The following is a 72089-nucleotide window of genomic DNA, read 5'->3' on the forward strand; positions in this document are numbered from 1 at the left end:
CGTCACAAGATCGGAATGTCGGGAGATGCACGTCACGAGAACAAGAGACTATTCTGGACCGTAAAGAAAGTATGGCTGCACACTGTTCAAAATAAATGAAAACTAAGGCTGGTCAGCTCCGTGAACAGGCAGCGGACATTTAAAAACAAATGATATGCAATACACAACAATGGAATTTAAACAATACTTGAAGAAATTACTAATCTACTAAATGCAATCTACTGAATTCAAAGCAAATTTTACTGCAACTACTAAAGATCGCCACAAATTGATTAATGTCGGCTGAAATTAAGGAAGCTTGGCTACGGCTAACGAAATTTTAACTTACGTTACTGATGACTGCCTTGGGCGTTGCAACAAGATTTTCGCACAAATTCTGTTCCAAAAAAAAAATCTCTCTTCCGTAATTTTCTCTGAATATCTCGTTTCTTTCGCTCAATGGAAATTTTATTGGATGGCGTTTGATGTCATGTAACAAATAAATAGCACAAGATTAGCTACAATTATTTATGAATATTGCCACAATGCGTATCTTATATAAATTATTATTCCTTTGAGTATATATATATTTTTGTTTTATTCAGGTCCCTGTTCGGGCGCCAATTATAACGATATGTTTACGTAATGTGTATACATAAACACACAGTTATAAATTTTACGTAAACATACAGTTATAAATGTCCTCGTTCGTAGTCGCTAATTATAACAATATGTTGCTTTTGTGCTGTAACATATAGCTATAATCAGCGGTGGAAACATATTTGCGAACGCCGACTGTGTGCGGCTGTTTCTTGTTGGATCGTCTGATCAGTCGGAAGTTGCATTGCAGAGGAGAGTAAATGCCCATTCAAAATATAATTATTTTGGATAGCTCAACGTGAATTTCCTAAGGGACCGTAGTTTATCATGCATTTACCAGTAGAATATGGCGCGGAGAAAATATTTCGCCGCATGCAACTTCCGTCCGAACTCGACGAAAGAATTCGTGACTGTGAACTCTCTATTTGGCAGAAACATATAGAAAATTAAATAATTTCATGAAGAAGTGAGACATAGATTCTATATTAAATAAATAGTCCATACGCTAAATGGAACTCATTTAAGTCTGAATTTATGGCAATTAATAGACGAACTTACACTGCAATGAAGGATTTAACATGGATGCCGTTTTGACTGGCACTTCTCTTAATGAAAACAATTCCTTCGACGTTTTCACATACACGTCGCACAATAAATCTACTGCTAGGCACTTTTAGTATTACACATTCACTTTTCACAAAAACAATATTATTTTTAACGATAATAATACGGCGGCAAGACATGCGCGTCCGACACAAGAGACAAGAGAAGAATGAGTAACTGTTCATCGAGAATATCTCGTACCTCAAAAAAAAATGTGTAAAAGTGTTCTTCTTCTGTCTGTTTTTCGCGCCGCGGTTTTCAAAGTCAATAACTCACTGCATCTCTGACGGCGCTTCGACAATAAACAAGTTACGTCACAGGTCGTTCACCTTTTACATTCTCGCAACATTATTTGCTAACTGTAGCTGTTGCCGAGCGACTGCTCGATTAGTGAATGATTTAAAATGATAAGACAATCATATAATGTTACATCCTCCGACCCATAATCCATAGGTAACGGTCATCCACTGCAGTAGTAGCCCTTGGGCGGTCTGAGCGAAGCATATCATAAACAGTTCCTGTCTCTCTGTATCTTCTCGATGTCCGAACAACATCGCTTTGGTTCACCCCGAGACGCCTAGACAGTTCCCTTGTTGAGAGCCCTTCCTGGCACAAAGGAACAATGCGGACGCAATCGAACCGTGGTATTGACCGTCTAGGCATGGTTGAACTACAGACAACACCAGCCATGTACCTCCTTGCTGGTGGAATGACTGGAACTGATCGGTTGTCGGACCCCTCCGTGTAATAGGCGCTGCTCATGCGTGGTGGTTTACATCTTTGGGTGGGTTTAGTGACATCACCGAACAGTCAAACTGACTGTGTCTGTGACATAATACCCACAGTCAACGTCTATCTTGACGAGTTCTGGGAACCGGGGTGATGCAAAACTTTTTTGATGTGTGTATTTTCTCTATCACAACTGTCTGGCACGGATCCCAGTCTGACTAGCAATATTCAAATATTGGTCGATCGAGAGTTTCGTAAGCTGCTTCCTTTGTTCATGGACTACATGTCTTGAGCATTCTTTCATGAATCTCAGACTGGTATCGCAATTAATTTTATCGTTCCATTCAAAATGACCCCGTTTGCACCTCCCAAAAACTGCTTTGCAGTAGTTTTAACACTCAATAAAGGGGATTTCTGTCTATGTGTTCACAATATGTTACATTTGCTTATGCTGAGTGTCAACTGCCACTGCCTGGTCCAAGTGTCGACCCTCAGCAGATCTTCCTGCATTTCGCTACAGTTTTCTAGCGTTGCGTAATGCGATCGGCGGGCATACTAGAGACACTGCCCAATACACCTGTGCAAAACTTCATCGGATTTTCACTGTGATTTCCATTTCGCGACAGATCGTTCCTTACTTTCCGAATAGTGAAGAGTAATCATCCAAAACACTCCACTGAGTGTTACTTTTGGGTCTCGAGACTTCTTTCCATTGAAAATGTGAAAATGATATGCTGTACTCTGTTTGATGCTAACTCTTCGGTCAGTCGTACAGTTGGTCTGATATTCCGCACGTTCAGTAGGCGGCAGTGCAGAACTGTTCTGAACGCCTTTCGAAAATCTGCCTGGGCGCCGGTGTCTACTGCTTCGTGTGCCTCGTGCACGAACAGAACGAAATGGGTTTCGTACAATCTTCGTTCTCGGAACCCATGTCGATTCCTACAGACGGGATTTTAGGGCCTCCAGAAATGTCATAATACTCGGGCACGAAATATGTTCCAGTCATCTCGTAAAACTCAAGCTGTGACCATGAAACTTGGTGGTGCTCTTAGCCTTTCTCTACAAATTCATCGTCCAATGCGAGACAGTTCTTCCGAACCATGAACGACTTGGCGGAGAGCTTGGTTGTAGAAGTCTGCTTTCTGCCTGTTCAGAAGACGTTCTATCTCGGAAAGCATCTTGTCATCATTCTGGAAACGCCCGCCACGCAATGATTTTTCATCTGTGAGAACAGGCATAAGTCGTTGGGCGCCAGGTCTGGAGAATGCCTCAGATGCGACAAAATTTGATGAACGTCAGACATATACTAAATTTTATAGCCCAAAGAAGCAGAATGTGTGACTGTGCCCTGTGCAGATTGGAACTTATCGTCGAGTGAAAACACCGCAGCCAGCTTCCCATGACGCTATGTCCACCCTTCGCCTTAACGACAGAGTGTACTCTGCTGGTAACACTTTTAACGAGTTACCTAAATGTCTGTGGAGGAATGGCAGCCCGTTCTTTCTCAAGAGTCCAAACAAGTGAAGCTAGTGGCTGATGCTGTACCTTGCGATCTGGAGCGAATCGACTTTCTAACTCATCCCGAGGGTTTTACATTGGGTTCAGGTCCGGAATCTCGGCAGGCCAGTCCATTTCAAAAGTGTTATTGTCCACAGTCCCGTGCCTCGCGGACGCTGCCTTATGACAGGGTCCATTGTCATGCTGATACAATCATCGTCTCCGAACTGTTCCTATAATGTACTCAGTGAAATGTGTTCATATCCTTCAGAATTTAGCGTTTTCTTAAGCGCAATAAAGGGACCACACCCTGTCCACGTTGTACATCCCCGCACTGTAACACCAGTACCTCTGTACTACACTTTTGTCACTAAACATGATAGCAGGTAACGTTCTCCAGGAATTCGCCAAACCGAAATCCCTTCCATCGAATTTCAAAGAGGTATAGCGTGATTCACCACCGAAAATTACTCGTTTCCAGCCGTCCCCTATCCAGCGCCGACTCTCTTTACAGCACCGTTGCTTTTCACAATATATATAAATGACCTTGTGGATAACATCGGAAGTTCACTGAGGCTTCTTGCGGATGATGCTGTAGTATATCGAGAGGTTGTAACAATGGAAAATTGTACTGAAATGCAGGAGGATCTGCAACGAATTGACGCATGATGCAGGGAATGGCAATTGAATCTCAATGTAGACAAGTGTAATGTGCTGCGAATACACAGAAAGATAGATCCCTTATCATTTAGCTACAATATAGCAGGTCAGCAACTGGAAGCAGTTAATTCCATAAATTATCTGGGAGTAGGCATTAGGAGTGATTTAAAATGGAATGACCATATAAAACTAATCGTCGGTAAAGCAGATGCCTCACTGACATTCATTGGAAGAATCCTAAGGAAATGCAGTCCGAAAACAAAGGAAGTAGATTACAGTACACATGTTCGCCCACTGCTTGAATACTGCTCAGCAGTGTGGGATCCGTACCAGACAGGGTTGATAGAAGAGAGAGAGAAGACCCAACGGAGAGCAGCGCGCTTCGTTACAGGATGATCTAGTAATTGCGAAAGCGTTACGGAGATGATAGATAAACTCCAGTGGAAGACTCTGCAAGAGAGACGCTCAGTAGATCGGTACGGGCTTTTGTTGAAGTTTCGAGAACATACCTTCACCGAGGAGTCAAACAGTATATTGCTCCCTCCTACGTATATCTCGCGAAGAGACCATGAGGATAAAATCAGAGAGATTAGAGCCCACACAGAGGCATACCGACAATCTTTCTTTCCACGAACAATACGAGACTGGAATAGAAGGGAGAACAGATAGAGGTACTCAAAGTACCCTCCGCCACACACCGTCAGGTGGCTTGCGGAGTATGGATGTAGATGTAGACCTCGTGCACCACTTAACATCGATCACAGAAATGTCTGGCTTATGAGGAGCTGCTCGATCACTGTACCCCATTCTTGTTAACCCCCTAAGCAGAGTCATTGTGCTATCTGAAATGCCGATAGCACTTTGAAACTCATCTATGATTCCTTCCGCTAATTTTATGCTATTTTTTACAACCATCTCCACAATACTCGACGGTCTCTGTCCGTTAGTACAGGAGACCTGCATGGTCTTGATTTAGCTATGACTGTTCCCTTGCAGTTCCACTTCGCGATTATATCATCAGGAACCGACTTGGGCAGCTTTAGAAGGGCTGAAATATCCCTAGTGGATCTGTTATTCAAGTGCCGTCCAGCACTAAGCTCTCTTGACCAATCCAGCCTGCTATTTCAGCTTATCTACTGACACCATAATACTCCCCTCTTACTTTTATGCTGGCGCGCCCAACTCTTGTGACGTGTAGTAGTACGTTCCGCATTTCATATACACTATGTGATCAAAAGTATCAGGACACCCCCCAAAGACATACGTTGTCAGGTGCATTGCGCTGCCACGTACTCCATATCAGCGACCTCAGTAGTCACGAGACATCGTGAGAGAGCAGATGTGGCGCTCCGCGCAGCTCACGGAATTCGAATGTGGTCAGGTGACTGGGTGTCACTTGTGCCATATGTCTGTACCCGAGATTTCCACACTCCTAAACATCCACTGTTTCCGATGTGATGGTGAAGTGGAAACTTGAAGGGACACGTACAGCACAAAAGCGTACAAGTCGACCTCGTCTGTTGACTGACAGAAACCGCAGACAGTTGAAGACGGTCGTAATGTGTAATAGGCAGGCACCTGTCCAGGCCATCACACAGCAATTACAAACTGCAGCAGGATCCACTGCAAGTACTATGACATTTAGGCGGGAAGTGAGAAAACTTGAATTTCATGGTCGAACGGCTGTTCATAAGCCACACATCACGCCGGTAAATGCCAAACGACGCCGCGCTTGGTGTAAGGAGCGTAAACGTTGGACGATTGAACAATGGAAAAGCGTTGTGTGGAGTGACGAATCACGGTACACAATGTGGCGATCCGGATGTGGGTATGGCGAATGCCCGGTGAACGCCATCTGCCAGGGTGTGTAGTGTCAACAGTAAAATTCGGAGGAGTGGTGTTATGGTGTGATCGTGTTTTTCATGGAGGGGGCTTGCACCCCTTGTTTTGCGTGGCACTGTCTTGAGTACAGGCCTACATTGATGTATTAAGCACCTTCTTACCTCCCACTGTTGAAGCGTAATTCGGGGATGGTGAATGCTTCTTTGAACACACTCGACACCTGTTCATAATGCACAGCCTGTGGCGGAGTGGTTACACGACAATAACATCCCTGTAATGGACTGGCCTGCACAGAGTGCTGACCTGAATGCTACATAACACCTTTGGGATCTTTCGGAACGGCGACTTCGTGCCAGGCCTCACCGACCGACATCGATACCTCTCTTCAATGCAGCACTCCGTGAAGAATGGGCTGCCATTCCCCAAGAAACCTTCCAGCGCCTGTTTGAACGTATGCCTGCGAGGGTGGAAGCTGTCATCAAGGCTAAGGGTGGGCAGACACCATATTGGATTCCAGCAATGCCGATGGAGGACGCCATGAATTTGTAAGTCATTTTCAGCTAGGTCTCCGGATACTTTTGATCACTTTGCGCAGGTCTTCAGATTATTTTGGTCAGATAGTGTGTATTGTTTCTTCCAGATTCGTTTTCTACAGGGCTATTACAAATGATTGAAGCGATTTCATAAATTCACTGTAGTTCCATTCATTGACATATGGTCACGACACACTACAGATACGTAGAAAAACTCATAAAGTTTTGTTCGGCTGAAGCCGCACTTCAGGTTTCTGCCGCCAGAGCGCTCGAGAGCGCAGTGAGACATAATGGCGACAGGAGCCGAGAAAGCGTATGTTGTGCTTGAAATGCACTCACATCAGTCAGTCATAACAGTGCAACGACACTTCAGGACGAAGTTCAATAAAGATCCACCAACTGGTAACTCCATTCGGCGATGGTATGCGCAGTTTAAAGCTTCTGGATGCCTCTGTAAGGGGAAATCAACGGGTCGGCGTGCAGTGAGCGAAGAAACGGTTGAACGCGTGCGGGCAAGTTTCACGCGTAGCCCGCGGAAATCGACGAATAAAGCAAGCAGGGAGCTAAACGTACCACAGCCGACGGTCAACAGGATGGTGCTCCACCGCACTTCCATCATGATGTTCAGCATTTCTTAAACAGGAGATTGGAAAACCGATGGATCGGTCGTGGTGGAGATCATGATCAGCAATTCATGTCATGGCCTCCACGCTCTCCCGACTTAACCCCATGCGATTTCTTTCTATGGGGTTATGTGGAAGATTCAGTGTTTAAACCTACTCTACCAAGAAACGTGTCAGAACTGCGAGCTCGCATCAACGATGCTTTCGAACTCATTGATGGGGACATGCTGCGCCGAGTGTGGGAGGAACTTGATTATCGGCTTGATGTCTGCCGAATCACTAAAGGGGCACATATCGAACATTTGTGAATGCCTAAAAAAACGTTTTGAGTTTTTGTATGTGTGTGCAAAGCATTGTGAAAATATCTCAAATAATAAAGTTATTGTAGAGCTGTGAAATCGCTTCAATCATTTGTAACAACCCTGTACATGCTTGTAGTCTCACAGACACAATGCCATAAATAATGATGTTAAAAGTATACAGCTTTTCTAGCATACTGCTTTCATTGGAGAAGCCGCTGCAGATAACAGGTGCAAAGAGGTACAGAAGATGGTTAAACTTTTATTGGGATATGGTGTGGAGAGTGTATAGGTATAAGGTTAGGAGGTGTACTGGTATATGCGTGGCACAATAGGGGAGGTTGGTACTAAGAAATAAAGCGACTGGGTGCTTGGTGTAAAGACTGCAAGAAATTAATAAAAGGAAATAGGGTTCAATGTCTTGTCAATGAGGGGGCATGTAGAACGTGCTTGGACTGAGGAAGGCTGGCGGAAATCGGTTGCGTCCACTTGAAAGGAACAATTCTAGCATTTGCCTTAAGAGAACCAGAGAATACGTAAATCTGGATGGGCGGGTAGGAATTTCAACTGCCAACCTCCTGGATACAAGTCGTGTCATACCAAAGTGCCAACCTGCTTGGCCTTTGCATCATGTGTTAGAAATCCGAAGGTGTTTAATATAAGAGATAAGAGAGGAAGCAGAAAATAATAACCTGATACTGGATTATATTGGAGGAAGGTAGGCAGAACTGGAAACAAGCCACAGAGCATGCTTTTTAGAGGATTTGGAGACAGTGATAGAATTTGGAGACGCAGAAATGCAGGTGATATTGGCATATGAGAAGACAGGTCAGATAAAGGCTTTGTAGGTGTGGAGGGATGCAGTTCCCATGTTTGGACCGTTAGTAGTTTGCCTCTTCGAACAATTTGCCGTACTTTTGCGTCACCGCGTACCCGTCGTTTGGCAGTGGAAAAGACGAGGAATGGAGATGAAAAAGAAATGAAGAAGCCAACACTTATGTGCTGTGTCACAGCAGCGTCTTTATTGAGCTTGCTTGAGAGAACGTTGGAGAAGGACAAAGTAACAGAAGAGTACAAAAAAGTCGAGAACGGTGGCCATTTCGTCATAGGTGGGGGCGACCGCGGCGGTCAGCGATGCGGCGGTCAGTAGTAGTAGGGGTAGGCTGCCGGCTGCACGTGGGGCTGGGCGGCGCCGAGCGGCGCCGAGTAGGAGTAGGAGTAGGAGGGCCACGGCGCGCCGGAGCCCCAGGAGCGCACGGCCGGCCGCAGCACGCCCGTGACGTCACGGCGCCGCCTGGAGGGCGCCGGCTCGGCGGCGGGGGCGGGCGCGGGGGCGTCGCCGGCGTCGGGGCTCTCGGCGGCGGCCTTGGCGGCGGCCAGCCACAGCGCCATGAAGCTCTCGCGGGCCTGCTTCACCTGCAGACCCAACCAGACACCACCGTCACCCTCCGCTCCGTACAGCTCAGGACGGGCGGCTTCAAGTTAAGTGAAACCTCCCCAGTAAAATGTGCAACATCTACCACCCTGAAGACATCGAGGTCTCGTCATTGCACGGACCCCACTAGACACTGTTTACAATGGGGAGCTCTTCTGGTCCCTGACTTCCAACACATGTACAACTGGACTGAACGGTAACAATGTCGCAATAAAATCCCGTTCAGTGCTTCAGAGTGAGTCAGGTATGCCGCAGGGGAGTGTCATAGGACCGTTGCTATTCACAATATACGTAAATGACCTTTTGGATGACATCGGAAGTTCACTGACGCTTTTTGCAGATGATGCAGTGGTGTATCGAGGGGTTGTAACAATGGAAAATTGTACTGAAATGCAGGAGGATCTGCAGCGAATTGACGCATGGTGCAGGGAATGGCAATTGAATCTCAATGTAGACAAGTGTAATGTGCTGCGAATACATAGAAAGACAGATCCCTTATCATTCAGCTACAGTATAGCAGGTCAGCAACTGGAAGCAGTTAATTCCATTAATTATCTGGGAGTACGCATTAGGAGTGATTTAAAATGGAATGATCATATAAAGTTGATCGTCGGTAAAGCAGATGCCAGACTGAGATTCATTGGAAGAATCCTAAGGAAACGGAATCCGAAAACAAAGGAACTAGGTTACAGTACGCTTGTTCGCCCACTGCTTGAATACTGCTCAGCAGTGTGGGATTCGTGCCAGATAGGGTTGATAGAAGAGATAGAGAAAATCAAACGGTGAGCAGCGCGCTTCGTTACTGGATCATTTAGTAATCACGAAACCGTTACGCAGATGATAGTAATCTCCAGTGGAAGACTCTGCAGGAGAGACGCTCAGTAGCTCGGTACGGGCTTTTGTTAAAGTTTCGAGAATATACCTTCACCCAAGAGTCAAGCAGTATATTGCTCCCTCCTACGTATATCTCGCGAAGAGACCATGAGGATAAAATCACAGAGATTAGAGCCCACACAGAAGCATACCGACAATCTTTCTTTCCACGAACAATACGAGACTGGAATAGAAGGGAGAACCAATAGAGGTACTCAGGGTATCCTTCGCCACATACCGTCAGGTGGCTTGCAGATTATGGATGTAGATGTAGATGTAGATTTGGATCATCTGGTCTCGGGGCGAGGAATTCTACATCTACATCTACTACAATTACATACATACTCTGCAATCCACCATACGGTGCGTGGCGGAGGGTGCCTCGTACCACAACTAGCATCTTCTCTCCCTGTTCTACTCCCAAACAGGACGAGAGAAAAATGAGGCATATAGCCTCTGTACGAGCCCTAATCTCTCTTATCTTATCTTTGTGATCTTTCCGCGAAATGTAAGTTGGCGGCAGTAAAATTGTACTGCAGTCAGCCTCAAATGCTGGTTTTCTAAATTTCCTCAGTAGCGATTCACGAAAAGAACGCCTCCTTTCCTCTATAGACTCCCACACGAGTTCCTGAAGCATTTCCGTAACACTCGCGTGATGATCAAACCTACCAGTAACAAATCTAGCAGCCCGCCTCTGAATTGCTTCTATGTCCTCCCTCAATCCTACCTGATAGGGATCCCAAACGCTCGAGCAGTACTCAAGAATAGGTCGTATTAGTGTGTTATAAGCGGTCTCCTTTACGGATGAACCACATTTTCCCAAAATCGACCAATGAACCGAAGACGACTATCCGCCTTCCCCACAACTGCCATTACATGCTTGTCCCACTTCATATCGCTCTGCAATGTTACGCCCAAATATTTAATCGACGTGACTGTGTCAAACGCTACACTACTAATGGAGTATTCAGACATTACGGGATTCTTTTTTTCTATTCATCAAAGGAAATACTCCCAATTTGTCGCCTGGTAAGACCAACTAGAGCAAAGTCATCCTCCTCTGTACAACCCAGGTAGAAAGCTTCAAAAATGAACACTGAGCATAAGTAGTCATGAGTAGTTTACTTAAGCAATATCTTATATAACATTATGTGATTGACTTATCATTTTAAATCATTCACTAATCGAGCAGTCGTTCGGCAACAGCTACAGTTAGCAAATAATGTTGCGAGAATGTAAAAGGTGAACGACCTGTGACGTAACTTGTTTATTGTCGAAGCGCCGTCAGAGATCCAGTGAGTTACTGACTTTGAAAACCGCGGCGCCAAAAACAGACGGAAGAAAACCACCTTTACACATTGAAACTTCCTGGCAGATTAAAACTGTGTGTCGGGCCGAGACTCGAACTCGGGACCTTTGCCTTTCGTGGGCAAGTGCTCTACCGGTTGAGCTACCCAAGCACGACTCATGCCCCGTCCTCACAGCTTTACTTCTACCATTACCTCGTCTCCTACCTTCCAAACTTTACAAAAGCTCTCCTGCGAACTTTGCAGAACTAGCACTCCTGAAAGAAAGGATACTGCGGAGACATGGCTTAGCCACAGCCTGAGGGATGTTTCCAGAATAAGATTTTCACTCTGCAGCGGAGTGTGCACTGATATGAAACTTCCTGGCACTTGCCCGCGAAAGACAAAGGCCTGGCACACAGTTTTAATCTGCCAGGAAGTTTCATATCAGCGCACACTCCGCTGCAGAGTGAAAATCTCATTCTAGAAACCTTTACACATTCTATTCATTGAGATATTCTCGATGAACAGTTACTCAGTTACTCTTTTTTTTTCTTCTCTTGTCTCTTGTAACTTGTGTCGGACACGCATGTCTTATTATTGTTAAAAATAATATTATTTTATTGTAAAGTAAAAGCGCAATACTAAAAGTGCAATACTGCATAGCAGTAGATTTATTGTGCGACGTGTATGTGAAAACGTCAAAGGAATTATTTTTATTACGAGAAGAGAAGTGCCAGTCAAAACGGCATCCATGTTAAATCCTTCATTGCAGTGTAAGTTCATCTATTAATTGCCATAAATTTAGAGTTAAATGGAACTAGTGAATGGACTATTTATTTAGTATAGAATTTATGTCTCACTCCTTCATGAAGTTATTTAATTTTCTTTATGTTTCTTCCAAATAGAGAGTTCACAGTCACGAATTCTTTCGTCGAGTTCGGACGGAAGTTGCATGCGGCGAAATATTTTCTCCGCGCTATATTCTACTGGTAAATGCATGATAAACTACGGTCCCTTAGGAAATTCATGTTGAACTATCCAAAAATAATTATATTTTGAATAGGCATTTACTCTCCTCTGCAATGCAACTTCCGACTGATCAGACGATCCAACAAGAAACAGCCGCACACGGTCGGCGTCCGCAAATATATTTCCACCGCTGATTATAGCTATATGTTACAGCACAAAAGTAAACATATTGTGATAATTAGCGACTACGAACGGGGACATTTATAACTGTATGTTTATGTATACGCATTACGTAAACATATCGTTATAATGTCCACAGTAAAATATTCATTACCTGCCTCCCCAAAGACAATGAGAATGCATTCCTGCATTTATTCCAAAGGAGACTAGTTGCGTTGGGCAGGTCACTGATCTACAGCATCTCGACACTTGTACAACTGGACCGAGCAGTAGCAGCAGCAGTGTCGCGACAAATCCTGTGCACAACACTCCTGATTCAGTCAATTACCTGGGTCACCTGCTCTCTAAACCAGGAATTCAGGAGGTATTCTTATACCCGCGCACCTTTCTGCAGCCGGCCACAGTGGCCGAGTGGTTCTAGGGGCTTCAGTCTAGAACCGCGCGACCACTACGGTCGCAGGTTCGAATCCTGCCTCGGGCATGGATGCGTGTGATGTCCTTAGGTTAGTTAGGTTTAAGTAGTTCTAAGTTCTAGGGGACTGATGACCATAGATGTTAAGTCGCATAGTGCTCAGAGCCATTTGAACCATTTTTTTGATTCAGTTGCTAAAGTGAGGGCTTCACCATGGGTTTACACTATACTTTGCTGTTACTGCTTATAGATGTAGCCTGGCGGCGGATGCACCAGCGTCTAAGGCTACATTAGCTCATTAGTCCAAGCGATCTATTTCTGTGGTGCCATAGTGCTTGAGACTCAGATTCAGTTATTCTGACGAATATTTTCGGTAGTTTCCTTTAATATCTAAGACGATTCCTTTAATGAAACTACATACTAGTCCATTTCTCCATACTTTTCCAAATGTGAAAAATTAAAGTTATATGTTTTATGATACACGAAAAAATGAACTAATGTGTAGACGGCTCTAAAAGTCTTCGTAACCACTGATCAGTTTATGCGCTATATATGGCATCGATATATGGCGTAGATAGTCGCTAATGCTTTCGTTTGTCCCATCAGACGGGCTTTAGTAGCCCGATTTCGACGGCTTGTTGAATCTCATCCATCAATTTTCCTTTTGATGCCTAGAGCATTCAGTGGCGGTGTTTGTATGACCATGCTTATCTCTTTACCTTGTGACACGTGACTAACAAAAGTTCATACGTGGGACGATGGTTTCTGCACATTTTAGCAAATAGATGCTAATGGATGCTGTGGCTGCTCACACAGGCTATTGTCCAAAATTCATGTGTCTGTTATTTAGGTGACTTCTACAATCTACTAGTAGTTGAACATCACAGCTAATTGTTTCGACCATACTGTCAACGTACGGTATTCACAGTAGATCAAAGTACAGTTCTGAATTGTCATATAGTATTAAATTATGTTTACGAAATTTTGGAATATGTAGGTAAATTGGTTGTAAACGTCCTGGCAAACAACAACCGCTATGTCTGCCTTTTACGGAAGAAGCGAAAGTACCGTTCGGTGTGCCTTACGGATGTGGAATATGGCCGTTGTAATCGTTGTTTACTTATGCAATTCGGTAGACAACATCAGTAGACTTACGAGGCTGTTAGCAGAGGATGCAGATGTATTCAGGAAAGTTACAATCTTATAAAATTTTTGCTAAATACAGGCAGAAGATGACCAGCGCTTGATGCAAAGACCGACAATTGACGCTCAACATAAAGAATTGTAAAACGAGTAAACAGACTAAAATACCTGTTACCGTTTGATTAGATGATTAGGTGAGGAGCAATTTAAGATGGTACTAAGATAAAAATCTAGTAGTAGGAAGACTGGTGCCAAACAAACATAATTCTGAGAAAGTGAAGTTCATCCACTAGGAAAATCACATTCAAAATCTTCAGTCAACTAATTCTTGAGTCAGTTTCGTTGGTCTGACACCCTCGCCATGTTGGATTAACAGAACTAGAGAAAGTCTAAAGAAAACTGCACAATTTGTCACATGTTTGTTTAATCATCTCGAGAGGGACGGAGTATCCTCGATATTTTCCAAAGGGAAACGCTGCAAGAAAACTTTGTTCATCGCTTAGAGCGACATTCCCAAAATTATGGGAGCCTACGTAACAAAATGAGTTTATTCCTGCAACACGTACCCTACGTACAATTTGAGAAATTCGATCGTACACAGAGGGGTATCGACAAACATTCTTCCCGTGAACCGGGCTCGAAAGGAAGATGGAAGTTGTTAAATAATTCTGGTGCACCCAGTAACTTGCGCCCTCCGCCATGTAACCCACAGTGGCTTACGGAGTACAAGCGTAGATGCACATGCAGATGGAGAGCTTAGAAACTGTGGTACGCATAAAGACATTGCCTGCTCTTAATCGGAAGCTCTCCTGGCGTCTGGACTCAGCGATGCAATCTCAATAAATCGCCTCGAAATTTCCTTTATTGCTTATTCCACGTGCGATTGTCTTTCACACTACACAGTATCCAACGAGATATTCTATTCGCTGGGGTGACAGTAGGACTAGCTCTTCAGTCCAGTATACACCTCTAAGTCATTTGCTCTTTATTGTATAATTCAGAAGCACTGCCATGATGACCCAATAACTCCAGGTAACCAATGTGTTCGACATGTTGGTTGACTGAAACTGACGCAGTGACAAGCTTCAGTGGAGCCATGCCTCCCCCAGTACATTCTACAGGGGCCAAAGAGCACGTGCAAGCCGTGGTGATCCAGGTACTCACAACACCACGAAATTACTTGACTATACTCCTTCAGGACTCTGTTTATTCCTCAAGACACGCTCTACAGCCCATCTAAGTTTGTCGAGATCGTTTTGTTACGCCTTGTTTAACTGTCACCCAACGAGTTTAATTTACAAGTTTTGTGCGGCTTACTAATAATTCCTCTCCTGTGTCAGCCTCTTCATCTCAGATCAGCGCTTGTACCAAACGTCATGAATCACTTCTTGTATATACGCCGGTCTCTGATTTCCACTATAGCGTACACACTCTACAGCTCCCACAAGTGCCATGGACGTTATTCTTTGACGTCTTAATCCATGCGTTGGCATTCTGTCCCTCTTCCTTGGCCGGCCAGGGTGGCCGAGCGGTTCTAGGCGCTTCAGTCTGGAACCGCGCGACTGCTACGGTCGCAGATTCGAATCCTGCCTCGGGCATGGATGTGTGTGCTGTCCTTAGGTTAGTTAGGTTTAAGTAGTTCTAAGTTCTAGGGGACTGATGACCTCAGAAGTTAAGTCCCATAGTGCTCAGAGCCGGTTTTGAACCTCTTCCTTGACAATGTTTTCTAGATGTTCTCTCGTCGTTTCTGCGAATAACCCACTCATTTCCCGTCTCATTAATCCATCTAATTTTCAACATCCTTCTACGCTGATCAGCCAGAACATTATGACCACCGACCTACTATCGATGTAAAACCGTCCAGGCGATAGCAGCGTCACCTGGCGAGGAATGACTGCTGGTCAGACACACGCACAGTGCATGTAGTATCAATGAGTGTGTTGTCCGAATGTATAATGGGGAAGGCGCGCGATCTATCTGACTTTCACCAAAGGCACACTGTGATGGCCCAGAGAGTCGGCACGAGCATTTCGGAAACTGCAGGACTTGTCGGATGTTCGAGTTGTGCTGTGCTGAGTGTCTTCAGCATGTGGCGAAACCTCGTGGGTTTGGGTGACCACCCCTCGTTACAGATGCCCATCGTCGTAGGCTGAGCAGACTCGTCAAACAGGACAGGCGGCCAATTGTGGTGGAACTAACATCATACTTTCATGCTGAATAGAGTACAAGTGGGTCTGAGCACACAGTACACCCAACACTCCTAACGATGGGCCCCCACAGACGACGACCAATGCATGGGCCAATGTTAGCACCATGACATCGGCAACTACGGCCGAAATGGGCACGTGACCGTCGGCACTGGACGTTGGCGTAGTGGTGATCTTTGCATGGTCTGTTGAATCCAGATACTTTCTTCGTCACGCCGATAGCAGGGCGCGAATCCGTCGTCTTCCAGGAGAACAGCTTCTTGACACCTGTACGGCGGGACAGAGACAGGTTGGTGGCGTCTCCACTGTACTCTGGAGAACATTCACGTGGGCATCCATGGATCCACTGGAGCTCGTGCAAGGCACCGTGACAGCCAAGGAGTATCGTACACTGGTTGCAGACCACGTAAACCCCTTCATCACGATCATGTTTCCCGACGGCAGTGGCATTTTTCATGGAGATAATACGCCATATCACAAGGTCAGGAGTATGATGGAGTGGTTCGAGAAACACAGTGGCATGTTCCAATTGATGTTCTGGCTCTCAAATCGCTCGATCTGAAGCCGATCGGACACATATGGAATGTAATTGAACGTGGCGCCAGAGCTCTTCGCTCTCCTCCCGGGAATTTATTAGAATTAGGTGACTTGTGTGCACAGATGTGGTGCGAACTGCCTCCAGCGACCTACCAAGGCATCATTGCTTCCATGCTACGATGCTTCGCCACTGTTACCTGTGCCAAAGGTAGCCATACCGGGTATAAGGTAGGTGGTCATAATCCTCTGGCTGGTCAGTGTATAGCATCACATCACAAACGCTTCGATTCGCCTATTTTCCAGTTTCCCACAGTCTATGTTTCACAACCATACAACTCTGTGCCCCAGACGTATGTTCTCAGAAATTTTGATACTGGAAGACTTCTTTTGGCCAGGAATGTCCTCTTTGCCACTGCTAGTCCGCTTTTTTGTATCCTCCTTGCTTCGTCAATCAAGTGTTATTTTGCTTCGAAGATGGCAGTTCCTTCACTTCGCCTACTTTGTATTACATAATTTTTATGTTAATTTTATTCCTAATCTCTACTTCTGCTGCTTCTCATTATTATAGTTTTGTCTTTATTCGTTTTACTCTCACTTCGTAGTCCGTATTCATTAAACTGTGCATTCCAGTCAACGGACCCTGTAATTCACCTTCACATTGACTGAGGATAGCAATGTCATCAGCGGATCTTATCATTCATATCCGTTCACTCTGAATTTTAACCTCATTCCTCGAACATTTTTTTTAGTTTTCGTCATTGTTTCCTCAATGTATATATTTATCAGTAGGGGTGGAAGACTAGATCCCTGTCTTACACTCTTTTTGATGTGAACACTTCGTTCTTGGTCTTCCATTCTTAACTACCTTTCGTGGTCCTTGTTGATATTGTACGGGGTGAGCACAGCGTATCATAACGCCCCTGAAATATAGACAAGCATACAACGCTGCAAACTTGTAATGCGTTGACTGTTATGACGAAGACGAACGAAACGTTGGCAATGTGAAAGACTGGTGGCCAATGCTAATTAGAAACACACAAATCTCTTCTTTGCATGTACAGCAGGTTTGTCAGTGTAGTCGATAAGGAGCTGGCTGTATGGACTAAAATAATTAGAAGTCGTTGATAAAAAATAATATATTGTACTTAACTGGTGGTACAGGAGTCTTCATAGTCAGGGGGAATACAATTACAGAGAGCTATAGAGGCATCACATAGGCTATCCTTTAACTAAGCGCCTTGTTAGAGGTTGCTTCCTATTAGCTGAGGGCTATACTACACTACTGGCCATTAAAATTGCTACAACAAGAAGAAATGCAGATGATAAACGAGTATTCATTGGACAAATATATTGTACTAGAATCGACATGTGATTACATTTTCACGCAATTTGGCTGCATAGATCCTGAGAAATCAGTACCCAGAACAACGACCTCTGGCCGTAATAACAGCCTTGATGCGCCTGGGCATTGAGTCAAACAGAGCTTGGATGGCGTGTACAGGTACAGCTGCCCATGCAGCTTCAACACGATACCACAGTTCATCAAGAGTGGTGACTGGCGTATTGTGACGAGCCAGTTGCTCGGCCACCATTGACCAGACGTTTTCAATTGGTGAGAGATCTGGAGAATGTGCTGGCCAGGGCAGCAGTCGAACATTTTCTGTATCCAGGAATACCCGTACAGGACCTGCAACATGCGGTCGTGCATTATCCTGCTGAAATGTAGGGTTTCGCGTGGATCAAATGAAAGGTAGAGCCACGGGTCGTAACACATCTGAAATGTAACGTCCTCTGTTCAAAGTGCCGTCAATGTGAACAAGAGGTGACTGAGACGTGTAACCAATGGCACCCCATACCATCACGCCGGGTGATACGCCAGTATGGCGGAGACGAATGTGCGTTCACCGCGATGTCGCCAAACACAGATGCGACCATCATGATGCCTTAAACAGAACCTGGATCAATCCGAAAAAATGACGTTTTGCCATTCGTGCACCCAGGTTCGTCGTTGAGTACACCATCGCAGGCGCTCCTGTCTGTGATGCAGCGTCAAGGGTAACCGCAGCCACGGTCTCCGAGCTGATAGTCCATGCTGCTGCAAACGTCGTCAAACTTTTCGTCAGATGGTTGTTGTCTTGCAAACGTCCCCATCTGTTGACTCAGGGATCGAGACGTGGCTGCACAATCCGTTACAACCATGCGGATAAGTTGCCTGTCATCTCGACTGCTAGTGATACGAGGCCGTTGGGATCCAGCACGGCGTTCCGTATTACCCTCTTGAACCCACCGATTCCATATTCTGCTAACAGTCACTGGATCTCGACCAACGCGAGCAGCAATGTCTCGATACAATAAACCGCAACCGCAATCGGCTACAAACCGTTCTTTATCAAAGTCGGAAACGTGATGGTACCCATTTCTCCTCCTTACACGAGGCATCACAACAACGTTTCACCAGGCAACGCCGGTCAACTGCTGTTTGTGTATGAGAAATCGGTTGGAAACTTTCCTCATGTCAGCACGTTGTAGGTGTCGCCACCGGCGCCAACCTTGTGTGAATGCTCTGAAAAGCTAATCATTTGCATATCACAGCATCTTCTTCCTGTCGGTTAAATTTCGCGTCTGTAGCACGTCATCATCGTGGTGTAGCAATTTTTATGGCCAGTAGTGTACTTTCCTACTTGACGCCCCGACCTAGCGTGGCCGAGCGCACGCTAGACTTGTTACAATCCGCGGAGCGGCGCTAGTCTCGACTCGTGGGTCTAGCGATACTAGTACGGACCGCGGTCAATAACTGCAACCCTTAACAAGTGTGGTATCGGACGTTGATATCACATTGATCTCATACTGTTGTCTTTTGCAGATTATGTAAAAAATGGCCGGTACCCGTGACTACACGACTAAGAGTGCATAACTGCGAGGATCTCGGCCCACGAAAGGCTGAGAACTGGGCAGTCGTTGGAAGAAGTCCATACGGACTTCTAGATGCGATTCGGCCGTAAGCCATCTCCAAAGAGAACACTCCTGCGGTGGGGAATAAAAGCTCTTTATTACTGGGCGTGTTAAGGATATACCGAAAGGTGTTCCGCCATCAGTTAGAAAGAAACAATGCACGACATCGCAAGATCTGTGGAAAATTCACCAGTGAAGTCAACACGGAAAAAGCTAGCGGAAAAGAGTGTGTCGAGGTCAGCTTCGCATAAAAATATGAAAGAGGACTTAAAGTTGTGGGCATATCAACCAATGTGTGTTCAGAGATTGTCAAACAATGATTTAAGACAAAGGAAGGATGCACATGATGATATCTATCAGGTCATGTACACAATTATGAAGCGTTGCAAAGTGATATTTAGCCATGACTGTGCCGTTTACGGGAGTTCCCTGTTATGTAACGTCGTCTTTTGGTCAAGAGAATCCATATTTTTCTGAGAAGGTGGAGAATAACCCTCCCACGTTGGGTAAAGGGCTGGATTGGATACTAAATTTACGGTCTTCTTCTTTTTGTTTTAAGTTACCGTCAACCAACATCAATAATCAATATCTTCGGATGTTAGAGTAATAGTTCATACCCCTGTTGGAAGGCGAAGGAACCAGAGAGGACGCTAGTTTCAGCAAGTTTCTGCGCCTCCCCATTTAGCTATTTCAGTGCGGGGATTTGCGAATGAAGTTTTCGCAGAACGCTGGATTGACCGTGGGTGACTTGCAATACCAGCTCCAGCAGTCTGGACACGCAATCCCGATCTCACAACATGCGAAATTCGTTCTGGCGTTTTATTAAGAACATTACCACCCGCCAGGATAACTGAGAGCGCTAACGCGCTGCTTCCTAGACTCTGGTAGGCGCGCCGGCCCCGAATCGAAGATGCCCGGCGGATTAACGACGACGGCCGGTGTGCCGGCCAGCCTGGATGTGGTTTTTAGGCGGTTTTCCACTTCCTACTAGGTGAATACCGGGCTGGTCCCAACGCCCCGCCTCAGTTACACGACTCGCAGACATTTGAAATTCATTCACACTATTTCACGATTTACACTAGACGCAAACAGCTGGGGTACACTAATTCCATCCCGGGGGGGGGGGGGGGGGGTAAGGGATGGCGGCAGGAAGGGCATCCGGCCACCCCTTACAATTAACCATGCCAAATCCGTACTTAACCCAGCCGACCCTGCGCACACTGCGCGATAAAGGCAGTAGCAAAAGAAAGAAAGAAAGGATTAAGAACATTACTGCAGATAAACAGTATGAAACGGTTGATGACTTGAAGTAAGCTCTGAGGCTGGCATTGCACGAGATATTCCAGCGATGCTGCGAAAAATGTCGCACAGAACCTGGCGGTGATGGGGTGCAAACGGCTAAAGACACTACTTCTGTGTACCTGTTTTTGTTGGTAATATGTATTGGTCCTAAAGGTTGAATAATATGATGTTTAACATATACTCTAAGATAAAAAATATGACGCACCGCAAAGGGATTATCTGTATGGGACGGTAATCGGCCTGGAATCTCATTGACTAGAATAGAGCTGCTTTCAGGGATGAATCCCGTTTCTAATTGACGTGTCTGGAGACGCCCCGGAAAACAGTGGGATACCGACCTGAGTTCCGTGCACAATAAGGCCTGACAACCAGGGTTCAGGGGTGGCATATCTTTTTGTGTCAGGACCCCTTTGGTTGTCATACGCGGCACCCTTACAGCACACGTCGGTACTTCGAACATATTCTACGTCTAGTTTTGTAGCACTTCATGGCAGTTCCTCGTATTACATTTCGGCAAGATAATGCCCACGGTGAGAGTTTCTACTGTTCATCTTCGTGCTTGCCTAACGCTAACGTGGCCAGCAAGGTCGCCAGATCTTTCCCTAATTAAGAACATTTGGAGCATTATGGGCAGAGCCCTCCCTCCATGTGGGGATTTTGAGGATGTGACGCGCCGATTGGAGAGAACTCGGCACGATATCCCTCAGGACATCCAGCAACTCTGTTAATCAGTGCCAAGACGAATAACTGCTTGGATAAGGCCCAGAGGTTAATAACTTGCTCAATTTGAGACGCTCTTTCTCTTGAATAAATCACCCAATTTTTTTGAAATATTAGTCATTTCTTTGTCTTTACAAGTACTTTCTTTTTGAATTTAAAGGGGGAGACGTGACTTTATGCCCATCCTTATACTAGTCTTCCTCTATAACTCATATCTAGTTATAACAATCCCTCTGCAGGCAAAACTGAGTGACTGTTGCACAATAACCAGAGAAGAATTCCCATATACTGCACCGTCATTGGCCAAAGTAAAACCTCTCTTGATCGATAAATAGCAAATCAAGTCGCTACAGAAGCTAAATGGTGCGATAAGTAAACTTAGCTACAGGAAAGGTAAACATGTGACAATATGCCTCAAGTGCTAACTGCAACGCTGTATAAACTGAACTAACCATAACTTCAGTTATGACTTGATGACACGTCGTTCCTGGTCGTGGACTTACCTCAGGAGTCTCCTCGACCGGCTTGGGCGCGTCCACAGGCTGCAACTCAGGGACGGCGGGCGCTGCGGGGGCGACTGGAGCCAGCGACTTCTGCTCTGCGACGGGGGTGGGGGCGGCGGAGGCAGAGGCGGCAGGGGCGGCGCTCACCGCGACGGCTGCGGGGGCGTGGGAGACAGCGGGCACGTAGGAGTAGGGGTAGGGGTAGGACTGCAGGCCGCCGTAGGGCAGCAGCTGGCCCAGCCCCAGAGCGCCGTACGGGTAGAAGGGCAGCCCTGGCGCCTGCACGGGGGCCGCGCTGTAGGCCAGGTTCAGCGGCGACACGCCCGCCGGCAGGTACGCCGCGGAGGCGGCGCCGGCCAGAGCGAACAGTACCAGCACCTGCGCACAGTGGAAAACACCTGCTGCAAAACATCCAACGTGCAGTGCTGGGTGTCAAAATTGCATCAACATGAAGGCAGCATACAGCAAACGTCAAACTGATGTGAAGTGTAGTAACAGTTTAGATATACGAATGATTGCCATTTCAGGGCAGTTGCACGAAGTATATAGGAATAACGCCGTCTACATTGCGTAAGTAAGGAGAGATTACACTGCGAATTTCTCAGACAGTAATCCCATTTGAATGTTGGCGGTCTGCAAGAATATCATGTTATACCTCGTGCAGGAAAGAGAACGATCTACAAACACATTTTGGAAGGATAGTGTCATCTGGCGACAGCTCACCTTGATCGGGTCCCACGGCTACCATGCGAATATGGAATCAATTGGCTCAGGAGGGCAGTATTCAACGTCATGCGCAATCACCGTCACTGAGGGCCACACTCAGAGTTTTAGCAGCCCCGTGCGATTAGCGCTCGAGAGGAGAGACAAACTGTTCACTTTGCCATACAGGCCCGTACAACGACGTCGCTTACTCTGAGTCAAGAAATGGGCTTATTTTGCAGCAGACGAAGTGTCTACACTTACAGAGCAACGACATCTGCAGCACGAAAGGCTGTCAGTGCAGCAAACAGTGTTCCAGCTTCCATCAGTTCAGTTGCACAGAGACACACAGCGAGAGTAGGGAAACCAAACTGAGCACGCGAGTGGCCAGCGTCGAATTTTCAGATGAATCCCTGTTCTGGGTACAGCCTCACGATGGACGTACCCGTGTGTGGAGGCATCAAGCAGAAGAAATGTTCCCAGATTGTGTTCATCTTTGTTATACAGGCTCCTGTCGTGATGGTATTGGTTGCCAGAGGGTACACAATACGATCACCTCTAGCTCACATAGTCCGTAATTTTGACAACAGCCGCTACAGTTCTGACCTGTTAATGCCAATGCCTTTGCTCTTTCTTCCAGATCACGACGACGTTTTCTTTCAATAAGAAAACGCATGAGCGTATTTCGCTCGCACTGTACTGACTTACCCCGATACAGAGGGTGTTCGACTGTTGCTCTGGACAACATGTTCTCCATAAATCACCTCCGATGAAAACTTCTGGTTACGGGCTTCCGAGAGACCAGCACGCCACCACTGGTCAGCCACTATGACTGCTGAACGCGTTGGAACAGCTTTGAATGACGTACTCGCTCTGTGATTCAAGTTTGGTCTCACTCAGTGCCCAGCCGAGTTAGAACCACTGTTGCTGCCCGAGGTGACAGCTCTGTGTACCCTTTGTACCCCTAAATCCCTAATTTAATTATGCACTCTCCCTTTTCTTCTGTAAGTAAAATTATGTTTCTTTTCTTTGCTATCCATCCTTCTGTAACTATTTTAGTGTCCAGCAGTATGCTACACTGCATACTCCGTCGCTGCACCTTCCCAGTCACCTAGGCAGGATGAGTGTCGAAGACTCCCCAACTTCCTCACTCTACTCGGCGTCAGAAGGTGATTTAAACCATCAGTTTTGTAATGAGAGAGTTCTCTTGAGCAACACGTTACTTGGTGCAGGCGATTAAGCAAGGCGAAACACCGTTTTCCCACTACTTTCACCACCATTCTCGCACCAGGAAATGCAACTGCTTAAAGAATCTACACATATAATTAGGTGCCTGTTCCCACGGAGCGCTTTTGTCTAATAGAGCTCCAAGTCTACATATTGTTTAATCTTTATAGTATCCTTCATTTAACCTTAAGATAACGTCGCAATATCGCTACCGAAGAAATTAGTGTATCTGTACTACCCATTGTCTCTTTTGGCATACTGTAAAAAAACCGGTAGGGGGGAAAAAGAGGAACTGCCCCAGACTGAAATTAAATACTCTTCATTTTGTTATATGATTATCGATTTCGAGGCTTCTAGCCCCATCATCAGTTGTATTTGATACATATACGTCGAATCGGTGTGTAATATGTTCATCTTAGACGCGTGTCTTTTTGATATCGTCCTTCAATAAAGTACACTGTCAATCTAGGGACCCCCAGCGCCAACCACAAAGCACCACCCCAAACGGCTGGTTTGCAGACCAGATGAAGAGAATTTAATTACAGACTGACGGAAATTTTTTCTTTGACAATCAGACCACTGCGTCTCCCATAGTCTCACCACCTCTGGTGGAATACTCTAACAAAAGATCTGTCTTATAGAGTTATTAAGATATGTTATCGTGACTTTTAATCAGATGTGCTGTGCCCATATTTACACCAAGTTTTACTATCATCAGATGTAATAATGTTCTGAATGCGTGTTAAGTATACCAAATACGAGGGTTGTCCAGAAAGTAAGTTCCGATCGGTCACTAAATGGAAACCACAGAGAAAATCAGAAACATTTTATTTGCAAGAGTCAGCTACACTTTCCAGACACTTCTCTACATAGTTGTCGCTCCGACTCATGCATTTGTCGGAGGGTTATACCAAATTTCCAACACCATCGTAATAGAAGGCAACCGCCTGTGCTTTCCGATAATTCTCTACGCTGGTCTACAGCGCGTAGCCTGCGCGCAAGTGTTGTCTTCACATCCAGCGTTTCATGTGAACAGAGATGATACTCAGGACGAGTCAATTAGGGCTGTGTTGTGGGTGATCGAACACTTCCCATTGAAAAGGCTGCAGGAGCGTCTTCACTGCCCCTGCAGAGTGCGGCTGAGAATTGCCAAGAAGAAGGAAGTGCGTGGCAGTTGTGTCAGGTGGGCTGCATTCATTAAGGCGAAGTCTCTCAGCGGGCCCTCCTACTTGGCGGGAGACGTCGTTGTTCTAGGCACCTTTACTCGCTCACAGTGCGCTCACAACTGAAAAGAGAGTCTTGATGCTATCGACGGTCATACTAGAGACACTACCCGACACATCTGTGCAAACCTTCATTGGGTTTTCACTGTGGTGTCCATTTCGCGACCGATCGGAACTTGCTTTCTGGACAACCCTTGTAGAATACAAAATTAATATGAATTCTCATTCCGCAAAGTGGCAAACATTCGTTTAATTCCCACACCGTATGCCTATTCTGTTCGTTTACACATACTCCTTACACAGGCTGCGAACACAAGAGTCAAGAGACAGATGTTTTGTTTGAAGGAAGGAATGAGGTTTCGTTATAATAATTGACCTGCTGGTTACAAGACTGAAGCAGCCCGCCACACATAGCACACCAGAAAACAGTACCAGGTCTCCATTCCGGTGCTCCATGTATCAGCAGACAAAGAAACTCGTCTATACAAAAAGCGCAAGGAAGGTCAGATAGCTCAAATGTCAGTATTATTAGTCTCTTTCGAATGCCCGACGACACTGTATCGAAGCCAATACTCATTTCCAGTCATTCTTTGTTTTCATGTTTGGCGTTACTGGCAAAATGCTTGTTCTGAGGCACGAGCACTGTTCAGGAAATTGCTGGAAGACTTTTCGAACTAGCAAACGAAAGATTTACCTTTAGGAAAACCAAATCTAGGCTTCAGACTGAGGACTGTTACATAATAATTCATTAGTACAACTCCATCCTCCACGTGACAAGTGCAAGAACTATAAGAATGTAAAACATTTCCTCCTCCAATTGCTACCCATACTTTCGCTGAAAGTGCATTTAAGATGTGAGGTTGCTTCTAATTATCTTTTTCCGATGATCTTGACTGAATTTATTTGAAAATTCTCTAGTAACATTCACATACCGAGCTGACCGTGCTCACAGGATTTTGCTTCATTTTGGCATTAGGTTTACGCAGTTTGTCCCGTATATTGGCGTCATTATTACAGCTTATTTAGCAGGTAGACCTTAATAAAGGTCTTTGTTAGGCGTTATGGGTCGACACCGTCAAGGTGGTCCTTTTTATAGTTTATCTCCCTCAGTGGCATTCATGTCTCACTATGAAACTGCCTAACGCTAATTTTCTACTCAGAGGTAGAGCAGTACCCATGACCAGGGTGCATTTGTGGCCTCGGACAATGAGTATGAAGACCAGGTCAAATTAATGTTTGCGGTAAGCTCCCAACAAGGAACGCTTCTCACTCCATATAATCGCTGACATACTAAAATACTGCATTAAGAAATTTAAAAATACTAAGTAGTAGAAAGTCAGTGAAACATCACGGTAGAACAGTTTCAAAGGGAAATTTGAATGGAAGTGAGAAAGATAAACCAGAGGAAATTTGCGATCCCTATTTAGATTTTCCGCACGTTCCCTTGTCTCACTTGAGGTATGTTGTTTTATCGAAGTACCAGGTTATTCCGTTGCTCATTGTCGTCCATTCCGAACTTGTTTTTGTATTCTGATAACCTGGACGTCGAGAGGACTTGAAGTGAGATGGTTTTCAGATGAGTCTGTTGTAATTTTAGTGCTACAAAAGTGTGACGAAATGATGGAAGAATTGCAGAAGGTCAAAGATTCGTGCAGTTACTGCATCGCTTTGGTCATGGCATCACTATAACCTCATTCGAGCGTACTTTTCTACGTAGTAAACGACGAAAACTTACAGGCATTTGTATGTGTCGCTACATTCATAAACTCACACAAATGCCCGCCACGTTGCTATCCTATAACGTGTAAACATTGCGTGTGGTTGATAATATAGTGCTGCTACTGTCTTGAATATATTGCGCGTTCTTGGGAAAAAAGAAATGATACACTATGATGTAAACAAACATCCTAATTTACAATTGTGCAATACACACTGACACAAACCCAACGAATTATTAAAACATAATTGTGTACGAAGTAGGTGGTCAACTCACGATAATACTACTCTGTTACTACGCTGTATAGAAAGCTTCATAGTTAAAAGTATTTTGCGGATATTGAAGGATACCAGCTTTACCGTATAAATATGAATTAGGCAGCCGCCTTGGGGTCTAAAGTTTAGCGGGCGTTAAACTGCAAGCATAAATCTATTAAATTTCAGAAAATTAGCGTTTTTCTCGGTTTACATTATTAGAGTTTAGATTCTTGATCAGTATAACACAGAAGCGTTACTTCTATGTGTGAGGAAGAACCCACCACCGACACTGACGCATTCGGAATCGCAGCGGTTCAAATCCCCACCCAGTCATATAGATTCACGTTTTCTGTGGTTTCCACACATAGCTTAAGGTCAATGTCTGCATTTAAAAGGGGACCAGCCTCCCCAATTCGAGCTTTTGCTCCGCCTCTAATGACTTCGTCGTCGACTGAACGTTAAACCTTTATCTTCCTTCATTCATTACGTAATCCTATTCGCTACTAATAACTAGAACTTTGCCAAAGTTCTAGATATACACGGTGTCCCAGAAATGTTGCGACAAACTTTGCGGGGTTGTAGAGGGTATCTTAAAGAGCAAATAGAGTACAGGAACCGCTGTCTGTAAATGTCATCCAGCAACACTACAGACCGTCGAAGTTATAAGCGCCGGATCCTTACACAAGGCCTCCCCTTCGGCAGTAAACGTGACTTCGTACGCTGAAGGACTGTAGGCGGAACGTCAGGCAATGTTGTTTCTTATTCAGTGCCCGCGACTGATTGCCACGACCGAGAGTGGAGAAGATGTAGCTAGCTGCAGGCCTTGTCTCCCATGAATGCAGTGCTCTGTTGCCTCCGTGGATGACGGTTTCAGACAGGGGTTTCCACTCGCAGATCATTTTCTCCTGTACATCGGAAAACATAGGAAATTGTAGAATATTCCAGAAGAAAAATAAACTACGGATGGAAATATGTGTGAGCAACCGTCATCTACCATCGTATTCATAGGTTACAAAGCCTTACTATGGGTCAACTAGCACCATCTTCTCCACTGGCGATCGTGGCAATCAGCTGCGATCGCCGAATAACAAACAACAATGGGAGACTGCGATGCGTCAGCTTACATAGTCACGTTTGTTGCTGAAGGGGTGGCCAAGTCTGTAGCGTCATCGGACGACGTTTCTAGACAAAGGTTCTTAAACTCGTTTCGTTCCTCAAGACTCCCTCTACAACCCCTAGAAGTTTGTCAGAACATTTCTAGGACATCCTGTATATTAAATGTACACTACTGGACATTAAAATTGCTACACCACGAAGATGACGTGCTACAGACGCGAAATTTAACGGACAGGAAGAACATGCTGTGATATGCAAATGATTAGCTTTCCAGAACATTCACACAAGGTTGGCGCCCGTGGCGACACCTACAACGTGCTGACATGAGGAAAGTTTCCAACCAATTTCTCATACACAAACAGCAGTTGCCGTCGTTGCCTGATGAAAGGTTGTTATGATGCCTCGTGTAAGGAGCACAAATGCGTACCATCACGTTTCCGACTTTGATAAAGGTCGAATTGTAGCCTATCGCGATTCCGATTTATCGTATCGCGACATTGCTGTTCACGTTGGTCGAGATCCAATGACTGTTAGCAGAATATACAATCGGTGGGTTCAGGAGGGTAATACGGAACGCCGTGCTCGATCCCAACGGCCTCGTATCACTAGCAGTCGAGATGACAGGCATCTTATCCGCATGGCTATAACGGATCGTGCAGCCACGTCTCGATCCCTGAGTCAACAAATGGGGACGTTTGCAAGATAACAACCATCTGCACGATCAGTTCGACGACGTTTGTAGCAGCATGGACTATCACCTCGGAGACCATGGATGTGGTTACCCTTGACGCTGCATCACAGGCAGGAGCGCCTGCGATGGTGTACTCAACGACGAACCTGGGTACAAGAATGGAAAAACGTCATTTTTTCGGATGAATCCAGGTTGTGTTTACAGCATCGTGATGGTCGCATCCGTGTTTGGCGACATCGTGGTGAACGCACATTGGAAGCGTGTATTCGTCATCGCCATACTGGCATATCACCCGGCGTGATGGTATGGGGTGCCATTGGTTACACGTCTCGGTCATATCTTGTTCGCATTGACGGCGCTTTGAACAGTGGACGTTACATTTCAGATGTGTTACGACCGTTTCTCTACCCTTCATTCGATCCCTGCGAAACCGCACATTTCAGCAGGATAACGCACGATCGCATGTTGCAGGTCTTGTACGGGTCTTTCTGGATACAGAAAATGTTCGACTGCTGCCCTGGCCAGCACATTCTCCAGACCTCTTACCAATTGAAATCGTCTGGTCAATGGTGACCGAGCAACTGGCTCGTCACAATACGCCAGTCACTAACCTTGATGAACTGTGGTATCGTGTCGAAGCTGCATGGGCAGCTGTACCTGTACACGCCATCCGAGCTCTGTTTGACTCAATGCCCAGGCGTATCAAGGCTGTTATTACGGCCAGAGGTGGTTGTTCTGGGTACTGATTTCTCAGGATCTATGCACCGAAATTGCGTGAAAATGAAATCACATGTCAGTTCTAGTATAATATATCTTTCCAATGAATAGCCGTTTATCATCTGCATTTCTTCTTGGCGTAGCAATTTTAATGGCCCGTAGTGTATTTCAAGGTCATTTACACCAGTAGTGTACAATATACACGTTAAGAGTACTCTTGTTTCTCTATATCTACATCTTCGCGTATACTATGTAAAACACCGTAAAATGCATGCCATAGGATTCTTCTCTACCACTTACTGTAGTTTCTTCCTGTTCCACTCTATTGTGGAGCCAGGGAAGAATGGTTGCTTAAACCTGCCGCTGTGTGAGCAGTAACGAGTATAATTTCGTTTTTGTGGCCCTGTGGGACTGACATCAAGAGTGCTGAAGTAGAATTCTAGATTTTTCAGTTGAATGTGGTTTTCGAAGGTTCAAATGTAGCTTTTCCCGGGATGTTCACGTGCATCTTTAAATGTGTTCCAACTCAGGTTTTTCAGCGCTTCCGCGATGACCAACCAAGGATCAGACAAAGCTGTGACCATTCGTTCTGGCGTTCTTTGTATAAAATCAACATGCTCTGTCAGTCCTATATGATATGGATCACACACTCGAGCAATACTCTAGGAAGGATCGCAGAAGTGTTCTGTAAGCAATCTCCTTTGTAAACTGATTGCATTGAGTATGCGTACGGAACGATTTGAAGTGGAATGATCACATAAAATTAATTGTTAGTAAGGCGGGTGCCAGGTTGAGATTCATTGGGAGAGTCCTTAAAAAATGTAGTCCATCAACAAAGGAGGTGGCTTACAAAGCACTCGTTCGACCTATACTTGAGTATTGCTCATCAGTGTGGGATCCGTACCAGGTCGGGTTGACAGAGGAGATAGAGAAGATCCAAAGAAGAGCGGCGCGTTTCGTCACAGGGTTATTTGGTAAGCGTGATAGCGTTACGGAGATTATCAAACTCAAGTGGCAGACTCTGCAAGAGAGGCGCTCTGCATCGTTGTATAGCTTGCTATCCAGGTTTCGATAGGGTGCGATTCTGGATGAGGTATCGAATATATTGCTGCCCCCTACTTATACCTCCCGAGGAGATCACGAATGTAAAATTAGAGAGATTCGAGTGCGCACGGAGGCTTTCTGGCACTCGTTCTTCCCGCGAACCATACGCGACTGGAACAGGAAAGGGAGGTAATGACAGTGGCACGTAAAGTGCATATAGATGTAGATGTAGATGTATCCTGCCAATGAACCGAAGTCTGACGCCTGCTTGAGCTACGACTGCGCCTATGAGACCACCATATACCTGCAAATTGTTCCATCCAGATATTTGTATGAACTGACTGATTCTAGTTATGAGTCATTGCTAGGATATACTTTTCTGCAATTTATAAAGCGTATAATTTTTCATTTCTGAAAATTTAAACTAGTTTATCAATCTGGATAAAATAATTTGGGGTATTAAATCGCGTCATTATGAAATATTGAAACAATTGAAATGCTGACGCTTCGACCGACTTTCCCGCGGCTTTCTCCAGGGCAACCAACTGCTGGATTCTGGTGACGGTTTTCCCCCGTATACATGCATTCCAGAATGCGACGTCAGTAGCCACTTTACAACCGAAATAAGACAATATACACGGGAAGATTATCACCAAAATCCAGCATTTAGTTGCACTGATGGGGACCGCTGCAAAGTCGGTCGACACATAGGCATTTTAGTTATTTCAGTGTTTCATAATGACGCGGCCTTATACCCAAAATGATTTTATTCAAGCTGACTCTGGCCATGGAAGGCTACGAACTTATGTAAGTTGCCAATCTTTACATCATTTTGATATCTTATCGAGTTCTAACAGAATATTTTACAGTTTTTTTTTTTACGTCTAAGCGTTTACTTTCGTTTATATGTCTAAATCTGTTCAGTTAGTACAATTAGTCGCTAGTTGTTTCATATTTTGACATGAACCAATCTCTCTTGTGAATTGCACCGCATCGAAATATGTGTACTCCTAAAACTTTTGCAGCTTTGAGAGGCTGCTCTAAGGATCTACATCGCTTAAGTAGAATTAGGGGGCCCTTGATATTTGAAACGACAGTTTGCCATCGCTCTAGTTCTTGGAGTCTGGACAATAATGATAGAATTTATACAGGATCCATATATATGGTTCAAATGGCTCTGAGCACTATGGGACTCAACTGCTGTGGTCATAAGTCCCCTAGAACTTAGAACTACTTAAACCTAACTAACCTAAGGACAGCACACAACACCCAGCCATCACGAGGCAGAGAAAATCCCTGACCCCGCCGGGAATCGAACCCGGGAACCCGGGCATGGGAAGCGAGAACGCTACCGCACGACCACGAGATGCGGGCCCATATATATGCCTTTCCACTGTTGATGCTACAACAGAATTTAACACTCTGTCGTTTGATACAAACACAGGATACGTAATTCTATTCTTTGCGTGACTGCGGTTTTGCGGTTAATATTCCTGAACAGCTTCTAAGAGTCAACAGCACCAATGTAAGGTTTTCGATAGAAAGGTAATTAACACAGTCTAGATATCGGCAATTGTTCAGTACATCTCGAGATCAACTCTACTGACACAGGGACACCTTTGCAGTACTAGACATCCATAATGCGTGAACTGCCTTTACCACATAGTATGCTAAATATAGGGTGCTGCTTGGACTTGATGTGCATTATAATATCAGATAGCGTCTAACGCCAAACATTTTGGTGATGTTTGTCCGATGGATTAGTAGAACGGCTTTAGTTTTATTTCCATCCCTTATATTTTTTTCTGTAATCGTTTACTTATGTAAAGTTATTGGCATTGTAACTGTAAATACAGCGAGTACATGATTGTTACTTATTCTGAATAGTACACGCTCATGAACTGCTGAAATTGACCACAGGGTGGACTTGTGACAACAAAAAATCAAGAGGAGACAAAAACTTGAAACGCCTGAAGAAAGGCCTAGAAACAAACTATCAGCCTAACATAGTTGAAAGGCTGAAAACTAAAATCTTGCAGTAACAAAACATTTAGTTGGAATGGCAAAAAATAGTATTCCACGCACTTCAATTGAACTGTACAAAATCATGTACCACGCTATTACCACTAGGAAAAAAGCACTCCGTCTTCAGGGCACAAGTGGCCCATCGGGACCATCCGACCGCCGTGTCATCCTCAAGTGAGGATGCGGATAGGAGGGGCGTGTGGTCAGCACACCGCTCTCCCAGTCGTTAAGATGGTTTTCTTTGACCGGAGCCGCTACTATTCAGTCGAGTAGCTCCTCAATTGGCATCACGAGGCTGAGTGCACCCAGAAAAATGGCAACAGCGCATGGCAGCCTGGATGGTCACCCATCCAAGTGTCGGCCACGCCCGACAGCGCTTAACATCGGTGATCTCACGGAAACCGGTGTATCCACTGCGGCAAGGCCGTTGCCATTACCACTAGAAAGGCCTAGTTAAAGTAACTGGCCGGCCGCTGTGGCCGAACGGTTCTAGGCGCTTCAGGCTGGAACCGGGCGACTGCTACGGTCGCAGGTTCGAATCCTGCCTCGGGCATGGATGTGTGTGTTGTCCTTAGGTTAGTTAGGTTTAAGTAGTTCTAAGTTCGAGGGGACTGATGACCTCAGATGTTAAGTCCCATAGTGCTCAGAGCCATTTGAACCATTTTTTAAAATAGCTTGTGATGATGTACGCTTGCACATATCGACTGAGTGGCAAGTAGTTTTTTCGGCAGGAGCGCAGAGAGGCAAACTGTAGGTGCAGTACGTGTTCTAGGAAGTCTGTGACTGATGGAGCCCCCAAGTTTAGAAATCACTCTGAAACCACCAAAATCTCAAGTGCGCCCTCATACTCACGAGGAACTTCATGGCGTCTCTGCAGCGGTCTCGAACGGCAGGTGGGCTGTCGTATCGTGGTCTGACGCCCTCCACGGCTGCTGAGACCCTTTATATACACACATCGTCGTACCCCGCGGTCGCGTACGCGCCCGCACGCACTGCCGTCCAATCAGTCGGGCAAAAATTAATTTTCTCCTTTTTCCGCACGCGCGGGTCGAAAAGTAAAGCAAAAGGGAAGGGGAAACCAGAAGCCGCGTGGAGCCGGCGCGAACGGGGGGCGCGCCTTTGTCGGCGAAGACGATCTCATGCATATTAACCGGGACGCCAGACGCACCGCTTCTTCGCGTCACAATCTGAGCGTTCCTCAAGGTCCCCCTCCCCTCTTACTCCTACCGTAGATAGGCTCTCATATTCCACGCATAACCGCTGAAATATTGTCGCTTACCGGTCGGGACTGGCGCGCTCCCGCCGTTGGACGCAGCGACCGGTCGAGCCTGTGGGTGGGGGCGGGGGGGGGGGGGGGGGAACTAGAGCGCGGATCGTCTGATGAGTTTGGGGGCGGGGAAGGTGAAGGAGAGGCGGGCAGGCAGACTGGAGTGATCGACTGACAGATTTATGGCCGCGTTCGCGAAATCCGATGCGCGGCTCCGTCCCCAGCTGGACGGTCCGGCGACAGCGCACAGTGGGCGAGGCACGCGCAGGGCCGGACAACTGGCGACCCTGACAGGGTCCTGCGACCTGCGGTCTCGTTCCAGAGGAGTCCCGAGGTCAGCCGCAGGCCTGCGCACACGGCAGGAACGAGCCGCCCGACCTGCTGTGCGTTTCCCTGAAGAGCCAACTGCGACTCCATTCTGGAAATTATGGTACACAAATCAAGATCCGTAGCCAAAGACAAGTCACACCGATACCCGAGAAAGGAAATACTAGTAATCAGCTGCATTACAGACCTATATCAAATGGTTCAAACGACTCTGAGCACTATGGAACTCAACTTCTGAGGTCATCAGTCCCCTAGAACTTAGAACTACTTAAACCTAATAATCTAAGCATATCACACATATCCATGCCCGAGGCAGGATTCGAACCTGCGACCGTAGCGGTCTCGCGGTTCCAGACTGTAGCGCCTAGAACCACACGGCCACTCCGGCCGGCCGACCTATACCACTAACGACGATTTGCAGTAGAATTTTGGAACATAGACAATGAAGTGACAAGAGCCGTGGGATAACGATACCCACATATGCAGATGGCCTTAGTATCGTGTACACAAGGTATAAAAGGACAGTCCCTTGACGCATCTGTCATTTGCACCCAGCTGATTATGTGAATAGGTTTCCGATGTGATCATTCCGCATGACAAGAATTAACAAATGCTGAGCGAGGACTGGTACACTACTGGCCATTAAAATAGGTACACCACGAAGATGACGTGCTACAGACGCGAAATTTAACCGACAGGAAGAAGATGCTGTGGTATGCAAATGATTAGCTTTCCAGAGCATTCACACAAGGTTGGTGCCGGTGGCGACACCTACAACGTGCTGACATGAGAAAAGTTTCCAACCGATTTCTCATACACAAACAGCAGTTGACCGGCGTTGCCTGGTGAAACGTTGTTGTGATGCCTCGTGTAAGGAGTAGAAATGGTTACCATCACGTTTCCGACTTTGATAAAGGTCGGATTGTAGCCTACCGTGACTGCGGTTTATCGTATCGCGACATTGCTGCTCGCGTTGGTCGAGATCCAATGACGGTTAGCAGAATATAGAATCGGTGGGTTCAGGAGGGTAATACGGAACGCCGTGCTGGATCCCAACGGCCTCGTATCACTAGCAGTCGAGATGACAGGCATCTTATCCGCATGGCTGTAACGGATCGTACAGACACGTCTCGATCCCTGAGTCAACATATGGGGACGTTTGCAAGACAACAACCATCTGCACGAACAGTTCGACGACGTTTGCAGCAGCATGGACTATCAGCTTGGTGACCATGGCATCACAGACAGGAGCGCCTGCGATGGCGAACTCAACGACGAACTGGGTGCACGAATGGCAAAACATTTTTTCGGATGAATCCAGGTTCTGTTTACAGATCATGATGGTCTCATCCGTGTTTGGCGACATCGCGGTGAAAGCACATTGGAAGCGTGTATTCGTCATCGCCATACTGGCGTATCACCCAGCGTGATGGTATGGGGTGCTATTGGTTACAAGTCTCGGCCATCTCTTGTTCCCATTGACGGCACTTTGAACAGTGGATGTTACATTTCAGATGTGTTACGACCCGAGGCTCTATCCTTCATTCGATCCCTGCGAAACCCTACAGTTTTTCCTCCACATTCTGTGAATTTCGAGCTCAGGCAGCTTTCTACTTTCGTCAGAGTATTAATGCAAGCAACCATTTATCTCTTATTTTTCGTAATTCTCTACAGTTTCAGGTAAATTGTTTTCCAATTCCAGTAAAGCACATTCTACAAAATTTCTTTCATAAACTGCATCAAAACCTAAAGCTTTTTCAGAAATCGAGTCAGAACCTAAAGCAGAACAATTCTTCGCACCACTTGCAACAGTATCATCTTTTTCGTCGTCCTCAACCTCTGTAACATCATTAACAAGTGACAAATGTTCGAGAAAATCTGCAGCAATTTCATTGTTTGTTAGTATTTTCTACACACGGAAAGTGGTACAGTAATGTCTTCCTCTGTCAAGAAAAACATTTAATCTTTCTGATACTAAAATGAGTCTGAGATTTATGCAAGAGCTTCGTCAAACTTAGTAAAATATTATGAAAAGCACTACAGAAAGCAACAAACTATGTTTGTTAACCAGTATACGAAATACACACACAAGAGCAGACGGTACTTTAAATTATGATAAGCTTTTCTGTTTATTTCAGAAACAAAAAACTACAGATTTATCAAAAGAGGTACATGTGAAGAAACTTACCCTCATCATATTTACACTGATAAATATGCAAATTATACATAATTGATCAATCGTACACACAACAAAAACGCTCTCTCCAACGCCAATCTTCAGCTGACACCAATATCTTTATTCCTTAACGTAATTTGCCGTCAAAAATATGTCTTACCTCAGACCAACAGATCAGTTGCTGGAATAAGTTCTACAAATAAAAGTTACTTTCATACAGATTTAAAGTCGCTTGCTTTGGTTCAGAAAGGTGACCACTTTTCAGCAATGCACATTTTCAGTAACATGCCAGCAGCCATAAAAAGTTTAGCTGATACTGAAGTTCTGTTTGAAATGAGTCTAAAGCATTTTTTAGTGACCAACTCCTTCTACTCCACTAATGAATTTCTTAGTAGAACCAACTGATGCATGCATGTTGTTAATAATATCACATAATGTGAATACTGACTTCTGTACAAACTTTGTGCAGTAACGCGATCATTGTAAATAAGTGCTGTGAATTTATTTTATTTTATTTTTTGTATGTGTTGATACGTGGGTACAACAGCCAGAGTGTAAATACACTCCTGGAAATGGAAAAAAGAACACATTGACACCGGTGTGTCAGACCCACCATACTTGCTCCGGACACTGCGAGAGGGCTGTACAAGCAATGATCACACGCACGGCACAGCGGACACACCAGGAACCGCGGTGTTGGCCGTCGAATGGCGCTAGCTGCGCAGCATTTGTGCACCGCCGCCGTCAGTGTCAGCCAGTTTGCCGTGGCATACGGAGCTCCATCGCATTCTTTAACACTGGTAGCATGCCGCGACAGCGTGGACGTGAACCGTATGTGCAGTTGACGGACTTTGAGCGAGGACGTATAGTGGGCATGCGGGAGGCCGGGTGGACGTACCGCCGAATTGCTCGACACGTGGGGCGTGAGGTCTCCACAGTACATCGATGTTGTCGCCAGTGGTCGGCGGAAGGTGCACGTGCCCGTCGACCTGGGACCGGACCGCAGCGACGCACGGATGCACGCCAAGACCGTAGGATCCTACGCAGTGCCGTAGGGGACCGCACCGCCACTTCCCAGCAAATTAGGGACACTGTTGCTCCTGGGGTATCGGCGAGGACCATTCGCAACCGTCTCCATGAAGCTGGGCTACGGTCCCGCACACCGTTAGGCCGTCTTCCGCTCACGCCCCAACATCGTGCAGCCCGCCTCCAGTGGCGTCGCGACAGGCGTGAATGGAGGGACGAATGGAGACGTGTCGTCTTCAGCGATGAGAGTCGCTTCTGCCTTGGTGCCAATGATGGTCGTATGCGTGTTTGGCGCCGTGCAGGTGAGCGCCACAATCAGGACTGCATACGACCGAGGCACACAGGGCCAACACCCGGCATCATGGTGTGGGGAGCGATCTCCTACACTGGCCGTACACCACTGGTGATCGTCAAGGGGACACTGAATAGTGCACGGTACATCCAAACCGTCATCGAACCCATCGTTCTACCATTCCTAGACCGGCAAGGGAACTTGCTGTTCCAACAGGACAATGCACGTCCGCATGTATCCCGTGCCACCCAACGTGCTCTAGAAGGTGTAAGTCAACTACCCTGGCCAGCAAGATCTCCGGATCTGTCCCCCATTGAGCATGTTTGGGACTGGATGAAGCGTCGTCTCACGCGGTCTGCACGTCCAGCACGAACGCTGGTCCAACTGAGGCGCCAGGTGGAAATGGCATGGCAAGCCGTTCCACAGGACTACATCCAGCATCTCTACGATCGTCTGCATGGGAGAATAGCAGCCTGCATTGCTGCGAAAGGTGGATATACACTGTACTAGTGCCGACATTGTGCATGCTCTGTTGCCTGTGTCTATGTGCCTGTGGTTCTGTCAGTGTGATCATGTGATGTATCTGACCCCAGGAATGTGTCAATAAAGTTTCCCCTTTCTGGGACAATGAATTCACGGTGTTCTTATTTCAATTTCCAGGAGTGTATTTATTGTGTATTCTTGTTTTCTGACATATTCCACATTCCAGAAGACATCTTCACTATGGATCAATTGGAATCAAAAGTACGTCTGATCTAATCTAATCTGATCTAATATACTACGAGAGCTAGAAGGTGTTGTGGTGTTCACAGCTCAAGAAAAACCCTTAGATAAACGTACCGTCACCACAGGATGTGCAAATATGTGTGCAATCGAGAAAACATGGGCTGAAAGAGATGGTATGAAGGGTGTCCAGTAACCAATGCAACATTCTTTTTCTCAACCAGTTTTGACTGGAAAAAAATCCGTAATTTGCTGTGGGATATCGTGGAGTACTCCCGCTTCAGCCCCTGTGGTTTCATGACGTTCTGATAAGTGGTGGCTCTGATAGGTGGTAGTCTTCAAAATGGCGTTCAAAACAGAGAGCTGCCATTCAGTTTCTTTTGACGGAAAACCAGAGCACCGCAGATATTCATAATCGCTTTCAGAATGTCTACGGAGACTTGGCAGTGAAAAAATGCACGGTGAGTCGTTGGGCGAAGCATCTGTCATCATCGCAATAAGGTGTGACTACTGCACCGTTGGAACTTCAGTGTGTTGGCCGCCATAAAAATGGAAACGATCTTCTCAGTCACAATGCAAGGCCTCATACATGTCTGTGCATCCGAGAGGAGCTCACAGAACTTCACTACACTGTTCTCCCTCATCAACGCTACTGTCCCGATCTCGCTTCTTCCGACTTTGGTCCAATGAAGAATGCACTCCGCGGGAGGCATTGGATGGATGACGGGGAGATTATTGATGCAACGAGACATGGGTCCGACGTCCACCATTAGAGTGGTTCCATGCGGGAACACAGGCCATATTAGTAAGGTTGCGTAAGGACGTCGCATTGATCAGAAATTATGTTGAAAAACATGGTTTTGTAGCCAAAAGAGCGGCGAATGAAACCAACGTGCTCTCAGAAAAAAATGTATTGCATTACTTACTGAACGCTCCACGTACTTAGAAGTGTCAAGAGAAAATCGAAGAGATATACGCTACTGGACATTAAAATTGCTGCACCAAGAAGAAATGCCGATGATAAACTGGTATTCATTGGACAAATATATTATACTAGAACTGCCATGTGATTACATTTTCACGCAATTTTGGTGTATATATCCTGAGAAATCAGTACCCAGAACAACCACCTCTGGCCGTAATAACGGCCTTGATACGCCTGGGCATTGAGTCAAACAGAGCTTGGATGGCGTGTAAAGGTACAGCTGCCCATGCAGCTTCCACACGATACCACAGTTCATAAATAGTAGTGACTGGCGTATTGTGACGAGCCAGTTGCTCGGCCACCATTGACCAGACGTTTCCATTTGGCGAGAGATCTGGAGAATGTGCTGGCCAGGGCAGCATTCGGACATTTTCTGTATCCAGAAAGGCCCGTACAGGGCCTGCAACATGCGGTCGTGCATTATCCTCCTGAAATGTAGGGTTTCGCAGGGATCGAGTGAAGGGTAGAGCCACGGGTCGTAACACATCTGAAATGTAACGTCCACTGTTCAAAGTGCCGTCAATGCGAACAAGAGGTGACCGAGACGTGTAACCAATGGCACCCCATACTGTCATGCAGGGTGATACGCCAGTATGGCGATGACGAATACACGCTTCCAACGTGCGTTCACCGGGATGTCGCCAAACACGAATGCGACCATCATGATCTGTAAACAGAACCTGGATTCATCCGAAAAAATGACGTTTTGCCATTCGTGCACCCAGATTCGTCGTTGAGTGCACCACCGCAGGTGCTCCTTTCTGTGATGCAGCGTTAAGGGTAACCGCAGCCATGGTCTCCGAGCTGATAGTCCGTGCTGCTGCAAACGTTGTCGAACTGTTCGTGCAGATGGTTGTTGTCTTGCAAACGTCCCCATTTGTTGACTCAGGGATCGAGACGTGGCTGCACGGTCCGTTACAGCCATGCAGATAAGATGCCAGTCATCTTGACTGCTAGTGATACGAGGCCGTTTTGATCCAGCACGGCGTTGCGTATTACCCTCCTGAACCCATATTCTGCTAACAGTCATTGGATCTCGACCAACGTGAGCAGAAATGTCGCGATACAATAAACCGCAGTCGCGATGGGCTACAATCCGACCTTTATCAAAGTCGGAAACGTGATGGTATGCATTTCTCCTCCTTACACGAGGCTTCACAACAACGTTTCACCAGGTAACGCCGGTCAACTGTTGTTTGTGTGTGAGAAATCGGTTGGAAACTTTCCTCATGTCAGCACGTTGTAGGTGTCGCCACGGGCGCCAACCTTTTGTGAATGCTCTGAAAAGCTAATCATTTGCATATCACAGCATCTTCTTCCTGTCGGTTAAATTTCGCGTTTGTACCACGCCGTGGTGTAGTAATTTTAATGGCCAGTAGTGTATTATGCCATATATTGCACACTGTGGATGTGGTGTTGCGCAATACGCGGCAGTTTCTGCCGAGTTCGAGAGAATTTAAATTCGCTCTGAACGAATCTGCGTAAAGAACTGAAAGAAGTAAAAGACAGAACACATCAGTAAGTGGGCAAGAAGATGTAAATGAAAGTACCATGAGGTACTTTGGGAAAAGAAATACCTGGTTGAGCGGGAAACGCCAGATACCTCGTTGTCCACAATCGCAGAAGAAACTGAAGGCCAAGTTGTCATGACAGTAAGCAGAAATGTTTATTTTGCATTTGTCAGTTCTCATAATTGAATAATAAGATCAGGTCAACTATACAGCGTATATGCACGCTTACTTCTCTTGCAACAGTTATGGCACAGACACAAGGTCATGTAAGCTTTCAATCAGTAATTAGTAACTGACACACGCACAGGGACCAGGTGATCTTTGGTGTGACGTCACGTGTGATGCACTGTTGTTGAAATTGCTCGTCAATATTCTATATGGTTTTAGTCTTCAGTTACCTATTTTAAAGTTTATTTGTGTTAATGTTTGCTGTGAATGTAACTTATTAATGGATTTTCATTAATGTCAGTCTTTCTTTCCTTGTTATTGACCCGAGTGGTCTGTTATTCGTGAGTGTGCTTACGTCTTTCGTCCAAGTCTCCCGTCTCAACACAGTGTTTCCATTTCGCGGCATGCGGTTGCAGCTGTAGCAGTTCTGACAGACCTGTTTGAATGTTGTCATACAGCTATTAAATTTAATAGTTTCCACGGGCGTCTCGTGCTGTTTTGTGGCGAAATTACGGTTTAATAATCTTTTGGAAACGTTCACTCGCTATGTTTTTTTAGAGTTTTCCGTGCGCTGAAGTTATTTAGTAAATATCGTGCCGTAGTTTGCAGCTGACGTTTCTTTTTGTTTCTAGTGAAATATTTCAGTAGAGTTTTCATTCACTGTTTTAATTTTGTTGAGTGTTCCAGTGGCCTCCTGAATTTTTTGGTTTAGCTAACAACTTTTGTGAAGTTTTATTGGTATTGGTATTAGTTGTGGTTTAGTAGTATTAATAAAAGTTGTTGCTTTCTTAGTAGAGAGAGAATTTCGAGACCACTATTGTTAGTTCTGTAAATAGTTCTACTGGTGTAACAGAACTTAGGTAAGGTAGACATTTAGTCTTTTTCAGCAGTTGTAACATTTTACCATGAGTGAGAAGTGTGGGCTCTGTCGTAGGTTTGTCAGTAGTGGGTTACGGTGTGGTATTTCTTCAAAGTATTTTCATTGGGGGAGGGGGGTGGAATGCAGTGGGGAAACTAGTGTGAATGCAGACTCTGTAGTAGAACAAGTTGATAGAGGAACAGGTGCAGTTACAATATGCAAACGAGGAACTAGATAGGTTGAGGAGGGTGAAGGGTGCTGGGGAATGGGAACTGGCAGTTGGCAAGAAGTCAGCTAGGGGGAGGAGGTATTCGGACGGTTGTACTTTGCGTACGTGCAATAGATTTGACCAATAGTCAGAGTTGAGTAAAGAAGAGGCTCTTGAAGCTGTAGTTGTAGGAAACATGCAGGAGTCCTCAGCTGTTAGGGGGCCTAACTCAGTTGCAAAGTCTAACTGAAAGAAGAAGGTTCTGCTGCTAGGTAGTTTGCACGATAGAGGTGTGGTCCAGCAGCTGCAGGAAGTGTTGGGGAGTGAGTACCAGGTCACCAGCATTGTGAAACCTAGTGCACGGTTGGCTCAAGTGACTGACAGCATATGGGAGTTAGGTAGGAATTTTACGAAAGAGGATCAGGTAGTGATAGTGGGTGTAGCAGGGAGTAGTCTTGATAGGGACGGGTAATATGAAGTAGGTGGCTACCTGGCAAAGACAGCAACTCAAACTGGTGGCACTAATGCTCACTTCGCGCAACTGTTTCAACGTCATGATTGTCCTGTTCTTAATGCAACTGTTAGGCGTGTTAACACGGGGCTAGAGAGAGCACTGATAGCAGAGAACATGGGTCACACTGCAGTGGTGCCAATTGAGTCTATCAGTAGACTGGGTTTCGTTAGGCACGGCCTGCACCTCAATAGGTAAATTTAAGCGGAGGCTGGCAAAACTTATAGGTGACAGTGTAGTGGGTGGTGGTGGTGGTGGTGGTGGTGGTGGTGGTGGTGGTGGGATCACTCATGGAAAAATTCCTGTAGTAGATGTTGTTAGAGCTGCACCTTTTTTTAGATTGCAGTCAGCTGATAGATATACCTGCTTAAAGGAAGCCCCTCTAACTAAGTGATCACCTTCAGAGGACGTCATGTTTCCTAGTAGAGAAGGAATTAGCATATTTCATCAAAATATAAGAGGTATTAGAGATAAAGTTAGTGAACTGCTTATAGATGTTGACTCTGACATTGCTGGTATATCGCAGCACCACTTAAATTATTTGACAATTCAGAGGCTTCCTTTACCAGGATACAGATTAGCTAGCTGTTTCTCAAGGAGTTCCTTGCGGAATGAGGGAGTGGCCATGTACGTAAAAAAAAAAAACAGTATTCCGTTTGAGTCCATAGAAGTATCACGGCACTGCACTGAACAGATATTTGAATGTTCTGCAGCGGTAGTTGAATTAAGTGAAACTAAATTTTTAATTGTTGTTGTTCATAGGTTCCCTAACTCTGACTTCAGAGCATTTCTGCTCAAGCTAGAGAGGGTTCTTGGTTCACTTTATAGGAAGTACCAAAAATTAGTTGTATGTGGTGGCTTCAATATTAGTTTTGTATATGACTGTGCAAGAAAAAGGATGTTGGTAGATCTCCTAAACTCATTTGATCTGATGCAAACTGTGTTTTTTCCAACTAGGGTACAGAGGAACAGTAGCACAGCCATAGACAATATTTTTATTCATTCTTCATTATTAGATAGGTTACTAAAATGGTGAATTACCTTTCAGACCATGACGCACAAATTTTAACACTAAAACGCTTTTGTACTCAAACAAATGTCACATATAATTACAAACTATGTAGAAAGCTAATCCAACGGCAATAGAGAGTTTTTTAAATCTCATCGAGGAACAAGAGTGGCAGGGTGTTTATAGTGTAGATAACATAGATGGCAAATATAATGCTTTACTTAACATATTTCTCATGTTCTTTGAGAGTTGATTTCCATTAGAACGTTCTAAACGGGTAATAACAGTAAAAGGCAGCCTGGATGGCTCTCTAATGGGATAAGGATATCATGTAGAACAAAGCGGGAATTATATCAAAATGTTAGACGTAGTCACAATCAAGCTACAGTATCCCATTATAAACAGTATTGTAAGGTGCTTAGAAAAGTTATTAGGAAAAAAAGTTATTACGCAAATAGAACAGGTAATTTACATGATTAGAACCATATAGTCAGTTATGAAGGAAGTGTCTGGTCAACAACACAAGGTCAACGATATAAAGTCAGTTCGTAGTAAAAATATTTCTGTAACTGATAAATCAGATATATGTGCAGTATTTAACAATCATTTTCTGACCATTGCTGGTGAATTAAATAAAAATTTAGCTTCTACAGGGAATCATATAACTCTCTTGGCAACTGCCTTTCCGAGATTGATGTCTGAAATACTCCACTGTGATACTGACAAGGGAGAGATTGAGTCAATAATTAAATCACTGAAGACTAAGGACTCTCACGGAGAATATTAAAGTATTGTGCTGCACTTGTTAGTGCTGTTCTCTGCCATATTTGTAATTTTTCCTTTAAGAATGGTCAGTTTCCTGAATGACTGAAGTACTCAGTAGTCAAGTCGTTTTATAGAAAGAGAGATAATGCAGATAATTTTAGACCTATTCCTATGCCATCAGTGTTTGCTAAAGTTATTGAAAAGGCTGTGTATGTAAGATAACTGATCATTTTATATCACATAATTTGCTATCAAATGTACAGTTTGGCTTTAAATGTCGTTTAACAACGAAAATGCTATATTATCTTTTGACTGTGAGGTACTGGATCGATTAAACAAAAGATTTCGAACGCTAGGCATATTTTTTATATAACTAAGGCGTTTCATTGTGTTGATCACAAAATATTGCTCCAGAAGTTGGACCAATACGGAATACGGGGAGTAGTTCACAATTGGTTCACCTCTTACTTTAAGAACAGACAGCAAAATGCCATTATTCACAGTGCTGAGAATGGCTGTGATGTGGCGTCTGAGTGGGGTATGTTCAAAGGTGGGGTGCCCCATGGATCAGTGTTGGGGCCACTCCTGTTCCTTATGATACACCCTGTAGTGTTGCGGGTAATTCTAAAATATTTCTGCTGATGACACCAGCTTGGTCGTAAAGGATGTTGTGTACAAAATTGCCTGGGTTTCAAATAGTGCAGTTCATGACATAAGTTCATGGCTGGTAGAAAATAAACTAACACTAAATAACAGTAAGACTCAGTTTTTGCAATTTCAAACACACAATGCAACAAAACCCGACGTCTTCATTTCACAGAATGGGCATATGATTAGTGAAACTGAACAGTTCAAATTTCTAGGTGCTCAGATAGTAAACTGTCGTGGAAAGCCCACGTTCAGGATCTTGTTCAAAGATTTACTACTGCCGCTTTACTATTCGAACGATATCTGAAGCAAGTGATCGTTCGACACGAAAATTAGTCTTCTTTGGTTATTTTCATTTGCTCATGTCATATGGAATTATATTTTGAGGAAACTCCTCCCATTTTCAAAGCCGGTCGGAGTGGCCCAGCGGTTCTAGGCGCTACAATTTGGAACTGCGCGACCGCTACGGTCGCAGGTTCGAATCCTGCCTCGGGCATGGATGTGGGTGATGTCCTTAGGTTAGTTAGATTTAAGTAGTTCTAAGTTCTAGGGGACTGGTGACCTCAGAAGTTAAGTCCCATAGTGCTCAGGGCCATTTGAACCAACCATTTTAAAAGGATATTTTTGACTCAGAAACGGGCAGTTCGGGCAATAAGAAGTGTAAGTTCGCGAACCTCTTGTCAACCCCTACTCACTAGCCTAGGTATTTTGACGTTATATATATATATATATATATATATATATATATATATATATATATATATATATATATTCTCTACTGTCATTTCTTGTTAAAAACATCAGCTTATTCCCAACAATTAGCAGCTTTCACTTAGTTAATACTCGACAGAAATCCAACCTGCATTTGGATCGCACTTCCTTAACTCTTGTGCAGAAAGGTGTGCAGTATACTGCTGCATCCATTTTCAATAAGCTGCCACAATAATTCGAAAATCTTCGCAGTAATCCACAAGCTTTCAAATCGAAACTGAAGAGTTTTCTCATGGGTCACTCCTTCTGTTCTGTTGAGGAGTTTCTTGAAAAATTAAGCTGATTCTGATATAATATTGTTGATTGCGTTTACTTAAACTTATGGTTTGACTTTTTTGGGTTCATAAACATTTTATTTTTATCTGTTATTACTTTTGTGTTGTAATTTCATGTACTGACACGTTCCATGACCTTGCAGATCTGCTCCTCAATTTGGTCCTACAGAACTTGTCGTGTAAATAACTAAAATAAATAAATCTTCTTATTTCGTTTGCAACAATACACTTTCACGTCACATTACTCTGACCACTTATCAGAAACCTGAATAACCACCTTTTGCAGCTCAGACCTATACGAAACGTGCAGGAAGAGTGTCAGTGATGCTCTGGAAGGTTCCGACAGGGATGCCGACTGCGCCGGCCGGAGTGGCCGAGCGGTTCTAGGCGCTACAGTCTGGAGCCGTGCGACCGCTACGGTCGCAGGTTCGAATCCTGCCTCGGGCATGGATGCGTGTGATGTCGTTAGGTTAGTTAGGTTTAAGTAGTTCTAAGTCTAGGGGAATGATGACCTCAGACGTTAAGTCCCATAGTGTTCAGAGCTATTTTTAAGCCGTGCCGACTGCAGTACTGTGACCAGCCGCTCTAGGTTTCTCGGTTGAGGATCCACTGTGCAAGCAGCCCGATCGATGTGGTTGCACAAATTTTCGACTGGGTTTAACTTATCCTAATCTGGTGGTCAGGAGAGTACGGTAAACTCGTCCTGGTGCTCTTCTAACCGCACATGTACAGTTGCATGTGTGTGACATGTTGCATCCTCCTGCCGGTAGATACAATAGCACCGAGGAAAAAGAAACGGCGTATAGGGGTGGGCATGGTTCCCAAGGAATGATGCATACTTGTGTTTATCCGTTGTCCTTCCAGAATGTCGAAATGAGCCAGGGAATGCCATCCGGATCAGACCCTTCCGACGATTGTTGCGGGGTTTTTGTCTCACACGTTTCACGCTGTACATGCCAAAAGCCATCTGTCCGTTGGAACAAAGTAAGAGCATATAAACTATCAGACCAATTGTGTGATTGGTTTGAAGAGTTCCTAGATAACAGAAAGCAGCATGTCATTCTCAATGGAGAGAAGTCTTCCGAAGTGAGAGTGATTTCGGGTGTGCCGCAGGGTAGTGTCGTAGGACCGTTGCTATTCACAATATACATAAATGACCTTGTGGATAACATCGGAAGTTCACTGAGGCTTTTTGCAGATGATGCTGTGGTATATCGAGAGGTTATAACAATGGAAAATTGTACTGAACTGCAGGAGGATCTGCAACGAATTGACGCATGGTGCAGCAAATGGCAATTGAATCTCAATGTAGACAAGTGTAATGTGCTGCGAATACACTGAAAGATAGATCCTTTATCATTTAGCTACAATATAGCAGGTCAGCAACTGGAAGCACTTAATTCCATAAATTATCTGGGAGTAGGCATTAGGAGTGATTTAAAATGCAATGAACATATAAAGTTGATCGTCGGTTAAGCAGATGCCAGACTGAGATTCAATGGAAGAATCCTAAGGAAATGCAGTCCGAAAACAAAGGAAGTAGGTTACAGTAAGCTTGTTCGCCCACTGCTTGAATATTGCTGAGCAGTGTGGGATCCGTACCAGATAGGGTTGATAGAAGAGATAGAGAAGATCCAACGGAGAGAAGCGCGCTTCGTTACAGGATCATTCAGTAATCGCGAAAGCTTTACGGAGATGATAGATAAACTCCAGTAGAAGACTGTGCAGGAGAGACGCTCAGTAGCTCGGTACGGGCTTTTGTTAAAGTTTCGAGAACATACCTTCACCGAGGAGTCAAGCAGTATATTGCTCCCTCCTACGTATATCTCGCGAAGAGACCGTGAGGATAAAATCAGAGAGATTAGAGCCCACACAGAGGCATACCGATAATCTTTCTTGCCACGAACAATACGAGACTGGAATAGAAGGGAGAACAGATAGAGGTACTCAAGGTACCCTCTGCCACACACCGTCAGGTGGCTTGCGGAGTATGGATGTAGATGTAGATGTAGATGTAGAACACAATGGTGATTCACTCAGTCGACGTCCAGTTGCAGTACTGGCGTGCAAATTCCAGCCTTCGTCGCCGATCAATAGCAGGCAGCAAGGGTGCACGAAACAGACGCCCGTTGAAGAGGCCCACATGCAGCAACGTGCGCTGAACGGTCGTTGAGGAGACACTGTTGATGTCCCTTTTGGGAGGGCAGTTGCACGTCCTTTCGCCAGCACACATCTCTGCAGCCGTCGTTTACCCCTCTCATCTGCGGCTCCTAGTGCACCACAGTACGGGCGCCAGTTCTGGATAGCGCCATTTCGCCATGCACGATACACCTTCAACTACAGCGACACTTGAACAGTTTACAAACTTAGCTGTTTCGGAAATGCTTCCACCCCTGACTCGTAAGTCAATGGTCACGCCGTTTTGGACGTGAGATAAATCGCTCCGTTTCCGCATTATGAAAACGACTGGATTGTTTTCTGCGCCCCACCGACACGCTTTGTATACCCTCCTTTGCTAGCTGCAGCGCCGCCGTCTGTGGGTGGTTAGTGCAGGATAACTTCGGTGATGACATTAATGTGACTGCACAGTGTAGTTACAATAGAGAAATACACTACTGGCCATTATAATTGCTGCACCAAGAAGAAATGCAGGTGATAAACGGGTATTCATTGGACAAATACACTCCTGGATATTGAAATAAGAACACCGTGAATTCATTGTCCCAGGAAGGGAAAACGTTATTGACACATTCCTGGGGTCAGATACATCACATGATCACACTGACAGAACCACAGGCACATAGACACAGGCAACAGAGCATGCACAATGTCGGCACTAGTACAGTGTATATCCACCTTTCGCAGCAATGCAGGCTGCTATTCTCCCATGGAGACGATCGTAGAGATGCTGGATGTAGTCCTGTGGAACGGCTTGCCATGCCATTTCCACCTGGCGCCTCAGTTGGACCAGCGTTCGTGCTGGACGTGCAGACCGTGTGAGACGACGCTTCATCCAGTCCCAAACATGCTCAATGGGGGACAGATCCGGAGATCTTGCTGGCCAGGGTAGTTGACTTACACCTTCTAGAGCACGTTGGGTGGCACGGGATACATGCGGACGTGCATTGTCCTGTTGGAACAGCAAGTTCCCTTGCCGGTATAGGAATGGTGGAACGATGGGTTCGATGACGGTTTGGATGTACCGTGCACTATTCAGTGTCCCCTCGACGATCACCAGTGGTGTACGGCCAGTGTAGGAGATCGCTCCCCACACCATGATGCCGGGTGTTGGCCCTGTGTGCCTCGGTCGTATGCAGTCCTGATTGTGGCGCTCACCTGCACGGCGCCAAACACGCATACGACCATCATTGGCACCAAGGCAGAAGCGACTCTCATCGCTGAAGACGACACGTCTCCATTCGTCCCTCCATTCACGCCTGTCGCGACACCACTGGAGGCGGGCTGCACGATGTTGGGGCGTGAGCGGAAGACGGCCTAACGGTGTGCGGGACCGTAGCCCAGCTTCATGGAGACGGTTGCGAATGGTCCTCGCCGATACCCCAGGAGCAACAGTGTCTCTAATTTGCTGGGAAGTGGCGGTGCGGTCCCCTACGGCACTGCGTAGGATCCTACGGTCTTGGCGTGCATCTCTGCGTCGCTGCGGTCCGGTCCCAGGTCGACGGGCACGTGCACCTTCCGCCGACCACTGGCGACAACATCGATGTACTGTGGAGACCTCACGCCCCACGTGTTGAGCAATTCGGCGGTACGTCCACCCGGCCTCCCGCATGCCCACTATACGCCCTCGCTCAAAGTCCGTCAACTGCACATACGGTTCACGTCCACGCTGTCGCGGCATGCTACCAGTGTTAAAGACTGCGATGGAGCTCCGTATGCCACGGCAAACTGGCTGACACTGACGGCGGCGGTGCACAAATGCTGCGCAGCTAGCGCCATTCGACGGCCAACACCGCGGTTCCTGGTGTGTCCGCTGTGCCGTGCGTGTGATCATTGCTTGTACAGCCCTCTCGCAGTGTCCGGAGCAAGTATGGTGGGTCTGACACACCGGGGTCAATGTGTTCTTTTTTCCATTTCCAGGAGTGTATATTACACTAGAACTGACATGTGATTACATTTTCACGCAATTTTGGTGCATAGATCCTGAGAAATCAGTACCCAGAACAACCACGTCTGGCCGTAATAACGGCCTTGATACGCCCGGGCATTGAGTCAAACAGAGCTTGGATGGCGTGTACAGGTACAGCTGCCCATGCAGCTTCAACACGATACCACAGTTCATCAAGAGTAGTGACTGCCGTATTGTAACGAGGCAGTTGCTCGGCCACTATTAACCAGACGTTTTCAATTGGTGACAGATATAGAGAATGTGCTGGCCAGGGCAGCAGTCGAACATTTTCTGTATCCAGAAAGCCCCGTACAGGACCTGCAACATGCGGTCGTGCATTATCGTGCTGAAATGTAGGGTTTCGAAGGGATCGAATGAAAGGTAGAGCGACGGGTCGCAACACATCTGAAATGTAAAGTCCACTGTTAAAAGTGCCGTCAATGCGAACAAGAGGTGACCGAGACGCGTAACCAATGACACCCTATACCATCACGCCGGGTGATACGCCAATATGACGATGACGAATACACGCTTCCAATGTGCGTTCACCGTGAAGTCGCCAAACACGGATGCGACCATCATGATGCTGTAAACAGAACCTGGATTCATCCGAAAAAATGACGTTGTACCATTCGTGCACCCAGGTTCGACGTCGAATACACCATCGCAGGTGCTCCTGTCTGTGATGCAGTGTCAATGGTAACCGCAGCCATGGTCTCCGAGCTGATCGTCCATGCTGCTGCAAACGTCGTCGAACTGGTTGTTGTCTTGCAAACGTCCCCATCTGTTGACTCATGGATCGAGACGTGGCTGCACGATCCGTTACAGCCGTGCGCATAAGATGCCTGTCATCTCGACTGCTAGTGATACGACGCCGTTGGGATCCATCACGGCGTTGCGTATTACCCTTCTGAACCCACCGATTCTATACTCTGCTAACAGTCATTGGATCTCGACCAACGCGAGCAGCAATGTCGCGATACGATAAACCGCAATCGCGATAGGCTACAATCCGACCTTTATCAAAGTCGGAAACGTGATGGCGTGCATTTCTCCTCCTTACAAGAGGCATCACAGCAACGTTTCACCAGGCAACGCCGGTCAACTGCTGTTTGTTTATGAGAAATCGGTGGGAAAATTTCCTCATGTCAGCACGTTGTAGGTGTCGCCACCGGCGCCAACCTTGTGTGAATGGTCTGAAAAGCTAATCATTTGCATATCACAGCATCTTCTTCCTGTCGGTTAAATTTCGCGCCTGTAGCACGTCATCTTCGTGGTGTAGCAATTTTAATGGCCAGTAGTGTACATAGAAAGCAGCATGCATACAAGTTAAATCACACCAGTAGACTTTTTTAATTTGTAAGTAGTTGTTGTTAATGTCTACGAATCTGTCCTGCTATGAATGACCTCCTGGTCCATTGAAATGTACACTGGAAGCTTTCCTGGTTCATTTCGCCCGTTCTGAGCAATTTGTGTTTATTATTTGCACGGGAACCAACTCCATCGAAAATACATGCGAATTGTACATCGTCGAAAGTCAACATGTTCGCTGAGGAGGCAGAGCTCTAACTTGCTATTGTGTGAGTAATATTGAGCGAGTGAGTACTGCTTAACGTTAAGGAGTCGGTCTGACGTGTGTTAGCAAACGTTTGTGTAAAAGAGTTGTCACTGTTTGCTTCATTTAGCACTAAGGCCTTCAACTTCTCAAATTACAACCCTGCTTCTTTTCTTTTAAAGTTGTTTCTGTGCCTCTTAATATCGTGTCGGACCTCCTTTTGCCCCGTAAGTGCAGAAACTCGACACAGCATGGACTCAGTAAATCGTTGGAGGTTATCTGCAGAACTATGGAGCCATGCTATCTCTATAGCCGTCCATAATTGCGAAAGTGTTGCCGGCCATAATTGCGAAAGTGTTGCTGGTCATAATTGCGAAAGTGTTGACGGTCTGTCTCATCTATCGATTATATCCGATTAATGTTCGATGAGACAGACGTCGGGTGATCTGGGTGGCCAAATCATTCGCTCGAACTTTCAGAATGTTCTTCAAACCAGTCGCGGACAATTACGGCCCAGTGGCATCGTCCATCGTCATCCATAAAATTTCCGTCGTTGTTCGGAAACACGAAGTCCATAAATGGCTGCAAACGGTCTCCAAGGAGGCAAACATAACCACTTACAGTCAATGATCGGTACAGTTGGACCAGGGGATCCAGTCCATTCCATGTAAACACAGTCCACACAATTGGGAGCCACCACCAGCTTGCACAGTGCCTTTTTGACACGTTGGGTCCGTGGCTTCAAGGGCTCTACGCCGCAGTCGAACCCTACCATCCAGCTCTTACCAATTGAAATCTTGGCTCATCTGAGCAGGCCACTGTTTTGCAGTCGTCTAGGGACCAAACGATATAGCCATGAGCCCAGGAGAGGCGCTGCAGGCGAGGTCGTTCTGTTAGCAAAGACACTCGCGTCGGTCGTCTACTGCCATAGACTATTAATGCCGAATATCGCTACTCTGTTGCACACTGATTTTTGAGGTTATTGCACGCAGTGCTACATGTCTGCCAGCACCGACAACTCGACGAAAACGGAGCTGCTCTCGGTCGTTAACTGAAATCCGTCTACCACTGCGATGACCGCGGTGAAAGATAATGCCTGAAATTTGATATTCTCGCCACACTCGTGACACTGTAGATCTCAGAATATTCTAATTCCCTACCGATTTCCTGAATGGAATGTCCAATGCGTCTAGTTCCAACTACCATTCCGAGTTCTAAGTCTGTTAATTTCCGTCGTGCGGCCACAATCACGTTGGAAACTTTTTCACATGAATCACATATGACAGCCCTGCCAATGCACTGCCCTTTTATACCTTGAGTACGCGACACTACCGTCATCTGTATATGTGAATATCGTTATTCCATGACTTTTTGTCACCTGAGTGTTTGTGGCTACTGTCTGCAAAATTTATTGCGAATAGAGTTACAACACGTAAGAAATAAATTTAAACGTCAAGCGCGATGCGGTAGTTTTTGACTCGTCTCTTTGTTTATGATGTTATACCTCCTGAAGCATGGTAGGAAGATGTGGTAGTTTTTGACTCGTCTCTTTGGTTATGATGTCATACCTCCTGAAGCATGGTAGGAAGATGGTTCTTACCCCAACAGCGACTGTTGCCTGATATTACAGTTTGCTCCCTTCCCATCTGCGGAGCGCAGGAGAATGACGTAAATTTCCTCTGTGTACGCTGCAATTAATCTAATCTTATCTTTACTATCCCTATCGAAGCGATACGTACAAGGCTGTAGTATATTCCTACATTTCTCATTTAATATTTGTTCTTGAAACTGTATAAGTAGGCTTCTTTCCATGAAGGTTGCTGTCTGGCTTCACCCGCTTGCATTTCCGTAAAACTCTCCCTCGAGCCAAACAAACCTGTGACCTCTTTATGAATAAAATCGTCTGGATCGCTTAATACGAGGGCTGTTAGGAAGGTAATGATCGATCGGTCGCAAAATGAAAATCACACTAAAATCCGAAGAACCATTGCATAGATGCATTGCATAGTGTACCTAGTGTGCTGTTCCATTGCGTCAAATCACTCTTTTCAGTGCTGAGCGTGCAGTGAACACGTAAAAAGGCCTAGAAAATAGTGTCCCACCAATGATGAATGCCTGCTGGAGATTTCGCCTGATATCATGCAGCCCAGAAAACGTACCTGTCATGCATTTCCTTCTTCGTTTCAATTCTCATCCGCACACTGCAGGGGAAATGAGAACGCTCCTGCAGGACTTTCGATGGGAAGTGCTTGGTCACCCACAATACAGTCCGGACTTGGCTGCCTCTGATTTTCACCCTGCCCACATGAACCACTGCCTACGGAGACAACAAATTGGCACAGATAATGAGCTGCAGACAGTGCCCTTGCAGCACGGCATTACGTGGACGATGTTCTACCATGGAGGTAAGAATAAGGGGAGATGGCGCTACGTATCCCAGCCGTACTACGTTTTGAAGCCATGGGGGCGTGGCTCGCTGCCATGACACTCTGACCAAAACATTGCCAGTGTGCTATAGCGCTGCGTGTATTACAGTCGCTAATTGCACGATATACGCATGTAACGTCATCAGATTGGTTGTTTCAAAGTTTTTGTTTAAAATAAAATCTCGTAAAGGCGAAATTCCGCGTTTCTTCTGATTAAAAATAGTTTTTAATGTAATATTACGAATATCTAGCCTTCAATGGAAACGATACAATTTTGTTAATTCAGTAATAGCTGGTCACTGTGGCCAAGCGGTTCTAGGCGCTTCAGTCCGGAACCGCGCGACTGGTACGGTCGCAGGTTCGAATCCTGCCTCGGGCATGGATGTGTGTGATATCCTTAGGTTAGTTAGGTTTAAGTAGTTCTAAGTTCTAGGGGACTGATGACCTCAGATGTTAAGTTCCATAGTGCTCAGAGCCATTTGAACCATATTTTGAATTCAGTAATAAACGTGTATCACAAACTAAATAATAGAAACTGAAAACTAAGTGAGCTATACCCTCCCTCCAAAGCCCCATAAATACATCTTGTTTGTAATACGTACTGGGACATTTCAGTTACGTTACACTACCGGGAAACACTGTTCATTACCACCAATATTTACTGAAATACGGTACATAGAATGGCAAATCTACACAGTGTCCTGTTTAGGCCTATACTTTACGCTAGTTAATGTAGTGTTAGCTTTTAATTTGGTACATGATGAAGACAAAGTGAGTTACTCAACACTTTGATTATCGACGATACGTACGTATTATACTGAAACGTGAACTGGAAAACTAAGAATTTAATTCTTTGAATTAACATACCTTTTGCAAATGTTTTGGGTGTGTAGGGAAAACTGATGGTACAGCATTTTCTCGGAGCCTTACTGTTGAAAGGGAAGTTCGGTCTATGTCCTCTTCTCGGAAATGCTGAAAACATATAGTGCTCCATTTAGACGCACGCCAATTCTTCCTCCTCACGGCATTCTTCCACAGAGCTTTCCGACTTTCATTTTTAGGAAATCTAAAATCATACAGGAGAAAAACACGCTATAGTACAAGTACCGATGTAGCACACGTTCATTCACAATGAAGTTGTAAAATCACACTTAACGAGACAACTTACACATGAAATGTTATTCCCTTCGATTTCGCATCACAATCAGAACGATTCGTACATCCGAACACCACACAAGTCACCATAATAGCGCAAAATCCTTCCAAAAGCGAGCGACAAGCCTATGCACACAAGCTTACAGCAGCAATGTTTTGGTCGGATTGAGATGGCTACCCTCGGCTTCACATAGCTTCACAGCTGTGACGTCACGGCGTCTCCCTCTATTCTTACCTCCATGTGTTCTACGCTCCGTTTTGTTGCCCTTCATGGGAAGCCATCTTGGGCTGACATTTCAGCAAGATAATGGCCGTCTGCGAGAATTTCTGCTGCTCGTCTTCGTGCTTGCCAAGCTCCACCGTTGCCGGCAAAATAATTCATAGTAACACACATAGTTAAAGAGATATGTCGTCAAAACACTGAGATGCGTGAAACACTGCCGCATTGTGCAAGCTGTTTGAATCTATTACTTCTTTTCTACTAACTGCAATCGCAATACTTTTTGCAGATATTATCCACATAGGCCGCTGAACATACCTACACAAATAGGAGCATATCATTGGACGACACATAGCTCAAGATATATGACGTCATAAACACTGAGAGGTGCGTAAAAAAATACCGCTTCATGCATGAAAAGTATGAATATACTACTAAGACATTTCCACAGTCGATTCAACTTAAGGAAATCCGTGACACCTGGCAGCGCTTTTGACAGCTTTCAACTGCGAAGCGCCAACGGCTGTCGGAGAAAACCCTAGCCGTCAGTAGAGCTATGAGGAGGCGTTGCCACAGAGCCGTTTACAAAATTGCGTTGTAGTCACGCGAAGGAGCTGGACCCAGCGTTCAGAAACTGTCCACTGTACTTACACATTATTACATTATGTATATTTGTTTATATGACTGCTTCATAATTTCAAAGGTGTTTTCACGAATACGTGGAAATGAATTTCTTTCGATAATGCAATACAAACACAGTTCACTTTTTCTGTTTGTCGTTTTTAACAGAAAATTAGCAAAATGAATACCCAGGCAATGCAGGATTTGTCAGCTAGTTACACTATGTGATCAAAAGTATCCGGACACCCACAAAAACATACGTTTTTCATATTAGGTACATTGTGCTGCCACCTACTACCAGCTACTTCATATCAGCGACCTCAGCAGTCATTAGACATCGTGAGAGAGCAGATTGGTGCGCTCTGTGGAACTCACGGACTTCGAATGTGGTCACTTGATTGGATGTCACTTGTGTCATACGTCTGTACGCGAGATTTACACACTCCTAAACATCCATAGGTCCACTTTTTCCGATGTGATAATGAAGTGGAAACGTGAATGCTCTGAAAAGCTAATCATTTGCATATCACAGCATCGTCTTCCTGTCGGTTAAATTTCGCGTCTGTAGCACGTCATCTTCGTGGTGTAGCAATTTTAATGTCCAGTGGTGTATTTCAGACGATAAGATCAACAGATCTCAGGAGCATGCGTACGTGCTACAATCTCAAAATTGATTACATCAGCACTTACTTTCCATATATGTAAGCCGAGCAAGATAATGTGGCCGCTAAAAACATAACTGACCTATTTAATGAGTAGGACGCATAGGCAAGTGCAGCAGTTGATGTTAAAGTGACTAAGACAGGCGCTCGGTGACAGTTCGTGTTACTCTTGTAACATGATACTGGCTATATTTGTATATTTCTCTTTATCTTGCACTTTTTAATTTTTTATGTTTAATAGTAACCTTTCGTTTTTATCATTTAGGCATTTCTAGCTCTGATGGTGACTCCTAAGAGTAGAAACGGTAAACTTATGCTAAGGCCGTCCAATGCGATAAAGACAACAGTAAATATAAATGTATAAACGCTTAGCTTCCTTCCTTTCCTTTTAAACCCTGTATTGTGATCATACAGGGTGTTTTAAATGACCGGTATATTTGAAACGGCAATAAAAACTAAACGAGCAGCGATAGAAATACACCGTTTGTTGCAATATGCTTGGGACAACAGTACATTTTCAGGCGGACAAACTTTCGAAATTACAGTAGTTACAATTTTCAACAAAAGATGGCGCTGCAAGTGATGTGAAAGATATTGAAGACAACGCAGTCTGTGGGTGCGCGATTCTGTACGTCGTCTTTATGCTGTAAGCGTGTGCTGTTCACAACGTGCAAGTGTGCTGTAGGCAACATGGTTTATTCCTTAGAACAGAGGATTTTTCTGGTGTTGGAATTCCACCGCCCAGAACACAGTGTTGTTGCAACAAGACGAAGTTTTCAACGGAGGTTTAATGTAACCAAAGGACCGAAAAGCGATACAATAAAGGATCTGTTTGAAAAATTTCAACGGACTGGGAACGTGACGGATGAACGTGCTGGAAAGGTAGGGCGACCGCGTACGGCAACCACAGAGGGCAACGCGCAGCTAGTGCAGCAGGTGATCCAACAGCGGCCTCGGGTTTCCGTTCGCCGTGTTGCAGCTGCGGTCCAAATGACGCCAACGTCCACGTATCGTCTCATGCGCCAGAGTTTACACCTCTATCCGTACAAAATTCAAACGCGGCAACCCCTCAGCGCCGCTACCATTGCTGCACGAGAGACATTCGCTAACGATATAGTGCACAGGACTGATGACGGCGATATGCATGTGGGCACCATTTGGTTTACTGACGAAGCTTATTTTTACCTGGACGGCTTCGTCAATAAACAGAACTGGCGCATATGGGGAACCGAAAAGCCCATGTTGCAGTCCCATCGTCCCTGCATCCTCAAAAAGTACTGGTCTGGGCCGCCATTTCTTCCAAAGGAATCATTGGCCCACTTTTCAGATCCGAAACGATTACTGCATCACGCTATCTGGACATTCTTCGTGAATTTGTGGCGGTACAAACTGCCTTAGACGACACTGCGAACACCCCGTGGTTTATGCAAGATGGTGCCCGGCCACATCGCACGGCCGACGTCTTTAATTTCCTGAATGAATATTTCGATGATCGTGTGATTGCTTTGGGCTATCCGAAACATACGGGAGGCGGCGTGGATTGGCCTCCCTATTCGCCAGACATGAACCCCTGTGACTTCTTTCTGTGGGGACACTTGAAAGACCAGGTGTACCGCCAGAATCCAGAAACAATTGAACAGCTGAAGCAGTACATCTCATCTGCATGTGAAGCCATTCCGCCAGACACGTTGTCAAAGGTTTCGGGTAATTTCATTCAGAGACTACGCCATATTATTGCTACGCATGGTGGATATGTGGAAAATATCGTACTATAGAGTTTCCCAGACCGCAGCGCCATCTGTTGTTGAAAATTGTAACTACTGTAATTTCGAAAGTTTGTCTGCCTGAAAATGTACTGTTGTCCCAAGCATATTGCAACAAACGGTGTATTTCTATCGCTGCTCGTTTAGTTTTTATTGCCGTTTCAAATATACCGGTCATTTTTGAAACACCCTGTATGTGGTCACCTAGACAATGACTGCGATGCCAGTGACGCTGCTCGCGTCATAATTAGGAAAATCGAGATGACCTCTCGTTCCAGAGGCGGCGGGTTCCAGAGGGGGGTCCAGCGTGCTTACCTTGGATGGCCTTTTTTACGGATACCGCACTGGACCCGTGGGTGAGGACAAGCCTGTGGTATTTCACACAGCCGTGGGCGTGCGATGGCCGCCGGACAGCTCTACATGTTGGGAATCCACTCGGGTGATGTGTCTCTGGGTGAAAATATCAAGGCTGCCGTGGGGCGGCTGCTGAAATGTCATTGGCGGTCGGCGCTTGCAAATGAGTTCGGTTCAGGGTCTGGCGGGCACTGCTCGAGTTTCCGCCCGTAAATTCCTCCTCTTCGTAGAAGATACGCAGACGCAAAAAAGCGAGCAAAATGAAATCAGCTCTCGCTTTACACAGCGGCGTATGTTTCTTTCTACCGCTCTTACGGCAGAAAGGGGTCGCGTAACTCGAATCTGGAGGATAATGAGACACTACAGTACGGGAAACAGCGGAGTACGCACGCTTCACAGTGTTTCTAAGCAATTATGTTATCCAGGTGTGCTGCGCTAATGGTATTCGGCATAAGATGCGGCGCTTAGACCCGTCACCGGTGCTGCTGCCGCGGTAAGCTGCCGGGCGAGACCGTCACAGTAAGACCAAAACTACACCGACCAGCACTCCGAGCATTTCTTAGTGTCCGACGGAACATGACATGACACGGAGATCTTACTTCTTGCAATTCTTTTTAAAATTGTTATTCGACAGTGAACGTTTCGAAGCACAGCTTCATCCTCAGGGCTTGGGCGTAGTACTGACGGAACTTCGCTGGGATGTCAACTCGGTGCAGCCGTTTGGATGCAATTCTCCTGGTTTCTCCGCTCCTTTTCCTCAGTCTAAGATTGAGAGCAAGCAAGATTAGTGTCTAGACTCCTGCTTCAGATGGAAGGCTGTTGTTCTTCATAACCTAAATTATCACCTAGTAAAAGTTGGTTCTGCTGTAAAATAAAAGACATTTTCGGCCTGAACATACAATTGCTTGAAAGTAATTATCTGTTTTCAAATCAGTCCTTTAAATTCTTTATCAGATCATATCGTGTGATTCAAGTTTTTCCATTTGGTTTTCTCTTTAAAGAATATCCCCAACCTTATTAACACTTACCGGAGATCAGAAATTTGTTAATAAAGGAAATGAATTTCCTCTGTGAGCCGCGATCATTATAAATATTTTGTGAATAAAACCGTCTAGATAGCTATTAAAATTTATTTATTTGTTACGAGTTTTCGGCTACTGCCATCAGATATCAAAAAGCATAGAACTTACAAAAGATGCCAATACAACGGAAAAACAGCCAAAGATGAAAATTTCACTTTTATTTACTTCACGACTAATTTCTTTTCGGGGCACAGTCTCAGATCATCCAGGTAGTCAAAATGGTATTTTCAAAAATATAACAACTATGTTAAGATAACAAACATATACCTATAACAGAGTGCAAATGAACAGTTACGGAGTTACCTGCATGCTCTGTAATTGTTCATTTGCACTTTGTAATACTTACATGTTTGGTATCTTGACATGGTTCTTATAGTTTTGGAAATAACACTTTGACGACCTGGATGATTTGAGGATGGGTCCTGACCCGGAACTAATTATCAACTTAATAAAAGTGAAATTTCCGGCTTTGGCTGTTTTTCTGTTGTATTTATTGACACAAATTGCTGCCCCTGCAATTTCTACAAAATTCTGGTAGTTCTTTACAAAAGAAGATTGTGTGTAAGTATTAAAAACTGGGCGTCAAAGATTTAATGAATACTTGTTAGTTTGGAAAACTCCACAAGGACTGACTGGCGCAATCTGAATAGCTAATTTGATAAGTACAGAAGTATATATGTATAACAAAATTTGAAGACAAGTATTCAACACCGGCGCCATCTGTCAACTAAAACTTATAGCTGTGTTAACTTTTTTAAACCAAACTGTTAGTTGACACCCTGAGTAGACATAGGTTTTAGTTCCGAGACAGAACCGTCTTTTATAAGTTCCAAACTATTTGGTGACTGCATCTTTAAAAACACGTTTCAGCCTGTTAATTTATTATCTTCTGTTAGCTTGTTCTACAATGGACACCGTTTCTCTTTACGTTCCTTTCGTCTTAAGTGCAGATATCTGATAGTGACAGTAGCAGAAAATAAATAGCAAATAAAGAAATTTTAACTAGCGATCTAGATGGTTTCATTCACAAAAATACTCATGGATTCCGAAAACATCGATAATACGTAATCAAAATCACACTTTTTTCACATGATGGCTCATTATAACGGGTACTGGACCATGGTCACTGTGATTCCAGCCCCATTTCTCAGGAGGTTTCCAGTTTCCCATCCAACTTTGTACTTGTTGGTAAGTCCGCAACGAATGATGCTGTGCAGCATCTTGTGTAGGTGCCAACCGTGCAAGATTCAGTTTGCTTTTTGTGGCAGACTTGGCGAATAGCTGGTACCGCAAATCGTCTAGTGTGTGGGAACTGCTGACACTTCCACTATACAATGCGATAGTAACCTGTTCTACCGAGCGAGGTGGCGCAGTGGTTAGCACACTGGACTCGCATTCGGGAGGACGACCGTGCAATCCCGCGTCCGGCCATCCTGATTTAGGTTTTCCGTGATTTTCCTAAATCGTTCCAGGCAAATGCCGGGATGGTTCCTTTGAAAGGGCACGGCCGACTTCCTTCCCCGTCCTTCCCTAAACCGATGAGACCGATGACCTCGAGTTTGGTCTCTTCCCTCAAAACAACCCAACCCAACTAACCTGTTCTCCTGCTATTATTATTTCTTCACAGGTAGCATGTGGTTTATTGAACGTGCCGTTAGGTGTTCATTTTTCGAAACAATATTGCAGCACTTAATTTTTCCTTGACCAAAAAAAGCGGATGTTGTGGCACATCCGCTAAAGGCGTGAGTGACCAGAACATATTCACTGCCAAACTTGTAAGATGCAGTGGAAAATCACTTTTCTTCCGCATTTCCTCTTCCTGGCTTTAAGAAAAATAAGTTTTCAATGCCTTGCCCCAAACCGGTCACGAGCACAAGCAGGTCAACATCTTTTCCTACAATGACAACACTTCCAAAATCTTTGGTTCTTGAAATGGCAGATGTTACAATCATAACGTCAGCATCTTCTTGTGCCTGGTGCACTTCAATGCTACACTCCAGAAATTCCTTTTTAAGAAGTGTGATCAAACGCATCTTGTTTCGCTCGTTGTAGAAGAACTTGTCCTGAGGGACTCAGTTCACCATCTCTGATTCAACCAAAACGTCAACCGAAGAATGTTTTTTGGACCTACGAATCCTCTCAGCACTCTTTCTGCTACATCTGTCTCCCTCACATGGATACCCATCAAATACAATAGAAAATTGAGATCCAAAATGACGTTGCAGGTAAGAAACATAGCTTTGGGCTATTGACTTGAAGCAAACATTTCGAGTCCAAGTCACTTTGTGGATAAGGTACTCTCCATCAATGACAAAAAATTTACTCGGTCCCCCTGACTTCGCATCTTTCACTGGAACGAAGGCATTGTAGAATGAAGATTTTGTTCCTTTTCGCATGCCTTTTTCTGAGAATAGGGACATTGGGTAAGGGGCAAGTTCATATTTCAGGAAGGCTTTTAACTCTTCTTCACTTTGTTTCATTAAACAAATCCTTTGAAAAAGAGTTAAAGGATCAACAGGAGTAGTTTTAGTGCTCCCAGCTTTTACAGAATTGAACGCAGAAAGGAGAGTCACAACTTTATCTTTTCTACGGGACTTTACATCGTGGAAATTGTCACCAACTATTCTTTTCGTGCCTTTTTCCCCCCTCTTCGTGATACATATGACAATTAACATCCTCCGTTCCGACAGCACCACTGCTGATAGACATTATAAAATCACTTTCAGGGAAGGGAGGGTGCACTGAAAACCAATCACGCAGCTTACGCCAAGTCTATGGGATCTCGTTCGATGCGACAACCTCTTCCATCTACATCCTGTTCTGATGTTACTGCGCTCACTTCGCAATACGACTCAATTTCTTCACAAATGTTCTGCATGTGAATCATACCCAATGTCCATCTGGTTAATACACTATCCGTAATTCCTCGGCCAGAAGTAAGTCCTCCAGAACTCTTCATGGTTCTCATCAATGTTTGTGCTATAGTCATGTCAGAAGGAACCCCTGACCAACACCTTTCTGATCGCCAGATTGTAAAATGTCCTTTCGTTGTGAACTTCTCACATTCTGATAAGTCCATTTTTTCCTCGAGTCTCAACATATCCTGTAAGTAGAGGTGGCCACTTTTAGCATACATAAAATGTCCAGCTGAATGGAAGTAGGGAAGTATTTTTCGCACGCTTTCAAGATGAAGTTTCCAATTGCCTGGTCGATCCGCTTCAATAAATTGTTTCATGAAAGTGACCATCTTGTAGTCCTACATACTTTTTCTTATAACTGATCATTAACGTCAATCAACTGTAGAAAATGTACGGCACCTGCATGCAATCGTATTACATATTGTAACACAAATAAACTTCACGCAGTCCGACGTGATGTGTTCGTAGTTACTGAATATGATGCTGTTTGTCCTGGCCCTGCAGCAGAGTGAGATGGTAAATTCCAATGAATAACATGATGAGTAATATGTTTATACTACACAAATAGAAACTGAAATAACAGTGTTCAAAAACTAGGTAATTTGCCGCTTTGCTCGAAATTTGAAAAATTCGTATTTTTTGACGCGCTTAGATACTGGGAGTAGAAAAGAATGGTAAGAATCAAATTTGTAGAGAATTTTGTGCTCTTTGAAAAAGAAAATAGACGTCAAAGCAATAGGAGCAAATGAAACTGAGATATTTTGAAAAAACTGAAAAAAGTCCGAAATTTTCGAAGTTTTTTGACTGCAGAAAGTTTTCCCAAGAGAAATTTTGTTGGCAGAACTTGGTTTTCTAACCTTTCCAACAATATGAACGAGTAAATAAATAAAATCTTCTACCCCACCTTTTGCAAGGTAGAGGCTTTTTTCTGACAGTTTCACTGGACTACTACACACGTTGGCAGATGGCGTTCACTGTGCATTCGCCATACCCACACCCACACCCTGCCATCGGATCGCCACACTGTGTACCGTGATTCGTCACTCCACACAACGTTTTCCACTATTCAATCGTCCAATGTTTACGCTCCTGCCACCAAGCGAGGCGACACCTATAACGTGCTGACATGAGGAAAGTTTCCAACCGATTTCTCATACACAAACAGCAGTTGACCGGCGTTTCCTGGTGAAACGTTGCTGTGATGCCTCGTGTAAGGAGGAGAAATACGTACCATCACGTTTCCGACTTTGATAAAGGTCGGATTGTAGCCTATCGCGATTGCGGTTTATCGCATCGCGACATTGCTGCTCGCGTTGGTTGAGATCCAATGACTGTTAGCAGAATATTGAATCGGTGGCTTCATGACGGTAATACGGAACGCCGTGCTGGATCCCAACGGCCTCGTATCACGAGCAGTCGAGATGACAGGCATCTTATCCGCATGGCTGTAACGAATCGTGCAGCCACGTCTCGGTCCCTGAGTCAACAGATGGGGACGTTTGCAAGACAACAACCATATGCACGAACAGTTCGACGACGTTTGCAGTAGCATGGACTATCAGCTCGGAGACCATGGCTGCGGCTCCACGCTTCACGCTGCATCACAGACAGGAGCGACTGCGATGGTGTACTCAACGACGAACCTGGGTGCACGAATGGTAAAACGGTATTTTTTCGCATGAATCCAGGTTCTGTTTACAGATCATGATGGTCGCATCCGCGTTTGGAGAAATCGCGGTGAACACACATCGGAAGCGTGTATTCGTCTTCGCCATACTGGCGTATCACCAGGTGTGATGGTATGGAGTGCCATTGGTTACAAGTCTCGGTCACCTCTTGTTCGCATTGACGGCACTTTTAAGAGTGGACGTTACATTACAGATGTGTTACGACCGGTGGCTCTACCCTTTATTCGATCCCTGCGAAACCCTACATTTCAGCAGGATAATGCACGACCGCATGTTGCAGGTCCTGTACGGGCCTTTCTGGATACAGAAAATGTTCGACTGCTGCCCTGGCCAGCACATTCTCCAGGTCTCTGAGCAATTGAAAACGTCTGGTCAATGGTGGCCGAGCGACTGGCTCGTCACAATACGCCAGTCACTACTCTTGATGAACTGTGGTATCGTGCTGAAGCTGCATGGGCAGCTGTACCTGTACACGCCATCCAAGCTCGGTTTGACTCAATGCCTAGGCGTATCAAGGCCGTTATTACGGCCAGAGGTGGTTGTTCTGGGTACTGATTTCTCAGGATCTATGCACCCAAATTGCGTGAAAATGTAATCACATGTCAGTTATAGTACAGCTCTGTTTGACTCAATACCCAGGCGTATCAAGGCCGTTATTACGGCCAGAGGTGGTTTTTCAGGGTACTGATTTCTCAGGATCTATGCATCCAAATTGCGTGAAAATGTAATCACATGTCAGTTCTAGTATAATATATTTGTTCAATGAATACCCGTTTATCATCTGCTTTTCTTCTTGGTATAGCAATTTTAATGGCCAGTAGTGTAAAATTGATCGTGTGGTATTGATGACCGAGAAGTTGCCCGCATCTCGTGGTCGTGCGGTAGCGTTCTCGCTTCCCACGCTCGGGTTCCCGGGTTCGATTCCCGTCGGGGTCAGGGATTTTCTCTGCCTCGTGATGGCTGGGTGTTGTGTGCTGTCCTTAGGTTAGTTAGGTTTAAGTAGTTCTCAGTTCTAGGGGACTTATGACCACAGCAGTTGAGTCCCATAGTGCTCAGAGCCATTTGAACCATTTTGAACCGAGAAGCTCGACCGCCGAGCTGCAAGTCATTTCAGTTGTCGCCACATTGGGCGACTTGGATGTCGACCATCGTGAAATGATGGCGGGGACAACACAACACCCAGTCCCTGAGCGGAGACAATTGAATCCATGCCCGCTGCATGGCAGTCAGACGCGATAACCTCTCAGAAAAGGGGGCGGTCCATCTTACGGTGAACATCTGTTATCTATACTTGTAGCCCCACACTGTACACATGAGCATTCACTAAAAACTGTCTCACCGACTTCTTGGATATTCATTTCCATATGGTCCAAAAGCGCAAAGCATAATTTTGTTTTTCTACGCTGCTCAGTTGTTATCTATGGTTTCCAACACAATTTAGTGTCCACATCGCGTACGTAGTAGTAGTATTTCGTAATCGGAGATGTATAGACAGTTTTATCTGAAACTTAAACCTCAGAATGCGCTTGAAAAAGATGATGACAACGAGGACCAAGAAGTATTGAACAAGGTCATAATTGTGTGTGTGCCTGTGTGTGTGCGCGTGTGGTGTATTTACTATCTGTTCTTTAAGTTCTGATTCAAGTTCGACGTTAATTACAAACTTGACAAATGTCAATAGAAACTTTTGAATTAACATTATTAATAAATATAATCCTAAATATTAATTAATATTTCATGACATAAAGTTGGTACAATATTTTGTATATGAATGTAGACCTTGGGGAAGATCAGTTTGGATTCCGTAGAAACACTGGAATACGTGAGGCAATACTGACCTAGAAGAAAGATTAAGGAAAGGCAAACCTACGTTTCTAGCATTTGTAGACTTAGAGAAAGCTTTTGACAATGTTGACTGGAATACTCTCTTTCAAATTCTAAAGGTGGCAGGGGTAAAATACAGGGAGCGAAAGGCTATTTACAATTTGTACAGAAACCAGATGGCAGTTATAAGAGTCGAGGGGCGTATCTGATTGCAGCTGCGAGTAACAGCTAGTAGAGGAATTAGTGTTATCCCAGCAACAGCTAGTGTTTTGACTAAGAAAACAGAAAAGAACATTTCAGATTTAAGTGAAGAGTAAAGTGTCTTTAGGCTAGGACGATCATGTCTTGATAATATTCACTGTACCAGATGGTTACAGCCAAAACGAAGAAATAAAAAATAAAAGTGTTACACGATCTTTGTAGACCTACAGAAAGCGTATGACAATGTCCCTAGAATAAAATTATGGGAACCAATGGGAAGGGATCATAGAAAAATGCATTAACCTGTTAAAAAGTTATACAAGAACACAAAAGTAAGAATTAAGATGGGAAACAAGTCTACCCAAAGTATTTTTGTTAACAAATGTCTAAAACACGGTTGTAAGATTGTGGAATGTGCCTCTTCTGTTTAACATTTGTTTGAAACAAACACTGAATGGCTTGTTTAGGCAATTCTCAGGCCTGGGAATAAAGATTGGTAGTGATACTCTTATATGCGGATGACGATGTAATATTTTCTCAAGGTGGAGAAGATATATAATACATCCTTACAACGCTTAAAGAGGGGTGTAGGAAATGGGGTTTGGGAATGAAACTAGAAAATATGGTGGGCATGGGACAGGATTTGGTGAAAATTGACACAGAGGAAGAAGAAATTAAATCTTGCAGAAGCTATAAATATTTGGGAGCAACAGTAGATACTCTGGTACATGCGACAAGTGTACTAGTTCCAGAATAGCAGTGGGGAAGAGAGCTACCAAAGCTTTGCATGGGACAAAATATAATAATAATATTCGGCAGGACACTAAGAAAAGAATATTTCACAGTGTGATGGAGAACATTGTTCTGTATGGAGCTGAGATGTGGCCTCAAACAATGAAAGCTAAGGAGAAAATTAAGGCAGTGATAAGGTACTACACTTGTATGAGAAGATGTCTGTAGTTAACGAGGCAAGATAGGATACAAAATGAGGTGTGCAGGAGAACGGAGATAACATGCTCCATAACAAAAACTTTAGATAATAGAGCGTCTCAGTGGTACAGGCAGGCACAGAGAACGCCTAGGTGACCGAGGAAGATTTTAAACTGTGAGCCGCCCGGAAGAGCGAGGAGAAGACGGTCAGCACTAAGTTGTGAGCCGGCTGGAGTGGCCGAGCGGTTCTAGGCGCTACAGTCTTGAACCGCGAGACCGCTACGGTCGTAGGTTCGAATCCTGCCTCGGGCATGGATGTGTGTGATGACCTTAGGTTAGTTAGGTTTAAGTAGTTCTAAGTTCTAGGGGACTGATGACCTCAGAATTAAGTCCCATAGTGCTCTTTCAAATTCTAAAGGTGGCAGGGGTAAAATACAGGGAGCGAAAGGCTATTTACAATTTGTACAGAAACCAGATGGCAGTTATAAGAGTCGAGGGACATGAAAGGGAAGCAGTGGTTGGGAAGGGAGTAAGACAGGGTTGTAGCCTCTCCCCGATGTTATTCAATCTGTACATCGAGCAAGCAGTAAAGGAAACAAAAGAAAAATTCGGAGTAGGTATTAAAATCCATGGAGAAGAAATAAAAACCTTGAGGTTTGCCGATGACATTGTAATTCTGTCAGAGACACCAAAGGACCTGGAAGTGCAGTTGAACGGAATGGACAGTGTCTTGAAAGGAGGATATAAGATGAACATCAACAAAAGCAAAACGAGGATAATGGAATGTAGTCGAATTAAGTCGGGTGATGCTGAGGGAATTAGATTAGGAAATGAGACACTTAAAGTAGTAAAGGAGTTTTGCTATTTGGGGAGCAAAATAACTGATGATGGTCGAAGTAGAGAGGATATAAAATGTAGACTGGCAATGGCAAGGAAAGCGTTTTTGAAGAAGAGAAATTTGTTAACATCGAGTATAGATTTAAGTGTCAGGAAGTCATTTCTGAAAGTATTTGTATGGAGTGTAGCCATGTATGGAAGTGAAACATGGACGGTAAATAGTTTGGACAGGAAGAGAATAGAAGCTTTCGAAATGTGGTGCTACAGAAGAATGCTGAGATTAGATGGGTAGATCACATAACTAATGAGGAAGTATTGAATAGGATTGGGGAGAAGAGAAGTTTGTGGCACAACTTGACCAGAAGAAGGGATCGGTTAGTAGGACATGTTCTGAGGCATCAAGGGATCACCAATTTAGTATTGGAGGGCAGCGTGGAGGGTAAAAATCGTAGGGGGAGACCAAGAGATGAATACACTAAGCAGATTCAGAAGGATGTAGGTTGCAGTAGGTACTGGGAGATGAAGAAGCTTGCACAGGATAGAGTAGCATGGAGAGCTGCTTCAAACCAGTCTCAGGACTGAAGACCACAACAACAACAACAGTGCTCAGAGCCATTTGAACCATCTGAACTAAGTTGTGAGAAACACATACGGGAAGCAATGGAAGGCAGAAGTGTAACATTAGATGACTGGAACATAAGAGGTCTGTGAAGATCGGAAACGGCTGACTGCTACTGGAAAACACCTAAGAAGAAGAAAGAAACTTAAGTTAAAAAAAATACAGACGCTATAGGGAACGAAGCGAACATGTATTTTTTTTCACTATTGTATCAAGCTAAAAATAAAATTATACAGGGTGACTTTTTCCACCGTATACAAACTCTAGGGATTGGTCGATGAAAAGATACGGAACAAAAAAGGTCTGATGAACTTACGTCCGGAAATGCACGGTTTCCATGCTAGAGACCATTTATTCAATCATACATTGTTACAGAGATTGAGGTCTTAATACGCGCTGTACCATGCAGCCACAGTTACATGGTTTTCTCCTAGAGGGCGGTACTCTTCCTTATACGTCATGCCCTAGCGCCCTCTCCTGCCATAGTAAATGGTAATGTTGTACGCGATACACTTCTCATGCAAACTCACCTTGTAGCGGGTGTGATATAGCGTTTTACACAAGGCTTCTGTATTCAAATCGAGAGCTTGCCGACGTGGTGTTTACTTACGGAAAGGCAGACGGCAACGGGCGGCGGGCAGCGAGGTTGTATCAGGAGACCTATACCCACCGAGAACAACCACAGTGTTCAACGTTTGCTACAGTGTTTCGCCCGTTTGTCTGAGTCAGGATTGTTTCACGAAGCAGGAAATCATGAAGGACGTACCCGAAATGTTCGGACACCAGACTTGGAGGAAAATTTGATTAACACTGTCGAAGGCGACCGCCGTGTTAATACCAGCCAGTTGGCCCGCCAGTACAGGGCAAGCCAGACGACCGTGTGGAACATTCTCCACGACAATATGTTACTACCCTTATCACTACAGCGTGTGCAGGGCTTACTAGCGACAGACTTTCAACATCGGGGGTAGTTTTGTCACTGGTTTTTTCACCAGGAAATCACAATTCCGGGATTTGTCTCATCCATCTTTACGCGGAGTGGTACCATCAACTTCCATAACAGTCATCTGTGGGATAGTATGCAGAACCCTCATGGTACGGTGACAGCGAATCATCAGCATCGCTGCAACCGGAATGTTGGGGGCCGGCATAACTGGCGATTGTATTTTGGGACCAGTCTTCCTTCGACGTTGCCTAACAGGCCGGAACCATCACGGTTTCTTGCGGGTGACTTTGCCTCCTCTGCTGGAATGAGTGTCAGTGATGATTCCAAGAGTTATGTGGCTCCTGCATGATGGTGCTCCAGCCCACCTCGCCGTTAACGTTCAGACGCATCTCAGGCGTGTCTTCCCAGGTCGATGGATCGGCGGCGGGGTCCAATTGTATGGCCCTCTTCGTTCACCGGATTTCTGGTTATGGGACCATCTCAAAAATATCGTGTATGCATAGCCCGTTTCAGATGGGGAGACACGGGAGCAGCGTATTCATGCTGCCTCTGACACTGTTCGGATGCAGGGCCGATGTGAACGTGTGATACAGAACAAATGGTTCAAATGGCTCTGAACACTATGGGACTTAACATCTGAGGTCATCAGTCCCCTAGAACTTAGAACTACCTGAACCTTACTAACCTAAGGACATCACACACATCCATGCCCTAGGCAGGATTCGAACCTGCGACCGTAGCGGTCGCGCGGTTCCAGGCTGAGACAGAACATGCTATGGCACGTACACGCATGCACTGAGGAACATGGAAACCGTTTTCAACACATACTGTAACTGTGGCTACATGGTACAGCTCGTATTAAGACCGCAGTCTCTGCAAACAAAGTATGACTGAATAAATGGGCTAGCATGGAAACCACGCGTTTCCTGATATAAGCTCATTAGACCTTGTTTGTTCCGTATCCTCTCACCGACCAATCCCTAGCGTTTGTACACAGTGGAAAAAATCACGCTGTCAAGAGCAAGAAAGCCGAGCAGAAATAAAAATATGATTGTTAAAAACACACAATTATTTAGTCAGCAAGTGACCTACTTACTATACTCAATCCTCGAACTCCTTTTACAAATTTTACCACACCCACCTCCATACGTCCCTTAATTGTAAAATTGATGACTCCTTGAGTCTTAGCATGTGTGCGATCAACCGATCCCTTCTTTTAGTGAAACTGTGCCATAAATTTATTTTCTCCCGACTTCTATTCAGTAACTCTTCATTTGTTATCTGATCTACCCCGCTGATCTTGATATTCTTATGATGCACCACGTTTCGAAAGCTTCTACTATTTTTTTGTCTGAACTGTTTAGTATCTACGTTTCGCTTCCGTAGTAGGCTACAACCCAGACAAGTACCTTCGGTAAATAATCCCGAACACCCAAATTTATATTCGATGTTAACTAATTTCTCTTTTTTGAGTCACTTTTCTTGCTATTGTCATTTTGCTTCAACCATGGTGAGGTATTTTGCTACTCATACAACAGAACTCATCCTCTAATTTTAATGTATTGTTTCCTAATCTACGCTACTGGCCATAGATATTGCTACACCAAGAAAAAATGCTGATGATAAACGGGGTATTCATTGGACAAATATATTATAATAGAAATGACATGTGATTACATTTTCACGCAATTTGGGTGCATAGATCCTGAGAAATCAGTACCCAGAACCACCACCTCTGGCTGTAATAACGGTCTTGATACGCCTGGGCATTGAGTCAAACAGAGCTTGGATAGCGTGTACAGGTACAGCTGCCCAAGCAGCTTCAACACGATACCACCGTTCATCAAGAGTAGTGACTGGAGTATTGTGACGAGCCATTTGCTCGACCACCATTGACCAGACGTTTTCAATTGGTGAGAGAACTGGAGAATGTGCTGGCCAGGGCAGCAGTCGAACATTTCTGTATCCAGAAAGGCCCGTACAGGGCCTGCAACATGCGGTCGTGCATTATGCTGCTGAAATGTAGGGTTTTGCA

The 72089-nt window shown here is 45.0% G+C and overlaps 1 protein-coding gene across 1 annotated transcript; it reads right to left on the minus strand.

Annotated features, from left to right (window-relative positions):
* Window positions 1-8359: 8359 nt before the first annotated feature.
* On the minus strand, window positions 8360-33606 carry LOC126100921 (translation initiation factor IF-2-like). The gene is made up of 3 exons (XM_049911588.1): window positions 33459-33606; window positions 21888-22265; window positions 8360-8781 (listed from the first exon to the last, which is right to left on the minus strand). The coding sequence occupies exons 1-3, from the start codon at window positions 33468-33470 to the stop codon at window positions 8509-8511; spliced, it is 663 nt and encodes a 220-aa protein (XP_049767545.1). The 5' UTR covers window positions 33471-33606; the 3' UTR covers window positions 8360-8508.
* Between the last annotated feature and the right edge of the window lie 38483 nt (window positions 33607-72089).

The sequence above is a fragment of the Schistocerca cancellata genome, chromosome 9 (assembly GCF_023864275.1).
Source record: "Schistocerca cancellata isolate TAMUIC-IGC-003103 chromosome 9, iqSchCanc2.1, whole genome shotgun sequence".
Lineage (NCBI taxonomy): Eukaryota > Metazoa > Arthropoda > Insecta > Orthoptera > Acrididae > Schistocerca > Schistocerca cancellata.

Coding starts and splice junctions, on each gene's coding strand:
- LOC126100921 (XM_049911588.1), bottom strand. Junction 8,782..21,887: donor CGGTCGAGGAGACTCCTGAG/GTAAGTCCACGA, acceptor TTGGGTCTGCAG/GTGAAGCAGGCCCGCGAGAG.